A 72,089-nucleotide genomic window follows, 5' to 3' on the forward strand; every position below is an offset into this window, starting at 1 on the left:
TCTTTTCCCAGAGTGCACCCCATATGTTGTAGTACTAAAAAGCCATTCACCTTTGCAGACCACCCTATCCGAATCAGGAGAACAGCTGAGGAATAAAGTGATCTATTGGCTCGGTTCCACCACTCTTGAATGTATTAGCACCTGTGTTCTCTCATGCGATATAATCGGGGTGCGCAGGCTTCAGGGGGTCGGCAGAAGTAAGAAGAAGGATGCTGGCGACTGCATTGTCATGAACCTTTGCAACACTAAACCGGTGCGATTTATAGTGAATAGGCTCTCCAGTTCTCATGGGCTCTCACAAGGGACACTCCCGGTGCCTTCGGGCTTCTTCTATAGGCCCAGAACTGTTGATCCACTCCTAGTTCTGGTGGCTACTATGAAAATACTAGGCATTGTAACATTCCAACATTGAATGGATTTGACGCCCTAGAAGAGGTAGACTGGCTGCCCTGTGACATGGAAGCAGTTTCACCTGCTGGGGTCATTAGTGACAGTCCCATCTGAGATGACCCAACAGGCATTGCATCTGCACCGTGCCAGTCTACTGTTTGCTCTAAAGACAGCATGCCGATACCTGGCTGTTCCTATCGACTATCACCGTATGAGCAGGGAAACCGAGGGCGGGACACATTTACGCAGTCATCTCAGACTGCTATCACAACTGATAAAGCCCCTCTAAATTTTAGTGCTGTCTCCTGATCTATCCACTCTTTAACTGGTGCAGCTTAGCTGCCCGAAGATAACTTCAGTTCCCTGGCTGCTGCTTTTAGCTTTCTTTGTTGGAACATTGTTGGCTTAAGTGACAAATTAACTGGGTATCATTAATCAACACACAACACATTGTCTACAGGAGACTTGGTCACTGACAGATAGTGATATTAATGGTTTTTACTCAGTGTTCACCCCTCCTTCTGGGCATGATAGTGGCAGACTTTTAACTTAGATAAGTGCTACAACAGGAGCTAAACTTTTGAGATCTTTTGTGGGAACTGCCTACTCTCAGATCATCTGTCTGTTCCTGGTAGGGGTACCTCTAGTAGTACGCATTGATTTCATCACAATAACTTTTTGATCCATAATGTCCAGGTTATAGTCATTGGCTTGCGTTCTGGATTCCTTCTTACTAGATTTCACAGAAGATTTTGTTATATTGTGTGGCGGGGTGGTTTTAATTTAAGATTATGTCCCATTGATGATGATCTTGTCTGTGGCGAGGAGGATAATGATTTTTGTGGCCTTTCACACTTTGTTCATAATCCTTGCAGTGTTAAATTGAACAGCATGTTGAAGACCCATGACCAAGTGCTAAGCAATGACTTAGCACCGAAAGCTGTACTTAACCAGGTAACATTCACAGGCCGCGAGAATGGGTTCATGATTGATTTTTATTTCTCTTTCTAAGACTTGGGCAAGGAAGGTTTGTGAGTTCCAGATCTTGAAAATACCCTTGAGTGGCCACAATCCATTGGTTTTAAGTCTCAGTCTAGGACTGTCAGTAGCTCTATACAAGTTGGTGGGCCAAATTAAATACACAATTAATGGGGGAGTACGCCGGAAATGTCAAGATGTGGAACCAAATGCTTCCTTAGGTCAGTTTGTGGCAAAGCATGGGACCAGTTTGAGACTTACCATAATTTGAAATCCGATCTGGAGTAATATTTGGATGCATTTGCCATCATTTGTAATAAGGTATCTGAGCATCAAATGGCATCTAAGGGCCAACATCCGCCCAAGCCCAATACATAGTTAAAAAAATCCTGCTTGGGCACCCATAGCAATCTTATCAAGTTACTTAAAGCCACCAGGAGGGACTTGGTGGAAACTGGGATTACCATAAAGATTTACAAAGAGGCGATCACGAAGGAAGAGAAAAGAGGAGATTAGAAGAGAGGCTTGTGAACAGCTTCCTACTGCTTGCACTAGCAAAGATCCATCACAATTCTGGAGGGTAGTTAATGCTCCCTTTTTTTCTAACAGTTCTAATATTAGTACAGATGTGAAAATCCCTGTGCATATTTGGCTCCACCGTTTTACTAATCTTTATGATTTGTAGGAATCAGCCTTAAATGAGAGTAGCACTATAAAGGGATTGATCAGTCAGGAGGGTACTGAACAATGTTAATTACTGTTAAGGATCTTATTTTGGCGGTGAACAGAAGCCCGAGCAAGAAAGCACCAGGGCCGGACGGAGCCTCTGTGGACCTTTTTAAGAGCAATCTGGCATTTTGGGCTCCTGTCCTGATGACCGTGCTGTGTAGCGCGGGTCGTCTAGGTCCCCCTAAATCCTGGTCCATAGTAATTATTGTGCCAATTATTAAAAAGGGAGCTACAAGTGACCCTCATTGTTACCGGCCACTATTTTCAATTGATTCAATGGCGAGGGTGTTGGGCAGAGTGTTTTAGGACCACCTTGAAATCCAGGCAAATGAGAAGAGCATCCTAACATCAGCACAGTGTGGTTTCAGACAGGGCATAGGGACAGCTGACCAGTGCCTAAACCTCCGCTTGATGATGAGTGAAAATGTCACTGTAAAAAAGGATGTCTAAGGCCAAAGCTGTGGAACACGTTACTAAACAAGGGTGCTGATCCAAAAAGTGTCCACTTACTCGCCCAGCTACACGAGGACATTGAGGGTAGTATCAGATTTGGTCCAGGTGGAAAATACACCCCCTACATAAAGATCCTAAAAGGGGTAAGGCAGGGGTGCGTGCTGGCACCATTCCTTTTTAAGTCTGTGTATTATTGACTTTGATGAACACCTGATAAATGCCTCAGCTGACCCGCCCAAGTCCACTGATTGCACTTATGTATGCAGACGAATGTGTCTTGATGGCCAGAACAGGACAGGGCTCTGCAGAAACTCTTGGATACCTTTGAGACCTTTTCTAGGCCTGGCAACAAATTCAACAAAATCTTTTGCTATGGTTTGTGGTTTGTGGTTTGTGGTCACCCTCAGAGTGGGCTAACACCTTTTCATATTAACGACCACGCACCTACAAGTGTCCCTATGCTCACTTTTTCAGGGCTCCAGTTTGACAATAAAAACACCAGGAAACATCTGAGGAACATTAGAATTAACTGCTTTGAGCAAGCCATCTCTTCCATGTCCACGTTTGCTGCCAAACTATGGACTATGCCCTTGCATGCTGCGCTCACAATGCATAAAACCAGACTGGTTCTGGTTGCTTCTTTCGGAGCAGGGGTGTGGGGACACATAGATTACCCCGACCCCTTAACCAGTGAGAACAGATTGTTGCACAGGTTATCGTCACTCCTCAATAGTCTTCCATCCACAACTGTTCATGAAGAACTAGGCCTCCAACATCTGGGGGATATACTGAAATTGGCACCCACCTGCTCTGGTTGTCAGTCTGGTCCAGACCAGATGCAGTCTCGACCCAGACAGTGATCTCTGATTGCCTAAAATTAAGTGACTCATTCATGATAGAGAGGACCTCCGACCAATCAGCAAGATGGACCTATTTGATAACCCATTGTGCACTAATTGTTTGGACAAAACCAAGGTAAAAGGTAAAGTATTAACGCTTCAAGTAGAGAGACGATGGTTGGCGAGCTATATCTTCGACTGACTACTACCTCAGATATTGAACCCTATCTGCTTAAGATACCACACAAACAAAAGTGTTGCCTGGTTAGATTTAGGCTTGGATTGGTGCGTTTGTGGTGTCCTATCCCTTCAATGAGTTTGCAAATAATTATTTGCTGCTGTGTTCCTGTAATACTGCAGCGTCTTAAACACAGCTCCATTTGTTTTTCTTTTGTGAAGTTTATAAAGAACAGCGCACTCGTATATTGAGACCATTACTGAGGATTTTAAATATCCGGAAATGCAAAAATGCTCTGGAGTATTTGCACTTGCTCCAGACAGATGGAGGATCTCACATTATTTATAGATTTTTAGCTGCTGTGATTAAGCGCAGGAAAATTGTTGGGAAATAATCACATTTTTATTCCAAATACTCTTTTAACGAACCACACTTGATTGTTTATATTTATTAATACTCAATAACACTGCATTTTATTTTTGTCATGTATCTTAAACAAAACTGTTTTTTAATGTACGGTGTCACTTTAATCTTTGACTATACAAAAAGTTGGGATTTATTGTACAGTTGCTGCTATTTTTATTAATGTAAACGTTTGCTCTTTCTGCACTTTTATTGTCTGTATTTATATGTCTGCTTATATGGTGTGTTTCAAAACGAATAACGTTTTCTTGACTGACTGACTAGTGGTTACAAGGACTAATAGTTGTTATCGCTATGCTCCTGCTTGCAACACCTAGCTAGGAATGACGCCAGTAAAGCATATTTTTTTCCTTTTGTTCAGTGCAAATTGCAAATGTAGAAATGATAAAATGATACTGAGAAACGGGACGTGATTTGTGGACTTTCAATGCACTCAATGTAGAAACTCCTAAATTAACATCTTTACTGATTTAAATTTTTTGACTAATGTACAGTTTCATAGTTTATAAAGTTAACAAAGCTATTACAACATTTAGAAGACCACGCCTCGAATATGTCTTATTTAAGTGCCCACTATGCAGTTATTGACTTAATATCTCAAATCCCATCTAATCCCTTATTTATTATTACGCATATTAAAAGTGAGGTGCTTATGAGTTCACTTTTATAAATTGAGTCACAAATGCAGACAACCAAAATGATATCTGCAAAAAGAGTAAGCGTTGGCTTTAACTAACTTAACTTGCTTTCCAAATGTATGCTTGTAATACACACAATGTGCACAGGGTGGCGCAATTACGCCATGTATGTGAAATTGTTGAAGCTACTTTATTACAAAGACAGGGATAATGTAAAGTCAATGACAAAGCGTGTAACTATGTAACTATCCTTTTTCATTTTTGCATATTTATATAGCGCGAAGTCGACCCGAAGGTATTGGAGCGCTTTACATGAGCACCGTATTTACATTACACATTCAGGCGCGGGGAGATTAAGTGATTTTGCCACGAATCACAGGATGTGGACGCGACCCCGAGGCTCGAACCCTGGTTTCCAGCACCAAAGTAGGCAGTCTAGCCGATGGACCACATCCTCTCCCCATGATATATGCCATGTCTCTTTGAATGTATGATAGATGACATTAGTACTCGGTCTGCAGGCAGACGCTTAAAATGAATGCCTCCAAAGGATATACCTTTTTTTGAGAATCACTTCCTGTATAAACAAGAGGGTATGGCATGACGGCTAGAGCTGCTGACTTTGGAACCGGGGGAACCAAGGGGCATATTAGCAACGCTTTACGATTAATATAATTTTCTTAAAGCCGGCTATCGCTGGTTTTCATCGCGGAGATAGCGCGTTATCAGCAACGCGTATATCCAAGGCGATAAGAAATCCAGCGATAGCGGCAAAATGCCTGATTATCGCAGTAAATCCAGCGATGAAAGTCCTGCGATAGTGAAATCCTTGGTAATAAGTAGGCCTGGGCCAAAATTCCGTTCCGCTCGCAGAAATTGCAATAATTTGGCATTTTTGCGTTCCGCGGAAAGCGCTAAAATGTCAAAATTTCCGCAATCCGCATCTTACTTTTTTTTTCTTGCTCGGCTGTAAAAAAATACATTATCGCGTGCGCGCGATCGCCTTACCTGAATCCCCGCGTTCGCCGACAAGTTTTCCCAATCCGGTCGCGTTCTCCACGAGATGTTGGATTGTTGGTAGCCATTTTACGCTATCTCGCGACAGTTTGCGCCCGCACCAACGTCATTTGTCGCGCGATCACGACATTTGTCGCGCGATCACGTCTTTCTTCTCGCGATCATGCACTTCGAGAGTATGAAAAGATTGAGATCTCGAACACGTCATTCTCCACCGCGAGCAAGAGCGTGAGGACGCGAGCACGTCATATCGAACGCGAAAAGGAGAAAGAGACCCAGAACAAGTCATATCCAATGTGACAGGGAGCGAGAGAACGCGATCAAGTCATTTTGGACACGCCATCGACATCCGGCGGAAGTAATGTGAAGTTCAAGAACTCGAACATGTAAAATTTTCAATTTGGAGAAGAATATCAGCTCTAGCAGCATGAAACCTTCTGCAAATGATGATTTGGATGAAAACAACTCCTCAGATTGACATTTGGCTGTCCTTTTTTGTGCAAGGAGTCCTTTTTAGGTCTCGCTGAGACAGCGAAAGCTGTCTCTTTGAGACATTTTGTAAGTGGGCTTTCAAAAGTGCTACCCACATGGTTTTTGCTGGCCTAGGGCTTGAGTGCATGATGGCGTGCACGTGCACAGCTGCTCCTCTGCTCCTTGCATTCCCCCCTCCCTTCTCACCCAGCCCTTTGATGCTCTGCTCGATTACTTTCACTTTAGCCGCTTTGACCCTTGCATTCCCCCCTCCCTTCTCACCCAGCCCTTTGATGCTCTGCTCGATTACTTTCACGTTAGCCGCTTTGACCCTTGCATTCCCCCCTCCCTTCTCACCCAGCCCTTTGATGCTCTGCTCGATTACTTTCACTTTCGCCGCTTTGATGTTTGATCGCAAACGCGATCACTTCCGCTTGGCATAGCCTGTACTTGTTCTCTTTGTCCTCACATATGCTCTTCCCTCTATGTTTTTCTCTCTGGTCTCACATGTGCTATTCCCTCTGTATTTTCACTCTGCCCTCACATGTGCTTTTCCCTCTCCATTTTTCTCTCTTTCCTCACACATGCTATTCCCTCTGTATTTGTCTCTCTTCCCTCACATGTACTCTTCCCTCTGCATTTTTTCTCTATGCTCTCACATGTGCTCTTCGCTCTGTATTTTTTTCTCTTCCCTCGCATGTGTTCTTCTCTCTATATTTTTCTCTCTGCTCTCACATGCTCTCTTCCCTCTATGTTTTTATCTCCGGTCTAACATGCGCCCTACCCTCTGTATTTTTCGCTTTGCTCTCACATGAGCTCTTCCCCCTCTATTTTTCTCTCCTCCCTCACATGGACTCTTCCCTCTGTATTTTTCTCTCTGCCCTCACGTGCTTTTCCCTCTGTATTTTTCTCTCTGCCCTCACATACTCTTCCCTGTATGTTTTCCTCTTTGCCCTCAAGTGCACTCTTCCCTCTGATCACATGCATACACAACTATGCATACATACAAACACACACATGCCTTTACACACACATATGAACATATACAAACACACACAGACATGCATAAACATATGCATAAACATGCACACCAACACACCAACCCCACATACACATATAAACAAGCACGCATACCAACATACTCAAACACATATACATACACACAAACATGCATACACAGACATAGGTATACACACAAACATATGTGTACACATCCATGAAGACAAATGAACACAATGACACACCCATACTTGCACACCAACAGACACATGCATACACAAACATATACACATACAAACACATGCATACACACACAGATATATACATATAGACACACACACTATGCACACACACGCATCTCCCGTACTGTCTCAGGGGAAGAGTCGGTGTCAGCTGTCTCCTAGAGGGAGATCTCGCATGAGACAGTAAGACTCAGAGACATGTGGCGGTGGGGAGAGACAGACATGCCTCCCTTTAATTGTGTTGTTGCAAGATGGTGACTATCTTCTGCCACTGGTGCATTCAGATAAGCGGCAGGAAGTTCGTCGGACACATGCACTGGTTTCAATTTCGAGAAAGTGGGGTGAACGTTTCACAGATCGGGACTGTGTGTCAACACGGGTTTCTCCTTCACGGCAAGGCTAATCAGTACGTTTTGTTTAACCGTGTGGTCATGAATCCTTTAATTGCATAAGTGAGCGGGTATGGATGTAAACAAAAATGTAACACTAATACCACATTTTCTGTCACTCTTGTGAACAGGTTTACTGTGAATGTATGAATGAGAATGGCGTTTTAGAATACGTTGCATGGGAAAGGGTCAACATGGTGTATACGTGTTTTTGGGTGTTTTGTTATTTTTTTTAAATTTTTTTTTTATTGCATGGTTAACGTCATGATATACCGGATTCGGATGCTTCATTGCAGATCAGTTGTTTGGCCCGTGGTTATTTACGAGTTTGGAAAATACTTTTGTATTGTTTCGATTCTTTTTGTCTCTGCCCTATCTCTTGGCTGCGTCCTTACTCTCTCCCATCTTCTCTCTCCACCTCTTTGCTACATGTTCTCTCGTAATGTTTTCATTTTCCCCAACTCTCCTCTTTACTCTCTCTAATTCTTTTTTTGATCCTTTTGTGTCTCTGTCCCTTCTCTCCTCTTTCTCTCCCCACCTGTCCCTTCTCTAACCCCACTCCTCTTCCTCTGCCCGCCCCCCCATCCCTCTCTCTCGCAGTACTGCAGCATAGGCAGCACCAGGTCTCTGATGCCTTCTCAGTGTTGGCCCTGGGGGTGGAGGAGGTAAGTCAGCCCCCCAAGTGAATCCCATTATCAACAGATAGTGAACCTCTATTTACCAACAAGTACGGAGCGGTCTCGGGTGATGGCTGATGCGTACAGTGATCTGCTCTCGGCCCCGGCAGGGCCTGTGGGTTGGGGGTGTTACCTTACACTAGGAGAGGAAGTAAAAGTGATATCCTCCCTTCCCCCCCACTCCACCACCGTCTCACCTCACCCTCCACCTCTCTCTCTCCTCCACTTCTGATTCCCTTCCAACTCGGTCTCTCCTTACCCTCCACCTCGGTCTCTCCTTACCCTCCACCTCGGTCTCTCCTTACCCTCCACCTTGGTCTCTCCTCACCCTCCACCTCAGTCTCTCCTCACTCTCCACCTCCGTCTCTCCTCACCCTCCACCTCTGTCTCTCCTCACCCTCCACCTCCATCTCTCCTCACCCTCCACCTCGGTCTCTCCTCACCCTCCACCTCCGTCTCTCCTCACCCTCCACCTCTGTCTCTCCTCACCCTCCAACTCTGTTTCTCCTCACCCTCCACGTGTCTCTCCTCACCCTTCACCTCACCCTCCTCACCCTCCACGTGTCTCTCCTCACCCTCCACATCTCTCCTCACCCTCCACACGTGTCTCTCCTCACCCTCCACACGTGTCTCTCCTCACCCTCCACGCGTCTCTCCTCACCCTCCACACGTGTCTCTCCTCACCCTCCACACGTGTCTCTCCTCACCCTCCACACGTGTCTCTGCTCACCCTCCACACGTGTCTCTGCTCACCCTCCACACGTGTCTCTGCTCACCCTCCACGTGTCTCCCCTCACCCTCCACACGTCTCTCCTCACCCTCCACACGTCTCTCCTCACCCTCCACACGTCTCTCCTCACCCTCCACACGTCTCTCTCCTCACCCTCCACCTCACACGTGTCTCTCCTCACCCTCCGTGTCTCTCCTCACCCTCCACGTGTCTCTCCTCACCCTCCACGTGTCTCTCCTCACCCTCCACGTGTCTCTCCTCACCCTCCACGTGTCTCTCCTCACCCTCAATGTCTCTCCTCACCCTCCACGTGTCTCTCCTCACCCTCCACGTGTCTCTCCTCACCCTCCACGTGTCTCTCCTCACCCTCCACACGTGTCTCGCCTCACCCTCCACACATGTCTCTCCTCACCCTACACACGTGTCTCTCCTCACCCTCCACGTCTCTCCTCACCCTCCACATGTGTCTCTCCTCACCCTTCACACGTGTCTCTCCTCACCCTCCACACGTGTCTCCTCACCCTCCGCCTCACCCTCCACATGTGTCTCCTCCTCACCCTCCACATGTGTCTCCTCCTCACCCTCCACAGGTGTCTCCTCCTCATGCTCCACATGTGTCTCTCCTCACCCTCCACACATGTCTCTCCTCACCCTTCACACGTGTCTCTCCTCACCCTACACGTGTCACTCCTCACCCTCCACGTCTCTCCTCACCCTCCACGTTTCTCTGCTGCACGCCTCACACTGCTGCACGCCTCACACTGCTGCATGCCTCACACTGCTGCACATCACACACTGCTGCATGCCTCAAACTGCTGCACGCCGCACACTGCTGCACGCCGCACACTGCTGCACGCCGCACACTGCTGCATGCCGCACACTGCTGCACGCCACACACTGCTGCACGCCACACACTGCTACACGAAACATTGCTGTACGCCACACACTGCTGCACGCCACACACTGCTGCACACTGCTGCATTACTCACTGCTGCATGCTGCACGACACTGCTGCACGCAGCACACTGCTGCACGCCGCTGCACGTCACAGTGCTGCATGCCTCACACTGCTACATGAAACACTGCTGCACGCCGCACACTGCTGCACGCCGCACACTGCTGCACGCCGCACACTGCTGCACGTCGCACACTGCTGCACGTCTCACACTGCTGCACGCCGCACACTGCTGCACGCCGCACACCGCTGCACGCCGCACACTGCTGCACTCCACACACTGCTTTTATGCGAGTTTATGCTACTGACATAGTAAATGACAATGCCTTTTATTTGTTTTAAAACCAAAACATAAATAAAAGGCATTGTAATTTTACAATGCCAATAGCTCAAACTCTTAATAATGCGAGACCTATTGCATTGCAAATGCTTGTTTAAAAAGGTGGGGAGAGGGAGGAAGTGCCACAGAATCTCCAACTTCTTGTTCCTGTCCAGCAGGCTCCTCCCAGTGCTTTGTCCATCTCCTGCTCATTCTGCCTTTGGATTTGGAGCTGGAAAGATCACTCTTTTTGTCTGCTGCATCATTGCAATTGGATTTGAGGATTTTTTAATTGGATATTTTACAAGTAAGTGGTTGTTGTGTCTGTTTGATTGGGGGCATTGCAGTTGTTGTAACTACAATTTATTTTTGGTAACTATCATCATTCTTTTTTTTTTAAATGTTGTGGGTGGTAGTAGTCAGTAGTAGGCCCGAGCTAGTCATGGCCTCATGGGTGTGTTCATGATGAAGCAACAGTTCCTTTGGTGTTTTTTGAATGTATTTCATTTTCAAGCATCATTTAGGGCCTGGATGGCATTGGATTTAGTTGGGAAATGTGTATTTTTGGAGTGGGCATTCTGTTGTTGGGCCTGGCCTTGTGGCTGGTGGCCATTTTGAAGCCTAGGCCTGCAAGCTTGCCTGGCCTTGTCTGCCAACAACAGGCCTGCTTTCATCCAGTAGGCTCAGAGGCTGAGCAGGTAGCCACAGCTGTATTAATCAAGTGTTTCTGTGTGGTCTGTTGAATTTAGACATCATTTAGGGCATGGATGGCATTGGCTTGAGTTGGGAAGTGTGTTCTTTTGTGGTGGGTTTTCTGATGTTGTTGGGCCTGGCCATGTGGCTGGTGGCCATTTTGAAGCCTGGGCCTGCAAGCTTGCCTGGCCTTGTCTGCCAACAACAGGACTGCTATCATCCAGTAGGCTCAGAGGCTGACCAGGTAGCCACAGCTGTATTAATCAAGTGTTTCTGTGTGGTCTGTTGAATGTATCATTTAGGGCATGGATGGCATTGGATTGAGTTGGCAAGTGTGTTTTTTTGGGGTGGGCTTTCTGATGTTGGTTGTCTTAAAGACATGCTTTTGTTGTGTGTGTCTGGTGTGTGTTGGTGTGCAATGCATGCACCCTGCAGACCTTTTTGGGGCCTGTGAATGTTCGTATTTGCATTTTGTTGCATTAAAAAGGCAGAGCAGTGTGCTTTAGTATGCATCCTTTACCTGGCTTTTATAGGCCTTTTGTCAGCTCCTGGTGTTTCCCAGGCCCCCTGCTTGTTTGTGATTTGTGAGGGTCCATGTGGCTGGTGGCCTTTTTTGTGTTGGGAGTTATTAGTGTCCTGCTTTTGCCATATAGGCCTGCATGGTTTTCCTATTGACTTACTGCTTCCATCCATCCACCCCCTTTGCCAGCAGCAGCTCCATGGATGATGAGATGCTCAAATAATTTATTGGAAAATAGGGTCCACCCCACTTCCATTACATTTTTATTTTGGTGGTGGCGTTTATTATCTAACTTTCCTATCCTTCCTGAGAGTGTAGTGTGTGACTGTACACAATAGTATAACATAGCCCTTGTTGAAAAAAAGTCATAAATGGCTAGACTATATCTTTTGTTTGCACTAGTACAGTAGTAAGTAACTGAACCACAACAACAAATGCAACATTTCACTGATGTTCTTCTCCTGGCTTATTTGCTTTTAGGTGCACAAAAAGCCAGAGGAGGAGGTGTCATCATCATCACCCGGCTACCCGTTGTACTGCCAGCCAGACAGAAGTCCTGCTGCGCTTCACGTCCACGTGTGACCAGAACTTGTTGTGCATCTGCATCCTGCCTGACATCTGAAGAAGATAGCCCCAAAGAAAGGTACCAGGTCCAGTACCAAGAAAGTTGCCGGTGAGAAGAAGGAACAGAAAAAGGAAGTGCCATTATCGCAAAGTAGTACAAAATCAACGCAGGCGGAAACTCAGCAGATAAGTGTGCAGCTGCAACAAGAACAGCAGCAGCCGCAACAAGAACAGCAGCAGCCGCAATGAGAACAGCAGCAGCCGCAACAACAGCCCACCATAGTAGTTGTTGCTCCTGACGTAGGGGCATTTCAGGAAATCGAGCTTCCTGCAGACAAAGTGGAGCAAACCACTGTTTCGGAAGATCTATTGTCTTCCAGACCACCAGCAAGGAAAAGGAGGCTTAGTCCATCATCTTCTTCTTCAAGCCCTGCTTCTGATGATCGTGATGCCACTTGGCATCCACCAGCTCAGTCTGAGAGTGATGCACGCCACAAGACAATGCTTCTGAAACGGAAAGTCCCAGAAAAACTTAGAGTTATGGAGGCAGATGTAGAAGAGGGGGGTGATGTTGATGAAGACGAGCCAGTCATCACGCACATCACTCCCGCCCCAAAGGGATTGGAGACCAACATTCTCACCCTATCCAGAAAGGCTTCTACTGAGCGGGATGTAGCATGGATATCACCAACACAGGTTACACCACCACTACCTCCAGCTGCCATATTTTCCCGGCAGGGACCTACATCCAGCTCAACCATCTCAGTAGGTAGTGGTAGTAAAAGTCACAGTGTAGCTGCACAGGGTCACATTCCAAGCACACCCTCCAGTTCATCCAGTATTGAAACTGGCACATCCAGCAGTGCCAGAAAGTTCTCCTCCCCAGTTTGGGACTTCTTTTCTGTTAGCACCAAGGAGGAGAACGTTGCTCTATGCTCAATTTGTCGAGAAGGTGTTCGGCGGGGTAAGCTTGGTACAAACTATGGTACCGGAGGCCAAGCAAGTCATCTTAGAATTCACCTCACTATCATGTGGGAGAATCACCTACTTCAGTTAAAAGAAAGTAGAAAAACTCAACCCATTGAAGTTGGTCAGGGAGCGATATTATTTCGGTGGAAGGTGAAGAAGAGGGAGGCATTTCTAGCCCTGTCCCCAGTAGTGTAGTGGTACCGCCCACATCCTCCTCAGTAACATCTGAGTGGCACCGCAGTAAGAGCCATACTCAGAGTCAGGCTGAGACACCAAGGCGACTGAGTACCGCAATGAGACAAACTGTGTCGTTGAGCCTAAGTGGGTTAATGAAAACAACAGCACCACAAAGGAAAGTAATCCAGCCTACCATTGAGAGCATGCTTAGGTTGGAGGGGCAGTTCCAAAGCAAACACCCAACGGCACGGTTGTACAATGCGAAGCTGGCTAAAATGTTAGCACTGGACCTTCTCCATTTTTCATTTGTGGAAGGGGTGGGTTTCCTTGAATTTGTGTCAGCCATCTTCCCTAAATGGAAGGTTCCCAGCCGGTCCTATTTCGCAAGAATTGCTGTTCCGGCACTACATCATGATGTGCTGGAATTGGTTGGACAAGCTTTGCAGCAGAGTGCTGTTCACAATATCCACCTGAAAACAGACATGTGGACCAGTTGCCAAGCCACAGATTACATGTGCATCACTGCACACTGGGTCTCTTTTGTGGGGGTTAGAGATAAGCTATCTGCACGAGGTGCTGTTGACACAGCTGCGATTTTTAAGAGTACTCGGAAACATGCAACTGTAGCCATGTTCGCCATGGAGAAATCTCATACGGCTGAGTTTCGCAGCAAGGTTTTTGAATGGCTGCGCCAAAGAGGGCTTAGTATTGGTTTTGTTGCCACAGACAATGGCAGAAATGTACTTAAGGCCATGGATCTTGGTTCCTATTTCAGGGCTCCGTGTTTGGCGCACTGCATAAACATTATAGTTCAAGACTTTCTGAAAAAAGAACCCATAGTCAGCAACTTACTGGCCATCTGCCGAAGAATATGCACTCATTTCAGCCATTCGTATAAAGCTCGGAAGCAGCTGAGGATCATTCAACGTGAATATAGGATGCCAGTCAAAGCACTCATCCAGGAGGTGGCAACACGTTGGAACTCAACGTATTACATGCTTGATCGTCTGTTTGAGCAGTACAGGCCACTCAATGAATATGTCTGAAAAAGAGGGGATGCTACTGTTAAAGGCATGAACCTTCAGATGGAGCAATGGAGCCTAATTAAATGCCTGACTGAGATGCATTGTCCTTTCGAGGTCTTCACACGTGAAGTCAGCAAGGAGGACTGAACAATGGGCCAAGCTATCCCATTATTGCAAATGCTAGAGAATCAGCTGAAGGAGGTGTCTGAATCATACAAAGGTGTAGAGGACAAAAGGGAAGCCTATGACTTGGTGGAGAGCTTAGCCCGTCACTTAGCTGAAAATAAAAGGATAGAAAATAACATTTTGTCACAAGAACATTACATTTGTGCCACAATTCTGGATCCACGTGCAAAATTTGGACTGAAGACATTCTTTGCTTTTTCAGAGATTGATGTTGCCCGCTACAAAACTTGTATAGCTGAGGCAGCCAGTAAGTTGGAAAACGAACGGCTGCTAATTAAAAGCCCGCAAGATCAACCCACAAGAAGTACTGCAGCAGGGCATGCAGGATCAAGTGCAACTTCGTCGGCTGAGGGCAGTGCGTTTGGATCACAACACTCACCATCACTATCGACAACAGCAACAATAACTGGATCATTAGGCCCAGTAGAATAGTTAGACGATTGGTATGTACAGTTAGGCAACAGAGGTGTACATTGATCAAAACCCATTGCAGTATTGGTATAGGAAAAAGGTCTGAATGGCCACTGCTCAGCAGGCTGGCGATAAGCTATCTGGCTTGCCCTGTCGCAAGTGTCTTTTCCGAACGTGTTTTCAGTGCTGCTGGTTCCATTGTAACATTGAGAAGGACCAGTCTCTCGCCCAAAAACGTGGAGAGGTTAACAATGATCAAAATGAATCAGCACTTCATACCACCGATTTACACAATACATGAAGCAATGGAGGAAGATGAGGACAGCGGCTCAGGTGACGGAAGTAGTGTGTCACATGATTACCTACTACTGGCTGAACCCCCAGAGTTTGAGGACGAGCTATACTTCCCTGACAATTAGGCTTGCACTTACTGTCTTCCTCCCTTTTTTCCCCCTTTATTTGTGTGTCTGTCATTCCGGTTACAAACTTGTGAATCACAACAAATCCATTACCTCCGTCTTCTACTCTTCTTATTTAATATACAAGTTTCAGGTGTCTGCAATTTGACAGTACAGTCCTCTGAATCCAGCTCCTCCGCTCCATCATACTGAATCTCCCGCCTAAATCCATTGCCCTCATGAATGATGATTGGATGATGGAAAATAGAAGAAAAAATAAAAACTTTCCTAGTCCCGCCAAAAGAAGTGGAGCATGAATCAGATGACTACTATAGCTATCCTCCTTTCAGATCCGAGAGAGACTGCCCATTAACTGAAAATGAGATGGAACAGGTAATGATTGATGCCATGCATTGGACGCAGAGTCGCAGACTGAGTGATTTTGTTGTGTTTGTTGTGCATGAAGTTATGTCATTGTGCACTAATCATCTTTCTACAGTGCACACTAAACGTAACTCAAGGTGAATTTTCCCCTTCTTGCAAATAAGAAATTTGTACTTCTCCTGCAGCTTGATACATTGCTTTTAATTCAATACAGGAAGGGGACTCAATCTGAGCACTGAGTTTGATTGACAACAGCACCGTCCATGATGATGATGGCGAAAAAGACGGCCCGTTAACTTAAGATGAGAAGGAATAGGTAATGACAATTAATGGCATGCATTGGACATCTGACTCTGAGCGATTGGTGTTTGTGTTTTCGTTGTTTGTTTGTTGTGCACGAAGTGAAGGCAAAGTGTACTAGTAGTCTTACTGTACACACTAAAGAGTGACTCAAGTCAATAATATTTCTACTCTTGTTGTGTAATAACAAAATTTTACTTCTACTGCAGGCCGATCTTCGCAGTCAGTCAGTGCAAGTATCGGAGATGATTGATGGAATAATAACAAGTCAGGAGGACGTTTCATGAGTGGCATAATAAAAGCCTAAAGGTAAACACGTCAACAACAACCACAGCAGACCCAAATGTCTGTGTAGAAGTGGAGTCGAGTGTAGCGGTGGGATGACTGCGGTGCATTGATTTACTAACTTAAATTGTAAAATGCTATGTTTGGAATGGATATCTGCTTTGCCTTCGTCCAACTCTTTAAAAAAAAAAAAGTACTCTAAACGTAGGATGTGCTAAGCAACGTACCGTCAGGCCTATCACTGTGGGCCTGCTCTCTCCTGTTGTTGATGAAGGTCAATGCTGGAAACAGACTAGAGTAGAGATGATGCATACATGCCGTCTCGGAAAGTGTTCTTGTTGCACTACACCATAACTTTTGCATTTGTTTCAACTTTGTTTCTCAATATCCCCTTTGTTTTTCCATCTACAATTACAGGCCGGGATTTGCCCTATACTTGGGAAAACATTACAATGCACACTTACCTTACCAATAAATCAACATTTTTTCCCAGCCGGGCAGTGGCGAGTGGCGACACCCAAGATTGATGGACGAGAGGACCAAGAGGAATGCCGAGATGCAAATCCAGTCCACATTTTTGACCAGGATAACACAGTAACAGTATCAACTTTCATCTTCTTTTAAATAATTTGATTCATTTTTTTGTCTACAATCTTTACAACAGTGTGTTCTTGTTGTTATTATTATCATCATTAGGTTTGCTCTCTGTTTACGATTCTTCCCTACCAATATTTAAAATTTCTATTTGCTATCTGTAAAAGTATTAAGGCTGGAACAACAGAACAAGAAGTGTATGTAATCCGGGTCTCCTTATCAATCATCATCATGCATGCATTTCCTTTTTCTTCCTTAACATATGGATATGGTAGTCTTCAAAGATTGTCATTTGTTTGTCCATGCATACTGTTTTTCACTGTCAAACGTTTCCCCAAACCCCCTTCCCAACCATTCAACAAACCCTAACCCTCTTCCCCCGGGCTGTGTGACTTATTGTCGAGGTGTGACTAAATTAAATGTACACCAATACTTAATCACACGCTTGCTGGGGCGGATGTGGCGAAAGCAACAGTACTTCAATTTCAAGGCAGAGCGATGATCTTCTTCTGCTTGCCCACCCATGAGTAGTATATTTTAGAGGTGATTTTATTTAACAAAGGAACATATACCTCAGCATTAATTGCCGGCATTGATTGGATTTGTTGTCATTCCTCATACACAGCACTAACGGTTACGCTGTAGGCCTAATCAAGTGACTCGACACAACTATAGTTTGTAACTCTGTCTAGTAGGCTATCCCAACCACCATTATGTTTTGTTGTAAAATATTTTAGCATATTATTGTTGCTCGGTAAGTTCTGTACTGTACTTCATTCTACTACTCCTCGAACAGTCTCTCAAAGACGACTGACTGCCTCATTTTCTTTTTTTGCAAATGCTGCTGCCCTGCCAGTGTCTACTACTACTACTATACTACCACCACCACCCCAATCATGGCATGTTAGAAAAAGGAAACCATCTTCACCATGCAGTCATTGCTGTGCCTAAGTTAAACATCAAGCAAAGGTGACAGAAGTTTGGGGGAGGCAGAATTAATAATGGACATGTTTTCAATGAATTCAATTTCACACACCCTTTGAGTCCAGATAAAGAATGCATAGACTAGAGGAGAGACTGAAAGTACTAGTAGGACAAGTCAATCAGTGAGGGGTGATGCATCTATCTGTTTGTGTCTTACACAGTCAGCCAATTATTTAAATCAAACACTGGCTATGGGCGGGCCTGCACCAGCAAGGAAACAGTGTGATGTAAAACAGTAACCCCACCTACAAAACATTAACAACATTGCATGTAACGTAGAAAAATAGATTTCATTGACCCTAACAAAAATAAACTAAAAACCCACAAAAGCTGACCCACCCCCCTCCCTAACCCCAACCAATGTCCGTAAGAAAGTCCAGAAAATAGTCCAAAAACCCAACGCCCAATTCCCACCCACCCAAACAAGAATTAAAAAAGGGGCAGAAGACAGGGAATAAGGTGTGGGGCGGGATTGCAGGAGGGCACGCATCTGCTCCTCTAGACGGGCGACGCGGCGTCTGAGGGCGCGGCAGTTGCAGCCACAGTGGGGGGGGCACCAGAGATGGTATTGCGGTGGCGGCGGGCAGCCGCCAGATGGTGGCACCGTACCGCTGGAGGGCGGTGTCTGGGGCCCGGGGCACTGGAGTAGGCTTGAAGTGCTGCTGCAGTCTCCTCCTCCTCCTCTGCCAAGACCACCAGCCGCCGATATTCCTGCTGGATTGCCTCCAGCTTCCGGCGCCGTGCCTTGCGGGCCAACTCCTTCCGATTGACTTTGGAAGGAGTAGCTGTGTATCAAAAAGAAAAAAACAAGACAATTGTAAAATATACTCTTAGAAGACAAGTTAATTATACACATAGTGGCATGGTAGAGTAGCACTATAAAGCACAGTACATAACATTTTAAATCTCGCCCGTCCTTCTTCCTTCCACCTGTCTTTCACTTTTTAGTTGAACAGTGCACCAGGTGATCTGATCTGACTTTTAGTCTTCTCCATAAAACTTTCAAAGCGGAGTTGAAATCAGACAGATTAGGCCATTGGTTACTCAATACTCCCGCCCCTATGCCAATTAAAGGGTGTCTAGTCTAGTTCACTCTTCAAACGTTCACAACAACTCTTACTTACTTAGGACATCGGATGGGGGGCAGACTTTGTCCGCCCGCCATCCTCACGCTAAAAAGGGTGGGGGTCCCGTGGGGACAATTAGGATGCGCCCGCCACAGTGGCGGGCGCAACCTGGTTTTTTTACATTCTGGTGGGCGGTGCCGAAAGCAATGCTAAAAATACATGTTGTGCTTTTCCAAGCACAACATGACAGGCCCCGCGCGGAGCCTGTCAGGTTTTGCTTTGAAAGGCAGGGGGGTACCATAGCATAGGTACCCTCCATGGGGGCCCCCAAGCATACTCCGCATGCCTTTCCGTGGCGGCCGACAATGCCGCCACATAAAGGCATTCCAAGATGCAGATTATATGGCTGGCAGTGTGTTCAGACACCGCCACCATATTGAACACTTTTCCGCCCGGTCGATATGTGGGGGGTCTGACTCTTTTCTACAGGGATGGCCGGAGGTTTGCCCCTGCGGGGTCGGCGGTGACTCCGCCTGCCATCCTAATGAGGCCCTAATTCTTAACAGTACAGTACACCCTTGCTGTGAGTGTAGTGTCAACAATAGTTAAGGATTATGAATCTAACTTACCACCGCCCGCCACTGGTGCTGGCACTCCCCCTACCGCTCCATCGTCGGTATCAGCAACTGCCACATCCTCTCCCTCCGCGTCGCCTTCGCTGACCCCGGCAATGGTGGTCGGTAGTGCGCCTAGAAAACATTACACATTTATTAGGCGTCATATACACCTCCCCCTATTGGTCAGTAGCAAGTTTGAAAAATGAGTTAATAGTATATAACATACATCACTATTACAAATCAGGTAGTAGTAGAGTAGACACTGATAGTTATATATGGTCCCCCCTAGGGTAATTCTAGCCTTTGCTTAGTTAGCCCGAGCCATGCAACCATTTTACCTTCGTGTCTTTTATTTTTGCACATGTGACGTTACCTTGCAGCTTGTTGTATAAGACACCTTTGAGCCCACATGACCTGTCTCACACTGCTACTGTCTACGCGCTGCATACAAGCGGTCAACAAAAACATTAACAAGCCACTTTTTTATTAAGTACTGGTGTACTGTTAGTCCATCTTGCTCATCCATAAATGCTACACTTTTTGGCACGGCTGAGAAATGCTTGCAAGTTGCAATATACTAACGCGCACCATTTCATTTTTCGCATTACAGACGGAAGATTCCCTTCTACGAACCAGAGCTTTGCAGAGCTTATGATGCAACAACTACCAGTACTAGGTTCTTCTAAGGTGAGGGGTCCCTTCACTCAGAGATCTTCAAATTTATATAAACTAAATTCCTAGGGGATGGTGGTGCTGCCTTCCACCACTGTTCAGTTATCATGATTTAATTCCCAACTGTAAGTAAGTGTAACAATGTTTATTGTTTTAATGTTATTGATTTTCCTGTTGGTGCTGCATTATATAATAGAACAATGTACAGAGCTTCTCAATTCAAAATAAACATTTTGAACTTACATAGACTTGGTGGTATTTGGTGTGGACTTACACGAGTGAGCAAATTAAAGTAAGGGTGTGCATGTGCATTGCTTCCACGACTGAGAGGTTGGGTGTGTTATGTTCTGGGTTGTCTACTTGTTGGGTATCTTGGGGGGAGGGTTCGGAGACCTAATAGTTATGACAAGACACTACTATAGTCGGACAGGGGATTGTGGTGGGTTCTGAATTTCTGATTGAGGTGTGTGAGAAAGGTCCAATCTATCATCACCAACATCCTATTTTCTTGTGCAAAGGTCTGTATGTGCAAAATCCCTACAACAGTAGTAGTATGTCCTATAGGCTATCATATCAAAATAGTAATAAATCTGGTTGGGCATTTGTTGGTGTGAATTGTCAAAGCCTCAAGATTAACAAAGACTCAAGATCAATAAGACTAGAAGTAGTACAAGAGGATGACCCAAAGGACTGAACTCAATGGCTAGAGCTACTGGTGAATCTGAGTTTTATTTACAACCTTTCAAATAAAGAGTGGCCAACTGGGCAAGCTTAGCTACTACAGTACAGACAGCCTGATAGTAGTAGTAGTACAGAGAGTCATCATAGCAGAGGCAGGGATAACAAGATTTTTTAAACCGTACAGATCGAAGGATAATTGTTGGTAAAAAATAGCATTGGGAAACTGAAACAATAGTTCGTGAAAAATATGGTGCAGTAAAAGTTATGGAATAAGAAATCTTGTTAAAAACAAGAAGACTTACTAGGGCCAGCAGAGGAGCCCTCGTTGGTGTCCTCCTGGTGGTGGTGTTCTCCCGCCGACTGCCCACTCCCTGTCTGCCTGCCCCTGGGTGCTGATGAACAGGAAAGATATAAGAAAGAGACAAACATTGATGGATGGTGTGAAACAAATACAATATTTTTAAAGAACGGTCAAAAAACACTTATGTAAACAACAATTGCAATAACTAAATTGGCCGATCTCATCTGGTCAACAAGTAGTATCGGTGGATTCGCGGATCGACTACTTAAGTTACTATTTATCAACAGTAATCCAGTCTTCCATTCTGATTCCAGAATACTAAGTTACAACTAAGCCAAAGTACGACGTACCACCCGACCTAGCCCACCTATTCCAGGCGTGCCAATTGTACATTAAGTATGCATTACCACTTCTTTTAGTCCTCAACAATGCATATGGTCAAATGGAGGACACATGACTAAATTTTTTGTATACACCAAATTTTGGGTTGATTGATTGATGCTGATGTTCTGCTAGTGCTAAGCCAATTACCACCACTCATTGAACAAACTAGAAAAGGTTCTAATAAAGACTGGCGTACTAGCAGCACGTGACGTAACTGAGGGGGCATCATGCATACCACTAAAAAATTACAAACTCATACAAAGTACCTAAACCTAAGTATCAATCCGCCCCTATCTCTTAGTGACAGGACAAAGTAAGGACTAGAGTCACTGTAGCATTACGTAACTTAATTTCTCTAAAATAAACTCTTACAGAATCACGCTAAGCGTGCGCAAACGCAAAGTTGCAAACAAGTAAGATTAGTAGTAGCTCAGAGGAGCACCTGTGTCATAACAATCACTTAAGACTTTTAAACGTAATTAACCTGGAATGTAAGCAGCAACATTCTAGCTGGTTGGAAGAAAAAAAAGATATTCGCAATATATAACACAGAGCAGAAGAACAGACACAAAGTAGTAATAATTAAATAGTTACTCACCAAGACCCGGGACCTACACTCCTAGCAGGTCCAGCAGGTCCTGCTCACCGTCCAGGATGTCGGACCACCGCTGCGTCAACTGCGCCTGGGTGCGCCGGATCCCAGAGCAGCGCAACCCTGCCCGGTGCACCTTCCCCCACCTCTGTTGACGCTTCCGGAGGCCGTACCCAGACCCAGGCCTGCCATCTGCTGCCAGGGTTGAGGGGAGGTGGCGCTGCACAAAGAAAATGAGTGCAGCCAACTCCACCTCCCCAAATAAGGCCCGTGCCTGCACCCCTTGTGGGCGCCGCCTTCCACAAGGACGGCGGTTGCGGCTCTGGCTGCGACGAGCCCTACCCTTTGACATGGTTCTGGGGATGAGAGACGGGGCGGGAAAGAAAAGGTAATAAAATTAAAAAAGTAAGTAAAGGAAATAAATAGCAGGCAATAGAAAGAGTGAAAAAGTAGCTAAAAAACAAAAAAAAGTAGACAAAAACGAAAAATATAGAAGCAGGAAAATAGTTAGAGAAATAATAAATTAAAAAAGATTTTAAAAAAGTGGCTTCAAACAAAGGATTGAAAAGATGCAGGGAGGATTGAAAATCAGGCCCCAGAACCAGGCAATAGAGTGAAAAAGAAGATAGCCGCACCCATTGCGACCACGTGCGCAAGTTGCGCAAGATTTTCTCCCCGAGCAACGCGAACAAGTAAAAGCGTTCGCGAACAGGAAATACGTACTGCGAACGGGCACGAGCATGCACTGCGCGACCCGGAACAGAAAGTAAGCATCGCGGGAGGGCGGGACAAGTGAAAACAAGATGGCCACGCCAGTGAGCAACCGCATGGGTAAGTTGGCGAGCCGCGATCATGCAAAAAATACTGCGAACAGGCGGGAAAAAAACTTCAGTGTCTTTGCGATATTTCCGGCGTGTTTGCGGAGATTTTCAACATTTTCACGATAGTTTGCGAGAGTGAATTTTGCTAATTCCGCCCACCCCTAGTAATAAGCCAAGGAGGTCTCAGCCTGACAATCCATCTCCCATTGGAAATATGGCTAAGTCAGGTTTCTATAAGGCGTTAGGAAGCAGCAATAATCGCGGTTGGCGCGAGTTATTGCATCGCTTTGCGGCCATTGGCAATAGGGGGAAGATGTGGTTGCGACTGCTTTCAGTTGCCTTGAAGTTGGGAACGCCTACTTTGCATGTCGTTAGCGATAAATATTGCTGACATGCAAAGCGGCACCCAAACGGGTCGCTTTCGCCAGGAAGCTGTCGCTAACAGCGGTTAGCGACAGCTTGCTGATAGGGCGATGAAAATATCGCCGCTTTAGCAGCGAAAAGTGCTGCTAAAGCGGCGATGATGCCCTTGCTAATATGCCCCCAAATTCGAGCCTCGACGTCGGTTGAACATCGTGTGTTTCTGGGCAAATGACTTAATCAACAACTGTAATGTAACTGGTGCTCCCGTACAGCACTCCATTACGTTCGAGTCGAGTTCGCGCTAAATAAAACCACAAAATAAAAATAATAATTTAGGCAACAAATAGTCGTACGAAAGACGGGAAAAGTATTCTAGTGGAAAACTGGAAATGTCCTATTGTCTTCCTGTTATACTACCAGGGTCAGACACCTGACACCTGAGCCATTACCTGAGCACAGCAGCAGCAGCAACCACATCCCCTCTCCGTGGGGGCAGCGAACCAGGGGCAGTCCCGGACGGAGCACACTTGCCGCCAGCACCACCGAGCAGCGTGGGGAACTACAACTCCCATGAGCTCCTGCTCTTCGGGACGCCGCTACAGGCGACAGCGCGCCCGGAGGCGCTACAAATTCGACAGCTCCCTCGGTGGAGCGGGGGAGACACCTGACACCTGAGCCATTACCTGAGCACAGCAGCAGCAGCAACCACATCCCCTCTCCGTGGGGGCAGCGAACCAGGGGCAGTCCCGGACGGAGCACACTTGCCGCCAGCACCACCGAGCAGCGTGGGGAACTACAACTCCCATGAGCTCCTGCTCTTCGTGACGCCGCTACCGGCGACAGCGCGCCCGGAGGCGCTACAAATTCGACAGCTCCCTCGGTGGAGCGGGGGAGACACCTGACACCTGAGCCATTACCTGAGCACAGCAGCAGCAGCAACCACATCCCCTCTCCGTGGGGGCAGCGAACCAGGGGCAGTCCCGGACGGAGCACACTTGCCGCCAGCACCACCGAGCAGCGTGGGGAACTACAACTCCCATGAGCTCCTGCTCTTCGTGATGCCGCTACCGGCGACAGCGCGCCCGGAGGCGCTACAAATTCGACAACTCCCTCCGCGTCGCGGGACGCGCGCGGGCTGAGCCCGGGCAGAGGGCGGGCCGTCTGTGGCCGTCCGGGGCAGGAGGGGGCTGGGCTGGGCCACGTCTCTGAGGCCAACTTCCCCTTGGTAAGATCTCCTTGACTGTTGTAATTTTGCTATCGTATATAACCATGTCATGTGCTACGGATAGAGAGGGGCAACTCTGCCTAACACCAGCCACAGTAGGCGGAAGAACAACAGGTACACTTGATGACTTCTTTGTGAGAGCAGCTGACGTTGTAAGTAGGGAGATTGCCCGGACTGAAAAACGCTTGTCCATGGAACTTCTGAGCAATAGACGCTCCTCTCTAGGAGATTTAAATTGCGTGGTGTCACCAGTAAGGGCAGATTTGACTTCCATATGCCCACGTATGTCAACGTACTCTGTCCACTCTGTTGTTGAGGATTCTGTGTCCAAGAGTAATAATTCCTTCAGCAGCCTTGATTCATCCGAGGGTTTCTATCCAATTGAGCCTAGAAAAACCTTACAGCCAGAAGATCATGTAGCCCCCGAAGCCAAAACAGCAGCGGCTCTCCCTAGTTCGGGTAAGGAAGGGAAAAAGAAAAGGAAAAGGGGTGGTAACAGCCAAACAGGCAGGAAATCCAAAATCATAAAACTGACTGGTACACATAGTGTCACTTGACCTAAGAATGTTACTAAAAAATCCAAGAAGAACTCCCAAATATCGATAGACCCTCTTTTGTTGTCCCCTGTCTTACAAAATAGAGATTTATTTAGTGGAAGGGTCGAGGACACAACTGTATCTCTTCCTAACATAATCCACCTTTTGCTTTCCTTTACCCTTCCATTAATAGAGAGATTGAAAAACATTAACAATAAGTTAGACGCTTTGGGGGAGCTTGTTAACATCAATACGTGTAGACTTGTGACTTTAACACCGCCCAAGCCGTGCACCTGTACTGGAACAATACCTAGTAATAACTCAGCCCCTCAAGGTCTAAACACCCAGAAAGATACAACAATTCCTGGCGATAATTGCGTCACTATTTTACCCGTGATGCCCCCGATAACCACTAGTGTCAATACTGTTGAACCCACCCCACCTACTACTACTTACTTACAAACTAGTGATAAATGCGTGAGGGAGAAAGAGCGGGATGAACAGGATGAACGGGTTCCATTACCGGTTATTAACCTCCCACCAGCGTGCTCACCTTTAGTAGTAGTGCTCGCTAATATTCCTACTCTGAATAAAGGCGTTAGCGAGGACTTTGGCCAATTAAAAAACAAGGTGCTTCACTGGTTTACAAAGAATACCATGGCGGGTCACAACTTTTGGAATGAGCTAATAATGGTACGAAGAGTGGCCTGGATTGGTAGATCTAAGAAGACCATAGATGGAGATTGCATTATACTCAATTTTAACAATCCTTTTTTGGTTAGACGAATTATCGATGAATCGTTCTTTAATGTGAAACCACAATCGAGGGGTATCCAGATCCTCCCACTCGATTATTTTTACAGAGAGCTGAATAGACCAAACTCCAGTATGATCTCTGAGCTAGGGGGGAGGAAGAGCTATCGCACCCCACTTAATTTAGGTTGGGAATACCCTAGGAAAACGTTTCCTATTAGGACTTGGTGTGGGAGTGACGGCGGTCACCGTAGTTTTACTGGGGTCAACCGCTTCTCAGTTTTGAGCGGACTCGAAGGAGTGGATTGACACCCAACTGCGGAGGCCGCTGTTACTCCCGCCATGACTGAATTGTGTGTACCAACTGCGATACCTTGTTTTAATGATGTGCAGACGGCACCCCCACCATTGCATCTACCTGAGTCAGTAAAAAACAAAGGAACCAGGATTGTTTTCTGGAATGTAGCTGGTCTTCGTTCCAAGATTGATAATCCCATATGGATCGATTATATTAAGGATATAGACATCTTATGTTTGCAAGAGACCTGGTCCCTGGAAGCCATCCATATTACCGGATACATAACCTTTCATCAACCTGCTAGTCCGTCTACCTCTGGGAGAAATAAAGGGGGTCTGACTATCTACTTATCTAACCTGATGGAGACCCTGTCAGTAAAAGTGGTGGGCCAATGTGATTACTATCAGATTATTTCAATCCGGGTGACCCCAAATGTGGAAATGCTCATTGTTAATTTGTACAATAGCATTGAGAAAGGTCTAGTAAATGGTTTGATAAATACTCTCACCAAGGATTTGGGAGCTCTGCTAGCCTTATCTCACCGGGATTCTATTATTATTTGGGGAGGTGACTTTAATCACCACCTCTGTAAATATTTTCTGAGCGGTTGCGGTGATCAGGAAAAATATAAATCTGAATATCAACCACATTTCGATCAGAATAGCGGGGGTGACTCATTTAATGAAATGATGGCAACCTTTGATCTTGGTTTTATTAACTTGCTCTGTAGACCTCCGGTGGAGTTTAGCCCGACGTATGTGGGGAGAGGGTATAGCACGTTGATTGACTTCGTTACAATTACCAACTCCCATTCCAGCTGGCTAACTGATTTTGCAACACATACTATTGGGGTGAGTGATCATCTTCCATTGAGCTTTAGCATTCAGCTCCCCTGCAAATCAGTCCGTCCTCTTGTGGAGAAACTGGCCTGGACCATCGACAGCACTTTAAATAGAACGAATGGGTTTGCCCTTAAATGGTCACAGTGCAATCAAGTGGAGATGAATAGGAATATTATTAAACAAGCTTTAATCTCCATCAACGTGTGCCTTCAGGATGAAGTATCCCACTCAGATATTCTGGAATCTTTTGCTTTAATCACAAAGATCATCAAAGATGTCCTACACCGTCCCCCTAAAATGGGGAAAGTAGCTAGAAAAGGGTGGTTTGATTCGGCGTGTACCAAGGCCCACACTGCTTTAAAGACAGTCTTGGGGAAAAATCCAAGGAATCAAACTGAAATTACTCATTCTAGACGTGTGTACAACCAGGCCCGGAAGGCGCGGAAACGCGCGCTTAAGAACGAAGCGTGGGAATGTCTATATAACGCGTCCCTGGAAAAGGATTGCTCTGCCTTCTGGCTGGCGGTCAGGGCTCCTTTCCTTACTACAGGGGAAACGGATAGAATGGATGTGGCCATTACTGAAGATTCCTGGGTCGACTTTTTCGCTGAGGTATATAATCCGGGAGGGAAAGATAAACTGGTAGTTAAGAAGCCTATTACCCAGGGCCAATTGGCGGACGATTTTGTCCCGTTTAATTTAGATGCTACTGTTGATGAATTGTCCGTCGGAATCACCCAGAGCAAAGGCAATAAAGCGCCAGGCGCTGATGGCGTCCCAATTGATTTATTCAAACTTCAGCTGGGGCGCTGGTCGCCTCTACTTATGCGTGCTCTAGAGGCCAGTTGTGCGCGGGGTTTCATCGATACTTGGGCAGACTCGATAATCATACCAATATTCAAAAAAGGGGACCGGGATAAACCTTCTTGCTACCGTCCCATATCCCTTCTGGACTCTTTTTTGAAAGTCACCGGGCGAGTTATCCTGAACCGTTTGCAACTTTGGGCCGACGAGTCTAACATCTTATCGCCGGTTCAATACGGCTTTCGCAAGGGCTGCGGTACTGTAGAACAGGTTCTCAACTTCATGTCACTAGTTGGCAAATATACTCAGGCCAAAGAGGGCAAACTCTTTGTTGTGTTCGTTGACCTAAGTGCGGCTTTCGATTGTGTCATTCATAATCGATTATGGCAGATCTTGAGCGACATGAAGGTTGATGAAGTACTTATTTCCTTTCTAAGGCAGTTGTACGCTGGCGCTAGGGCAAAGGTTAGATATGGTTTAAATGGTGAATGCACTAAGCCCTTTTATGTAAAGAGGGGCGTGAGACAAGGGTGCGTACTCGCCCCACTGCTGTTTAACTTGTATACTAACGACCTAGAAAAAGTTCTGATTGCTGCAGTACGCGATTCCCCCCAGGCCAATCAGCATCAAATCGTGTCCCTCTTATACGCTGATGACGCAGTGATCATGTCCCGGACGCAAAGAGGTCTCCAAACTGCTCTGGACACTTACATAAAGTTTATGGATAACAGGGGGTTAAAATTGAATGTTTCCAAATCGTTTGTAATGTCCTGTGGCAGTGGTAAGAAAAGAGCATGCCTCTTGTTTGTGGGGAAAGAGGAACTTGCCCCAGCTAAAATATTTTCGTACCTGGGAATAGTCCTCGAGGAAAAGGGGTCCTGGGGGCCAGCTATTAGAAATAGGACTTTGTCATTTAAGAAAGCTACTGCTGCACTTATGATCTTCTCGAAAAAGCTGGGGAGGAGACCGCCTGCAATACTGTTAAAAATCTACCAAGCCAAGTGCATCAGTATAGCCATTTATGGGGCAGGTATTTGGGGGATCAATAATAATTTCTCCTCAATACAAAGGGTTGAGAATGCATTCTTAAGATTTATCTTGGCAACCCCTGCTAGTTCCCCTGTTTTTAACTGTCACGCAGAGCTAGGTATGCGCTATGTGAGTGATCTGATTAGTATACAACCAATTCTGCTTTGGTACAGGGTATGGACTTCTCCAGCACTAACGTTAAATTGAGATATCCTTAAAGATTGTATGGGATTGGATAAGGCACTTAGGATACCCTGGTTGAAGTATATTTGTCATTTCACAAGGGACCTTGGCAGACCCGAGTTTTACTTTCAACCAGAGACCATGTGCAGTCTAACATGAAAGGATTTGAAGGAGCTATGTTGGTCCCACGTTGAATCACTTAGATTAGGCGTTGAACTCAATAAGAACCTTGTATTTCAACATCAACTTACATTGGTTTCTAATGATATCCAGCCATATTTAACATGGTGTCAGGTGGGCTTTGACCGTTTTTTGCTCACCAGGCTAAGGTTCGATGTCTTTTTCCGCTTAGTTTCCTTCCCCGCAGTTAATGACTGGGCAAGAAAATTATGTAATTGCCCATGTGACAATCTGTCTACCCAGTCAACCCTGCATGTAATCTGTTTTTGTAAATTTTATTCGATGGAAAGATCTAGATGGATTAAGCCATTTTTAAAAAAACATGGTTCATGGAGACACTGTCGGCCCGCCTTATTGTTTTTAGTATCCTTACAAGATGAATACTGTGTGTCAATAATGTTGGGCTTTTTAAAAAGTATTTTAAGAAAAAGGAAATGTTGAATCAATTTTTAGGTAATTTATTTATGTTCTGTGTAACAATATTTTTATTGTGGTTTACTTTTGTCTATATGAACATGTTACTTTTATGATTTCATGAATCTTGAACTCGAATAAAGTATTATCTATCTATCTACCAGGGTCAAGGATCATGCAGCAATCATTCAAGCAATGTTCACCCAGAAGTGTGTATGTAGCATAACGTACAGTCATGTCACCGCAGGGCAATCAAAAGGCATTCACATTAATTTCACTACCACTGGCACTGTGCAGCATTGAAGTCACAGAGCTGTAAAGAAGATGTTTACAGCTGCCTAGAAGGAAGATTGTTCCAACTATGGGGATACATAAAAGAGATATTCTTTTGGGTATTAGAAACTAGGGGGAAGATCTACAAGGGCATTGCGCAACCGGAGCGTCTCTTTTTGGGACATTCCAGCGGCGCTGTGCCCTGCTCCATATTTACAAAGCGGCGCTAAGCGAAATAGTAAATGATTTAAGCCCTGAAACTTTAAATATCTGCAAGCAACACACATAAGATACTAAGGGGCATATTTACAAGGCCCCTGCCCCACCAAAGCGTCACTTTTTTATGACGCTCCGGTGGCGCACAATGCTGAGCCATATTTACAAGACCATGCAAAGCCACCCTGCGTGGCATTTCACTGCCATGAGAATATGGCCCCCTTTCACGCATTACTCTACGTGAAAGGGGTGTTCCATGGGTGTTGCTGTGGGTGTTCCCACACAACACCCATGGAACCAGACACATTCCCAGATTTACAAGGTTTCGTGAACCTGAGAATGCGTCAGATTCTAGCACCTCCTGAGAAAAGGCATTAAAGTGGCGCTGCAAGAAATACTTTTATTTCGCCTCGTTTTTTGCTCTTTCTATTTTTTGTGCAGGAAGGTACACCTTCCTGCACAAAAACAATCATCGTTGGGTGCCTGCGTTGGTGCTAGGTAGCGAAATGTGCGCCAGCGCAGCGGAAAGCACAGGGATGTGTCATCTTGTAGTGACGCAGCTCGGCGCAGCAAGATGGCTTGCAGCGCCACGCTGCATAATTGTCTAGTAGATATGCCCCTTATTTTCACAAAAGTAAGGAACAGCTTTTTGGAAGTACTTAAAAAAGATATAGGCCACTATGGCCCTGAGTATGAGTGGGGAGGGTGAAATAAGTATTGTACCTGGTGTAATCGATACCCTGGGACTTCATTTGATGCAATAATTACTTCATTTGGATAAATACCTCAAATTACAAGTTTGAACCTCAGAATGGGATATAACTTGCAGATTTTGATGCTTCCTTCACCAAAATCTCAATGTCATGGTAGTTATCAAGCATTTTCCTTGTCATATATATCGTCAGGTTTAATGATCTGCTGAGAGTACCAGCGGGAACAAAGTGGAGACTTTACTGCACCTGATGGTTACTTTTACAAATATTATATAATTACTTCTTACTTATTTGTGTGAGGGTTGAAATAATCCAGCCTACTTATAACGATGGACCAATGAAGCAAATTATTTACCATACAAATGATTCAAGGAAGACGTTTTAGAACGTCATATAGGACTTAAACCTGTATTTTTAACCTTACCCTGATCAAAGATAACAAGCATTGGAAATGCAATAGGTCTCGCATTTGTTTGATTTTGAGCTTTTTGCGGTGTAAATGGCAATGTTTTGTACCCATTTGTTATGGATTGTATATATGTGGTGTGTAGTGGAATATTTTGAGCTGGATTATAGTTATTTGTGGAGCACTATGAAGTATCAGGAAGGATATTGAGGAGGTGAAGAGCAGCATGAGGCAGAAGGACAGCAAGTGAGGGGAAGAGAAGCGTGAAGCACAAGGAAGGAGAGTGAGGAGGAGAGCAGCGTGAGGCACAAGGACGGAGAGTGAGAAGAGCAGCATGAGGCACAAGGACGGAGAGTGAGAAGAGCAGCATGAGGCATAAGGACGGAGAGTGAGCAGAGCAGCGTGAGGCAAAAGAAAAGGAGAGTGAGGAGAAGAGAAGAGAAGCTTGAGGCTGAAGGAAGGAGAGTGAGGAGAAGAACAGCGTGAGCCACAAGGACGGAAAGTGAGGAGAAGAGCAGTGTGAGGCACAAGGATGGAGAGTAAGGAGGAGAACAGCGTGAGGCAGAAGGATGGAGAGTGAGGAGAAGAGCAGCGTGAGGCACAAGGAAGGAGAGTGAGGAGAAGAGCAGCGTGAGGCACAAGGATGGAGAGTAAGGAGGAGAACAGCATGAGGCAGAAGGATGGAGAGTGAGGAGAAGAGCAGCATGAGGCACAAGGAAGAAGAGTGAGGAGAAGAGCAGCTTGAGGCACAAGGATAGAGAGTGAGGAGGAGAGCAGCGTGAGGCACTAGGATAGAAAGTGAGGAGGAGAGCAGCGTGAGACACAAGGATGGAGTGTAAGGAGGAGAACAGCGTGAGGCAGAATGATGGAGAGTGAGGAGAAGAGCAGCATGAGGCACAAGGACGGAGAGTGAGGAGAAAAGCAATGTGAGGCAGAAGAAAGTTGAATGAGGAGGAGAAGAGCAGCGCGAGTCACAATGAAGGAAAGTGATGAGAAGAGCAGCATCAGGCAAAAGGAAAGGAGTGAGAAGAGCAGCATGAGGCATAAGGATGGAGAGTGAGTAGAAGATCAACATGAGGCAGAAGGAAGGAGGGTGAGGAGAAGAGGTGTGTCGTGAGCTCAGCCGGCATACTCCAGCATGCAATAGGGATGAACATGTAATTGTGACAGTAGATGGCACACATTTGTTTTTGAAAGTACATATACTTACAATTACAGCCAAAACAAGATCATGACTTAATTTGTGGTCATTTTTCAACTTCGGGGTCCCGAGGTCCAAATTCAGCAGATTAGTACCTAGACCGGATGTATAACATATTTTATATGTTACCCAACAAATCAACCAAAAAGAAGACTCGTTATAGGGAAAGCAAGCCGGTAGTCTGTCATGGGTAGCGTAACATATAGTAGTACATACATGAAAGCTGGCACTTTGCATTCGGAGGGGACCATGGGAATGAGTTAAAGTGTGACGTTTTTGCAGGCACCAGTGCTGTTTTCAACACATCGTATGCCAGGGCATCGCGTTATGCAGTCCTGTCAATATTTATGTTTCAAGAAACCTCCTTGTGATACCTATTTTATGTAGTGCCAACAAGCCACCCGAAGACCTTCGCAGCGCACAAGGCAACACAGTGCTGTAAAACCCGTCAGAAAGATCAGCGTATGTAAACAGCGGCAGTAAACTCACTGTGTGCTGAAAAGTAAACTGTCACCTTCAGTACTGCGCTACCATGATGCAAAGCAACAACACAACTGGAAACAATGTCACATATAAAGCCTTAGAATCGAAAATACGTCTTGAGTGACATGGAGTAACTGAAGTTACCCAAATGTTTTTAGCAACCCGGAAGGATGATTTTAATCAACCTAGTAAGGTTGAAAGCTCGAGGTATGTTAGGAATTAAAACCTCAAGTGCATTTTCACTGTGGGACTCTACGAGCACTTACGGGCATTTTATGACGCCGCTAAATTCGAACCATAGATTAAGAGACAGGAAATAAGAATCGCTCGTTACCCTTTAATCCTTGGATGCCCGGGGGGCTTCCGGTTGCATGGGTCACCCGATGTTAGACGCCGCCCTGTTAACCCTCACATTCTGCCGATTGGTATGTGGAGCAATCCCTGCAGACACCGCACAGCCATAACTGGGACCAGAGGCGCAACTAGAGCCAAATTTCGGGGGGGGCTGAGAAAAAATTTCGGGGGGGGGGGACTGAATCTTTTAAGCCAGAGGCAGAGTGGAGCTGCAGGGGCTCTTAGAAGGGGTGAAACAACAGCGAGGCCTCATTAACATGCAAATGGTCTTTTAAAGACCTGTGAAGTGCTCGGGTGCGGCTGTGTGTGTGCCGCGAGGCTGTCTCATCCCGGGCTGTCAGACGCGACGGGGGGGGGACTTGGGAGGGGGGGCTGAAGCCCTGTGAGTCCAATGGGTGTTGCGCGCCTGACTGGGACTCACTGTGGAATACTGGCGGGTCGGACTCCACGGGCGCTGCGTTCAGTCACCAAGGCAAATATGCTGGTATAATAAACAAGGAGCAAGGGGCGCGAACCAGGCGCCATGGCAAACAAGTTGGCTAGCTTCTGTACTTCGCTGCCACGGTGAAATACAACTCCCAGAATCCTTGCTCATCATGTAACAAGCAAGTCATTAGAGGGAGGACAGTTTGCAGTCACTCTCCATAATGCCTTTTCTTGTTTACAGCATGCATCGCCTGACACAAGGGGAGACGGAGGAGATGAAATCCAGTTTAGTTAAACTGCAGATAAACTGCTCGTTGTGAGAGAGTGATACTCGCATCTGACCATCAGACTTGGACTCAGTACAAGAGAAAACAAGCATTTGCAATGCAATAGGTCTCGCAGTTACACAAGTTAAAGCTATTGGCATTGTAAATGACAATGCCAATAGGCATTGTTATTTACAATGTCAATAGCTCAAACTCGCGTAAATGCGAGACCTAATGCATTGCAAATGTTTGTTTGTTTAATGCAGTTTACCAAGAGCTCAGGTGTGTTCACAAAAAAGCTTTTAAGAAGCTCTGACTCGAGATCAGAGAGAAACCAGAGCGCGCTGGATCGGGTGTCACGCGGGGATGAACGGAGAAACTGACAAATGTTATGGCCTCCAAACATTGCCTCTGAATTAATATGAGCGAATGTGAAAATAGTAATTGTCTAATGTTAGAAAAATGACCCACAAACAATTAAGATGAGTAAGCGTCACATGTGTAATCATAAGCATTAATTACGTATAGTGATTTCACCAATTATCAGAAATGTGTGAAACCGATGAGAACCACTGTATTCTTTTGTACAAAGAGAAACGCTTGTAAACATGATCCAATTTGGTATCAAAAGTTAAAACTACTTTCTGTGGAAGGAAATGGCATGTTATTTCAATAGCTGAACTGGTTTATCGTTCACTATTGGCCCTTTTCGATCCTCTGCCTCATCTCTCTGTCAGCATCGCCACATAACTGTAGGACTCCTTCCTTCTCCAAACAGCTACTAACTTAAAGGAGTTTAGCTGCCTCAAAACTGCTGCCTGACTTCTCACCAGTTCCTGTACAAATTACTCCATACAATAAAGAAGGCAGTGTGATCTGCTGATGTTCTGACAAAGGCAGGCCCTTCGCAAATGCTGATATTGTACCACCTTTGATGGAATACACAGTATATGTAGGTTTGGCTAAAACAAAGGGTTTGGCATCTCTACACTGAGCAGGCATTCAAGACAAGAACTGTTGGTACGGCGCGACCTTCTCTCTTCTTGGGTGCATTATTATTCTCCCCATAGAATTGTCCCTTTCATATCGTAAATATGTTTAACTGGTCACTTCTTCTTAAAGTCACAAATTCTTATTGAAATAGTCTGGCTATTCGCCACTGTACAGCTTCTAGCCACGTTATGTACAATGTATCTGTAGTATAGTATACACTAATTCCTTAGCCTTTTGGCTTTTTGTGCAGATATCATCCTACAGTTTTAACCTAATATTGTCCACAATGTAATTCCTTCACAGAGGTCTTTTGTAAAGGGAGAGGGTAGAACCTTCCAACCTAACCCCTGTCATTGTCAGGTGTGTAAACTGTGTCTCCCAAGCGTGTTTTCTGTGTGAAGTATTGTTTTTGTATAGGCAATGACCCTAACATCTCACTGCAACCGATTTTGCCGTTTTAGAGCTGTTAAGCTGCATTTCCCCATCTCGATTGCACTTGTATCATCTTCAGAAGCATTAACGACAGAGGCAAACCTGGTGAGATTTAACATTTACCACAGACTAAACCAAGATTTGCCTCATCAGCCAAAGTATCCCTCTTACAGAAATAAAACCACAATCGATGCGTTTAACTTTACTAAAACGTTAAAAAACAAAGGCACCACAGATTCTATATGTTCCTTCAAATTATGAAGTGCACATTTCCAAAAGAGACCTTTCACCCAGCTGCCTTCTTGTTGCATACCATAACATTAGTCTTGAGGTATTTAAACAGCCTGTGTACCTCAATGCACATACTTTTATTGATTTTACAACGCCAGTAGCTCTAACTTTTACAAATGAGAGACCAATTTGCATTGCAAATGCTTGTTTTCCTTTGTCGTACCCCCTTTATATGCACCGCACCTCCAGTCTCTGTGCTTCACCCTTTCCTTCACCCTAGGTGAATAGGGTTGCCACTTGGCCAGCTCTCTACCAGCACCACCAGTATTTTAACATACTGGACAGCAATACGCACAATTTTTAACCCTTACACGTATATACTTTAAACCGCAGGCATAAACAGAAATAACTTTTAAATGTGTTCTAGATATGCATTACGATACCAGACTAATGTTAAAGTAAAGAAAGGCAGAAAAGTCATGGTACAAATGAATACATACTATTTTTTTAAAGTCCTATTTAGAATAACATCTGGGCCTTTGCAAACTCTTAAAAAACAACAAATGGCTGATATTTCTCTTGTGGAAAGCTGCCAATCGTAAGATAAAATATGTTCATTGTGATGCAACGTGTTCTGTCTTTTATTGTGAGCCCTGCAGGATACCCTGCTTTTCATTCATGAATGGGCAGGGCTCACTTCACACCTAAGAGCACTTGAAATACCCATCTAATCGCTGTTTTCGTGCAAATGCACAGGGGCGTAGCTTGGTCAGTAAGATTAGAGGATGTGTCTCACAAAATTCCCAACAATCACTCTGGGCATATCACGGTAAAATACATTGTTTAGGAAGCAGAGCACGGGCATGGTTTTTTTCTTTTCCTTTGTATATGTAAAGCGCTCGGATACCAACGGGTCTAACTAGCGCTATAAAAAACTTTATAAATAAATAAATAAATAAAAAATAAATGAGGGGACTAAGGGGCAGTGGAAAGGGATAGCAGTGTGGATTGTTAGGATTATTTCAAAGACAATATGTTGTAAATAAACAGTCTTTACAACTTAAAAACAGAGGAGCGATTGAGAGAGTGTGTGTTTTTGTATTGTATCTGTGTGTGCATGTAAAAATCCTACGTGAAATCTGACGGACCCCTCAACATATCCGACAGAAAGCAACTGTACCCAACTATTTGCTAGAAAATACATTTATTAGGGACGTGTAACACCCCCTGAAGCAATGCCCCTGCAAATGCAGCGACTGGGCCTCACAGCACCGCACCAGCATCGTAACCGAGTCCTTTAAAAGGCACTGCTTAAAAGACATTGCTACGAGACCCCTTTTGCATGTTAAAAGGCACGGGCCGTGGACAGCTGCCCTCACAGCCCGGCGCCCGCCCAGAGAAACATCGCCGATAAACGCTATCGAGGTCTAGCTGGCCGCGATTAGTTGTTGTTTCGTTCCGTCTTTGATAACAGCCAAAAAAACATTGAATGTACAAATATAATAAGCGCAATTAATAAATCATGACAGTGGGCACTGTGGCAAAATTTACAGCCCTGTTTCCACTCACACTCAACATGGAGCCCGGCGCCCGCCCAGAGAAACATCGCCGATAAACGCTATCGAGGTCTAGCTGGCCGCGATTAGTTGTTGTTTCGTTCCGTCTTTGATAACAGCCCAAAAAACATTGAATGTACAAAAATAATAAGCGCAATTAATAAATCATGACAGTGGGCACTGTGGCAAAATTTACAGCCCTGTTTCCACTCACACTCAACATGGAAAAGCAGGGAGAGCAGCTGTGCTGTAAGGAGAGCCTTCCCATGCGTCCGTGAAAATGAGAAGAAGAAACAAGAAGGGCTGGGCGAGAAGGGAGTGGGGAATGCCAGCAACAGAGGAGCCCGCGAAAGTGAAAGTGATCGTGATTACGATCCCTACGGAGGAAAGACACATGGCGCTGTGCGCGTGCACGTTCACGTGCACTGTAGCTTTAGGCCACGGCAGCACTTTGAAAAGCCCAGATATAAAATGTCTCTTAGAGCCTTTGGCTCACGAGACCTAAAAAACAAGAAGGGCTGGGCGAGAAGGGAGGGGGGAATGCCAGCAACAGAGGAGCCCGCGAAAGTGAAAGTGATCGTGATTACGATCGCTACGGAGGAAAGACACATGGCGCTGCGCGCGTGCACGTTCACGTGCACTGTAGCTTTAGGCCACGGCAGCACTTTGAAAAGCCCAGATATAAAATGTCTCTTCGAGCCTTTGGCTCGCGAGACCTAAAAAGTGGATGATTATCTGTAGAAATGGCCTCCAACAGCAGGCAGGGAAGAACAGACAAATAAAGGTTTTGGTTACATTAAGCTGTAGTCAGTTTCCCTTGATGGGACATCCTACCCAAAAAGAAGCACAGCACCTCAGTGCGAAAGATTATAACTGCCTGTGTGCTGTAAGGTCCTTGCGTTGTGTGCTGTGGTCAATACCAAAAGTATCACAGAGATCTACAAGGATCAATAATGCTCTACTGCCTTTGCTAGTTATAACTACAGCTGGCAGCTCTCTACCCCTCTGATGTGTTGCTGAACCCCTCTCCAAAAAACAAAAAAATGTGATGGTTGGAATGCTCGAACTAATCCCAGTCATTGGTAATAACAACAAAAACGAGATCTTTGAAACGTTTGATTAATTGCAGCCATTGCTAATTACTCAGGGCTGCATTCTCACCCATTATAGTCTTAGCCAACTACACAGCCCCAGGAAGCAACCAACAATAGAGCAGAAGGAGGAAGATGGACACAAGTGTCGACAACAGGTCCAAACTCACTTTCAGAACTATAAGGGACTTGTCAGAGGAGGGTTAAATTGACTCTCTGTACAAGATTTAATGTCTACTCTGTGAGACTGTTCCCCCTTTGCGCCAACATCCACTTTAAGCCAGTAACTACTGACAGGATAGCTCAAGAAAGCTCAAAGATAAACTCCAGCATTGATTGAGGGCTGTCCAAGGTGCTCCTCTTCTTATGTTGAATATACATTGTTCACAGTTCTACTGTGAGGGTCTACTCCTCTTCTCTTTCCAGAAGAGGCAAATAGTATTACGTGCAGTATTGACCTCAGCACTCAGTGCAAAATTAAGACGATCAAATGAGTTGCACCACATTGCTGCAACAGTGGAGATATAAACTGATTTTTTTTAGTTACATTTTGTCATTTCAACCTGCCAATAATTTACCATCTCCACTCGGGAGAACTTCTAGGCATCTATGGAGATGTTGTAGCTGGAATACCAAAAAGTGAATCACTAACAGAATATTGGAACTGAAAATATTGTGTCAAACATATCAAGGACCAAATTATAGAGAAGGTAAGTGCAAATAGGTAAGTATAGATTTACTATTTTTGATTCCATATCTATGTACCTTAAAGATATATTTATTGCCAACATACATTTATGTGGAGTTATATGTAAAGTAAAACTTCGCTTACCTATAGAAACTTACCATCATAATATTTTTGTCCTCGATATTCTTGACACAATATTTTGTCCCACGATATTTTTGTTTCCTATATTCTGTCTAAATACCCAAAGTAGTACCCCATGTTGGAAATCTCTGCTCACCACACTTGTCAACTTCAGTCTCTTCAGTTTGACCCAGGGACCAGCACCAGTCCAGATCAAGGAAGAAAATATACTTTCCAGTTCAACAAAATATGCACTATTGGTACAGGAAGAAGCTCATTAGGAAAGATGTAAATACATATGGAGGACCGCCATCTTAATTAGAGTAACTCTGTCCCTGATAGACAGCGGGAGTTCATCTAGAAATACAGGGACTTCTGGATGTCCTCATGTATGTCGGAGATTGTTTTTAAGATGAATACTAACTAATCAGTGATGTAGAATCCTATTCCTGTATGAGACAACTTTGATTAAAAGGGATGGGGTGAAACTGTGTGTATCCAGTGACAGAGTGTGGAGGGGACTTCAATCCCAGCAGGGTCTGTACAAGGGGTGGAGGAGCACGTGCTGGTGCTTTGAAGTGCATTGAAGGAGCCCCTTGTGCGGGCCAAGGGTGAGCCCGTCCATGCCTGTCAGAGCCTGAAGGAAGCTGGGCCAGGCCACCCCTTTTGGCTGTATATTCGAAGGGCATTTGAAGGTACTCTTTGTTAATCTTTTCCCCCACTATATTGAAAAGGAAAACCATCAGAGTTGCCCACTACTGCAGCGAAAACATTATCTATGAGTTTGGGTTCAGTGGCTGCCCCCACTACTAGAGAAATTTCCTCAGCCCCATCCACAGTCTCAATTTCATCTCCTGCTCCAACAACTGCTGATGCACCACAGTCGCTAGTGGAGGGTACCACTGATTGCCCCCATCCTTTGACGATCCAAATAGCAAAATTTGGTTTTCGAGGAGTATGAAGAGAGAAACCCATCCCTCTCCAACACCAGACCGCACTGCCAATACTATTGTAACCCCGACAGAACACCCCTCAACAACTATTTCATTGCCAACCTGCTAGGGGTGCCTCTTGGAGGACTGTTGTTTTAAATTCAAAGCATTGCTGCATGCAGAAATCGTGATAACAACCACCCTCCTGCTACTTGTCCTTATGTGGTGATTTTTACAGGAGTGCCTCTGCCTCGCCTGGGCTACAGTGGGACAGGCAATGAGTTATTTAACAAGGTATTGAACTGGCTTATATGTAATGGAGGTTTTTCCTTTTCCTCCACTGGAGATATTTTATTGACATGTAGGATCAGATGGACAGGGGTCGCCTCAAAGACGAATACGGCGACTGCATGATTGTAAATTTCAGACTCCCTCACCTGGCACAAAGAATGCTGCTCAAGTGTCCTCCAAGAGGGCTCCAAATATTCTATCACCCTTAGGTTCTTTTTACTAACCCAATCGGATATTCCAGATGGCTAACCATAACATAAATCTGACCTTTGTACTGATGCAATTGGTTCACAAGGCACTCCTGATCCTTCTGCATTGCTCACTGTTAGGCCGATGTCTGAGATGGCCCCGCAAATGATTCTGGTATGCTGTGGGGGGTGAGAGTCTTGTACCCGCTGATAACCACTATGAAGACCTGACCAATTGTTCCTATACTCTCTGACCCCCTGCTATACATAAGGAACTTCCCTCCACTGATAGCTGCATTTCTAATGCTTTGAAGTACAATGGCAGCAGACCTTGGATCTTAACAAATTCCTGTCTATTCTCCCTACTGAGCAGGACTTAAGTCAAAGCTCAATAATTCCGCTTGGATGCCAATAATATAGAAATACGATCTGATCGTCCTGCTAGAAACCTGGGGTACAGCTTTTCTTTCTCATGACGGTTATGCGTGTTAATCAAGTCCCACTGTCCCTTTCTCAATGAGGTGGAGCAAATTGTGGCCTCTCAATTTGGATCCTCCTGGATCTGATCATTGATATACTGACATTGGGTACTAAGGGCCAGATTCACAAAGGGCCTCCACACTCATGGCGGTGCCCCACATTCGTGGCGGGGGGCACATTTGTGGTAGCGGCCCTGCACCTGTGGCAGGACCTCCGCAGTGATAAACAGAGGTCCGGCCATGAGTGCGGGCACCCCACCATAACTCCAGTGACTACGCCAGGAACGTATAGGGTCTTTTTGGAATCGGGTCCAAACTGTTCTGCTTTCCAGGCCTTGCTTATCAAGGTCAACCAGAGCTCCTTCTACTTCTATTTGATACATTTTTATAATAATTATTTTTTAAATACTGTATGTATTCATTTTACCAAGCTGTTTACTTTTCTAAGCCATCTCAAACCCATGGGTGCTGTAATACTGACTCAACAGATCTGCATTGTGTGTGGCGATTTTCATGCTGAACACTGAGGAGGTGGCAGAGAGTTTAGAAGGCTACGTAGGGAATCCAGACCATAGAGGAAAGGAGCTTAGCACACACATAGCTACAGCTGACCACGTCAACATCATCCAGTTGCTCAAAGTTGGAGAACCTGTTGTGCCTTCTTTTAGAGGGTTTCACTGTGCCTTGACCATTGATTATATATTCTCTACATGCAACTTTTCTTTTTGTTTCTCACAGGGTACCATTTTAGAAACTGACTGAAGGGACTCCAATGTTCTGATTGCTGTAGGGTATTTCCAATTTAATAAAGTAAAAGGCCAGACGGCACATCGCTGCCCATATAACCCTCCAGTAATGGCTTCAGGCTCAATTGGCACCTGAAGGGCACAGGAGCAGGTCTTGGCTCCCTTTCAGTAGGCCATCTAATGATATTTTTGAATTGCTTAGCTGAAGGTAGCGGAGATATCATGTTAGCCGATTTTGAAGAATTATGTGTATGTATCAAGAGTTGCTTGATTAAATCGGTTAGGGATGTCCAAGAGTGAGCAAGATGGTGTGACTGTCACTGCTCCATAGTATATCACAAGCCCAGGGAGGCTTGGACCGCAAAACCTAGAGATCCATTGGTGGGAAGCATAGCAAGTAGGAGGTATAAATGTACCTTAACTTATAGGAGGGAGGAATTGTACAAAAGGGATTGGGAAATGCTAGAGCATGTTGAGAGAATAAACAACAGTAAAATGTTCTGGGGTACAGTAGAAAGATTCAGGTTAAGGAAAGCTCCAACATACTCCCTGTGCTGTAACATACCCCGATCTGAGGGGTGAGACACTATCAGATTATTTATCACCAAATGGTAGAGGAGAATCAAGAAAAGCTTCTCGAGAGCATATTGAAACCTGCCTTGAATCTATCTGTTACCTTAATAGAAGTAGAGAAGGCTTTCAAGTCCTATGGCCCTCATTAAATGTAACATCAATTTTTGGGGCCCTTGGTTACGAACCCTAAGTGGGATTGGTAAACCCAGACGTGGGTCCCTTGCTCACCGTGCCACTGGATTCAAGCTAGCCTGGCAGATGCGGGGTAATACCCCAAAACCGGTCACAGGATGCTTGTTTCTGGTCCAGGGAGGACTTGGCTTGGCAGTTGCTTTACTGTTCCCATAAGGAACAGGGTCAAGGCTGGTTTACATATGGCTGAGTCTAAACTTGGGTGGCATGGTGAGCAACAGAAAGATGGATTTAACCCACAGCTCTTTACTGAGGGTGAATGCACGATTTATTCAGCATTCTGTCCATCATTTGTTTGCGTAGCACTTTTTGCCCTAAGTGGGATGTGTATGCCCAAACATGGGTCCCTTGCTCACTGTGCCACTGAATTCAAGCTAGCCTTGCTGATGAGGGGTAATACCCTGAAACAGATCCCAGGATGCTTGTTTCCAGTCCAGGGAGAACCTGGTGTGGCAGTTTGGGCTGGACTGTTCCCATGAGGAACAGGGTCAAAACTATTTTGCATGTGGCTGGGTCTAAACTGAGGTGGCATGGTGAGCAAAAGAATGATGGATTTAACCCAGATCTCTTGACTGGGGGTTAATGTACGTTTTAATAAGCATTCTGTCAATCATTTGTTTGTGTAGCGTTTTTGCCCTAAGTGGGATTGGTAAGGCCAGACGTGGGTCCCTTGCTCACTGTGCCACTGGATTCAAGCTAGCCTGGCTAATGCGGGGTAATACCCCAAAGCCAGTCACAGGATGCTCGTTTCGGGTCCAGGGAGGACGTGGCTTGGCAGATGCTGGACTGTTCCCATGAGGAACAGGGTCAAAGCTGATTTGCATATGGCTGGGTGTAAACTGGGGTGACATGGTGAGCAACAGAACAATTGATTTAACCCAGATCTCTTGACTGAGGGTGAATGTACCATTTATTCAGCATTCCGTCCATCATTTGTTTGCATCGAACATATGTAATAACAGTCACCATATGTCCCCAAATGCTATCAGTCCATATCTTTAATCATAGTTCAGTCCAGATCCTGGGCAGGGTCCTTTTACCGCCTAAGGTTTAGGAGAATCAACACAACATTTTGAGCTCTTGTCCATATGGAATCTGCCCAGTGTTGTGTATAGTTGAACAGAGCCTGAATCTGCACCTGATCATTGGCAAGTATACCATCACCAGGCTCTGTCTACTGTACCTAGGCTTTATGGATCTTTCACCAGCTTTGGAATGTGCTAATCGCGCAAAGCTTGGGTTGCTGTCGCTTGATTTGGGTGTAGAGGAAGAGTTGGAGAATTTCCTTTAATGTTTGCATGCAAATTTAGTTGCTAATGCCTGCTTTGGCCCATTGGGGGAACTGGCATAGCCCATTTCATTGCCTACAGATGTGAGCCAAGCATGTTTTATTGCCCCACTTTTATTTATTATCTGTTTTAACAGTTTGAGTTTCCTCCTTGGTGAGTACAGCAAGTGACGACCCGAAGATAGGGTGTTCTCAATTTCTCACAATGCTTTATGCTGATGAAGTAGTACTCATGCCACCACTAAGAGCACTATGCAGACTCGTGGAGACCTTTGTGACTTTCATAAGTAAACTCGATTTAGCAACGAACTTTGGAAAGTCCCTCAATATGGTGTGTGTGCCAGGAAACAATAATGGCCCTAAACTATCGATTGGCAATCACTCCCACAGCCTGCAATAGGGTCAACTCTCTCCCTTTTCCTGATCATCTATAAATCTCAGTGTGTCTCAGCAGCTCGGTATGGAGCAGGTGCATGGGGATATTCAAATGTCCTTCCTCTACACGCGGAGGAAGATTTTATCTGTAGATGGCCCCTGTGTCTTCCACCTACCACTATGTCTTCCACTCAGGGTTACATTTAGATTATTTCTCAGAACAAGTGAAGCGGGCCTCTTTATTGTTGTGGGTAATGATATGGACTGATAAGGAGCAAAGTTTGAACAGGGACATAATACTGGATTGTCTCACTCTCGAGATGGTCTTAAAGAATCCCTGGCTAAGCTACATCAAAACACGTTTAAGGAATTAGGCTTGTCTCACATGTTTGGCTCACCCACTTAATTACCCAAGACAGGTGGATACGTTCTGTTTTTCTATAATTTAGTCACACCCAGAGAGTATACACAGAATAAATCAAATGTTCCACCAGGGAATGTACGTCATCTGATTATATTTTATCTGAACTCAGGAGTGTTTTATCTAACCCTAGATCTGATAGGCTGGGAAAGGTCACTCCTGTTTCGTTTTAGAGCAGGTACGGTGTGGTATCATCTGTGTTTTTGGGAGGGTCAGAGGGCCTTAGGCAGTATTACCATGACTTGTCCATGTCATGGGTATTCCGAACAAACGTTGTAGCACTTTATGCTTTTTGCTGTTATCTTGTTCTTAAAACCTATTTTAAAGCATTATGGGGCATATTTACAAGGCGGCGATAACAAATTATCGCCGCTTTTGCTGCCGTTTTCGGCTGTAAAGCGGCGATAATTTTATCGCCTAATTAGCAAGGTCACGCTAATGCGTGAAACCTTGCTTTAGCGCCGGGATTCTTAACGCCCAGCTTTGCATCTCTAATGAGATGCAAAGTGGGCGTTCCTGACCTGACATGACAGGAGAAATGTCGCTAATGTATGAACCTAGTTTGTATTCACAAACAGGCCGATTCGCAGAATCAGTCCGTTTGCGAACTCAAAAAAGACTTTTCCTATATATCAAACCCTATTTTGCAATTTTGTAACCTGTTACATGGGTTTGTGATTTGATGTTTGGAAGGGCGTGTTTAGGGCATCCCTTCAAAATACCGAATCACAGCGGTATGTATGAATTTTTTGTGACCCTGAATGCACTTTACCACCAACTTCAAGTTGGTGGAAACCCATTCACAAGTGAACCCCTTCCCCTTCCCCTTTGGGAATGGTGGACAAAACATTTTTTAAGACCAGACAGTGGTCCCAGGCACCGCTGCCTGCTCTTAAAGAATGAAAAGAAAACTTTTCATTTTTTTCTTTTAAACACAACCCATTTTCCTCTAAGGAAAATGGGCTGCATTTAAAAAAAAAAAAAGATCACTTTATTGAAAAGCAATCACAAACATGGTTGTATGGTTGTCTGCTGACCCTAGCAGGCCACCATCCCTGTGAATTTAGTGATTACTAGGGGGTCGCAAATTGCGACCTACCTCATCATTAATAATGAGGTAGGTCGATTTGCAACCCCCTAGGAATCGCTATATGAAACTCTTGGAGTTTCACATATCAGGAATGGCAATTAACTAATTGCGATTTTCACAAAATCTCAATTAGGTAATTGCTAAACTGCAATGACCAATTACCCCCAGACCATTGAATAATACAAGACTCTCTCATTAACTATCATTTATGTGTAGCAGTAGCCAAGTGCCAGATGTACATAGGTTTGGCTTTGCGTTTAGCAAATAACAAATTTTTGCGATTTGCTATTTTGGAATCTCAAACACCCATGTACTAATGTGTTTTTGACACAATTTGCGATTTACCAGTGGGTCGCAAATAGACCTACCTAATTAATATTCATGAGGTAGGTCTCGGTTTGCGGCCCATTGGAAATCACTAAATTCACAGGCTTGGTGGCCTGCTGGGGTCAGCAGACCACCATGTCTGTGATTGCTTTTCAATAAAGCAATTCATTTTTTTTTAATGCAACCCATTTTCCTTAAAGGAAAAATATGATTGGAAGAGTAATTAGCATAAACAATGAGCAATTAGATAATTTAGGAAATGAAAGCGATGTAATAACCCTAAAATTACGGTCAATTTAATAGGAATGGGTTTTATTTTCAGGTCAAAGCAGAAGTACGCCCTTTGCTCAATTCTTTATATGGGCATGTGTTTGTGTGTATATAAAGCATTTGCCCGTAATACATATAACAAATAGTAAATTGTTATAGTTACGTGTTGGTATGAGACATGAGCTAACATTAAAAAAGCCTAAAAAAATTAAATACACCAGTTATAGTTTAGTCAAAAAACTATAACTTGTGCCCCACTCATGCACAAGCTGAAGGTATCTATCCCTACGCAAATGCTCAACACACATTCTTGTCATTTTTTAGAAAACAATTTTAACATGCCATAAGCGGTGTAATATGTGAGGTCATAAGCAGTGCATGATATGAGCACAAGTTAGAGTATGACTGGTAAATGTTAGTGTTTTGTGTTTTTTTAACATTAGCTGTGGTCTCATTCTAACACCTAACTATAACAGTTACTGTAATCTATAGTTTTTTTCTGTGAATTTCTGGGGTTTTTGATAATATTCAAAATTAGACCAACAGCCAACCTCTGCCAGCCATCTGTGCCCAAACTGCACTGTCTTCTCCCTTTTAAAAAATGTTCAAGATACCACAGCACTCCCACAATACCTGTTTTAGAAGCTTCCATTCCATGGTACTGCTGTACCGTGCAAGCTTCCTTGGTGAAACTTGCAAGGGACGATGGTGTGAAAGCTCAAACGTCCGGTCCAGAGAGAGTACCATGGTGCTGCTGGCCAATCGGATAGCGTTGTGTGGTTGGCCAATCAGATAGCGAGGTTCAGCTGTACTGTCTTGGGTTCTAGTACACCATATTGGGCACTGGAGAGGAGGGTTCCTCAGCAAATGGGATTCAAGTATTTTTAAAATTCTTGGTGCAGTAGGAGTCCTACTGAAGTCCGGCTGCACATCGCAGCCTAGATAGCTCTACTTTTTCTGAGAGATTAATGCACCCATGACCACCGTAAGCACCATTTTTAACACAACTTTCTCCAAAACAACTAACCTGATTTATACCAAATAACAAAAAGCATGCTTTCTGAGTAAAGTTCTATTTTTCTGCCAAATTTGGTGTGATTCCATTCCAATCAAATGGAATCAATGTTTAGGGAACCCCTTTTTCTCAACGCCAGCATTACCAAAGTTATTAAAGAAACAAAAAATTCCTTTCCCCTGGAAGGTCAGATCTAGTTATACCTACATTGGTGCAAGCACTGCCAGCATATAGCTAACCTCTTTATATACTTCACCCAGTGGTAATAGCAGTTATTAGTTATAGTTACGACCAACTTTTACCACAGACAAAGCGTTTTTTGTTTTGCTAATAACTTCTGTGCCATTTGACGAATCTTCACAAAATGGTCCCCAAAAAAGCACTATACTTTGACTAGTTCTGCATGGAAAGATGATCCGTGGAGCAGGAGCCGAGAGAAAGGAGTGTCCACATGCAATGTCAATGGTTATTTGTTACACTTTTGGACACAGATACTGCCCGAACACCTGAACAAAATTACACCAAATTTGTCAGAAAGCTAGATCTTGGTCCAGAAAGAGCTAATTTTGTGATTTGGTGTAAATCTGTTCAGTCATTTGGGAGTTATTAAAGACGGAAATGGATAGCTCTTTAGGGGACGTAAAACCTTTGCGGTGGATTCGCGGATGAAGAAAAAAGCAAGGCCCTCATTGTCTGGCCACAACCTGAATCTTTGTTGCTCACCCTGGGGGGGGGGGAATAAAGTGTCAACACAGATAAGAGGTTAGGATAAAGGTATACTGACCCTATAACACACATGGAGAGGTCCTTGAGGAAATTACTCCAAACCTTTTGATATATAATGTACCGGTGGTCACCAGCAGGTCGTTATAGTTGGGACCTACTTTCCATAGGAATAGAAATAGCATTTTGTTTTGCTAGTAACTTTTGCGCCATTTGAAGAAGCTTCATGAAATATTCAAAACTAGTTTGCCACTCACTTCAGCTGCTGTCTAGAAAGTTTCAGGGTAATCTGTAACCCTGGGCGGCCAACTACGCTACGCTTGCGTAGTTTGTGCTACTTCGCGCTACGCGGATTGCACGTAGCACAGTGCAAAAACGCGTAGCGTAGTTGGCATTTTTTGCTGGCTCGCAGTCCTCAGCGTCAAGTTGGCCACCGCGAGCGAGCAAAAAGACATCCCGGCGAGACTTTTTCCTCGTTCGCGATCAGCAACATCAAGTTGGCGATCGTGAGCGTGGTAAATAAACATCCCGGCGAGATTCAAAACACGGGGAGGTCAGGTTTCTCATTGCGAGTGGTCTTGTATGCTCGCAACCACTCGCGATGAGAAACTACCAGTCCACGTTCAGAAGGTTGCCACTCGAGTAAAAATCTACTAGAGCAGCAGAAAACAACAGCTCGCACCGTGCGAGATGCCGTTTTCAATGATTGCACAGTGCGGACAAGCATCCGGCACTGTGCAATCATCCCGAACAGCGCACTACGCAGTTCGCGTAGTGCTACGTGTATCTCACGTAGTGCGAAGTGCACTTCGCGTAGCTACACGTAGCGCTCCTTCGCAAACTACGCCCAGGGTTAGAGATCTGTCAAGTGGGGGGTGATAAAAAGGTAGGTCCCAAAATGCTTTTACCCAATACAATTTCCAATAGAGATTTTAGACACAACTACAGCACGAACCGATGAACAGAATTACACCAAATTTGGCAGAAAGCTAGATCTTGGTCCAGAAAGAGTGCTTTTTAGGTCTCGCAAAGGCAGCGCTTGCATTGTCTCTTCTAGACATGCTGTATTTGGGTTGGACTTGAAGCTCCGCCCATCTTTTCAATTGGCTCTCATTACTGACCTTAGTAAATGGTGGCTTTTGTTTTTTTAAATACTTTATTTAAGCATATTCAACTACAAAACAAAGTAGGAAGGAAACGAAGGGGATTAGGAGGACAGTTCCAAGAACTTTACAAGTGTTACATATAAATACGACTTGACATAGTTGCAGTAAGTGACATTCTTATACATCTGCATGGGTGGGGAAGACATTCAGTGCCTGCCCTGGGGGTAACAAATATGCGCTCTTGGAGTAAAAAGAGAACAGGGAGTCTGCGTAGTGTTATAGTTCAGAGACTTGACTGGTATGGCATGGGGAGGACGCTGTACTGGGCGGGTGAGGAGATGGTGAGGAGGATTTTGGGTCTAAAGAGAGCAAATACTCCCAAAGGGGTTGTGAAATGTTCTTTAGGTAATGCAGAGGGAGGTTGCAGTGGGGAGTAAACCTCACTCGTTAAGTCGCAATAGGTCATCCTATGGGGCCAACCCTGTGTGGTGGGGTGTATTCTATTACCCCAGTGGAGAATGATCTTTCTCTTCGCCAGAAGCAGGGTGTTGGCAGTGAATCTACGATGGCTCACCGTGATGGATGAAACATGGCTAATAAAGGGGAGGGAGGTAAGGGTAGGGTAGGCTGTACGTAAATCGGTTAACACCGATTGTGCCCAACAGTACCCTACCGACTGAAAATCAGCTGACCCGGTTTAAACCGAGCGCTACTGGTTGTTCAGAATTTGTTGCACTGCTTAGCCACTTGAGGGAGCCAAAGCAGTTCAAACATACTGAAACTGCACTGAAAACTGCAATTTAGAAACTAGACGCATTGTGAGTCACCCCCATTAAAATTAGGGGAGACACATTGGTTTGGCAAGGTTGGTGGGCGGGTTAGATCCTCTTTAAATTGCTGTATGGACTATGGCCCCACACCCCTTGCCACACTGCAGAAGACGACGACCTCCAGTGCACCAAGACACAACAGGCAAGTTCTGCAAGGGAGCTGAATTCTTACACTTTTCACCACTCTCCCTCTGTGCGCAGATCTGTGGAGCACCGCACAGACACCCAGATAGTGAGCCAGTTCATTCAACTCGACTTTAAGGCGGGCCTAGCATGGTCAAACGCTGATTAGTTTGTGTAGTTTTATATAGCGTGATCTCGGCCCAAAGGCATTGGAGTGATTGACATGTGTGCCAATTACATAACATAAAATCAAATGTACTTTTTATATAAGGCCTTGGGAGGCAAGCAGTGAAATGCGTACTCCAGGAGTGAGCAGAAAGTACGGAACCGGAATACAGAAGAGATAGTAATCAGACGCACAAAAGGTACATCTAGCGAGGACCACACCTTTTAAAAAAGAAGGAATATGGAATACATTTATCTACGTTAGGGGATGCTCGGGGATTGAAGTAAGATGCAAAGAAAAAATGAAAGCCTTAGCACCTCTGGCGGAGCCGTGACCCTAGATCTTAAACGTGTTTATAGCCATTATGAAGAAAGGACTTATAATAGAATGAACAATGGGGCTCACAGGCAAGGTTTTCCATTGGGGGTGTTGGTTATTAGTCTTATTCAATGAAACCTGGATGCCAGATGTATCTCGCTTATAACCTGTCTGCCTTTGTCCTAATCTGCTCTAGGTAGGGGGCTCTGTCAAAACTAACAGGGTGGGTTCAATGATGCTGCAGCCCCTGCACACAACTTAACCACACCACGGAGACGTTTACCTGCGATCCCATATTAAAGACTGATTGTTACTTGTTACTGAACGCAAGAGGAAACAGATTTCTCTATTTTCCTTCCTAGGAAAGGTGACATCACAGCGAGGCCTTAGGAAAGGCACACCCCCTCCTCCAAAAAAGACACTGGGGCCAAGGTGACAATGCCTGCCCCCCAGCGAGGCTCATACATATATCTTCCTCCTCACCCACTATGGCCTGAATGTGGTGGCCTGCCAGGGAGGCGTCAGGGAGAAAACACTGCTGATGGGCCAGTCCGACACTTGGGGGCCGAGGTGTGAATGGCCCAAGGGCTAGAGCAACACCTGACCCCCACAACCTGGTTCAGGTGAGGGGAGGGTGTGACTGAGGTGAATATGGTTCAAAGCACACCTCATCGGCCCCCTACCCCCAGCCCCCAGGGACGCAGCTGTACTCTGCCTGCGCCGCCCCCCCCACCTCCTTAGTTTGACAGCACTGTGCACAGTAAAAAAAGGTGATTCCTTTAGATAGCAGGTAGATTAGCAATGGATTTAAGTGTTTTAAGAGATCCTTTCTTCATTCTGCAAGTTTGTTTTCCATCCTTTGTGCAGTTGGAGTCTCATTTTTGTCTTCAACTTCACTTACAAATCCATACCACTTCACTAATTTCTATTTAAGTCCCTGGGTAAATTGATCAAACAGTTCAGTCTGGGCTGGGGTGCATGGATTGCCTGTGTGCGGGAGCTCAGGCTGGTGCTTTGAGAGCAGTTTGCATGCCACGTTCTGGAGGGACCCCTCTGTATCTTGGAAGAAGAGCTACTGTCTGAATCTTCACCCGGAGCAATCCCCACTCTCTTGGTGAGAATTCCTCCCCACTTGTTATCCACGCAGCTGCCCATGTGTGCATTTTTCATTCATATTGCTAATGACAATGTATCCAGTTTTGTGATTTTTATGATAAATTAGAACCAGCCCTCGTTCTAATGAAAAATGTGCACATTTATAACTTTAAACTGTGCAGTGCTTGCTGCACCGGAGTCACGTCGGCCTGGGGGCTGACACTGCAAAAGACCTCGTTGGTAATTGAATGTGACCATTGAGGCCAGGGATCATTTCCTGGAAGCCTATGGGGGGATACGTTACTGCGGATGGAGGGGAATATTAAAATGTGCTTCAAAACCGGTGGGAAAGACCAGGGCCGGACTGGCCGTAGAGGGCACCGGGCAATCCGCACGGGTGGGGGCTGTTTTTGTTACAGGGCCACTTTTGCAGCATAGCTCACATGCAACCGAGTACTTTAAGATGAATAACAGACTGTTGTTTGTTATCTGATCTGGGGAGTCAGATGGGATTGAATTTTTTTTATTACAGCAGATCAAACCTCTTAAAATTTCACCGGTATTGTCATTTCACATCTAACTAACCCTGCATGCTTGTAGACCCCTGCAAAACTGAAGAATGCAATTTATTTCGAAGTACTAATATGAAGCAAGCACGCCACCTAGTGTCGACCAACTTCAAGTTTATTATGATCGTAAGAACTCCATCTGTCTTTTTACTGCCTATACTGTTCTGCGTTATTTATTAGGCATGGCCTCGAGACCGTTTTAGCTGTGTCGTCATTCTACTGTAATAAAAAAAATCATGCATACAAAAATAAATCTTTACTCTGGGCCAGTCCTCTTTACCATTTGGTGTGTTCGACTGTCATTCACATTTTGCTTTTGACCATAGAGGCGCGGGCAATTAATGTATAAACCCATTCCAGCCTCTCCTGTAACATGAGCGATGGCAATTTCGTAATCACCTTTACATCTGGCTCAAAACAAGAACACGTTATTCCTAGGGTTGGTGAGACAGCAGTGTACTTTGCCATTGTTTTTTGTGCTGCATTCTTTCATAGGGTTGTACGACGGTACAACGCAGGGAAATACATCACATGCCTTTATAATGTCAACTCCTATGGACACGCTTCCGTGTAGAATAAAAGTTCATCAAATGTAGGTAAGTAGAGGGAGGCAAGTAATGTCTCTTAACGTCTTTTCTTTGTCTTTATTCAAGAAAACAACACAAAGTCCAGCCAACACCTGTTTTGTCGTTAGGGAATTATCCCTCGACTTCTTCAGGGCTGTAACATTTCATATAAGGAATTCAACACCTAACTGCCTGTTATAATTCCAACCCGGCTGGTCATTAATCATTCCAGTATCACAAATCCAAATAATTCTGTGCCGTAAATCTAGAGGAGTAACAACTTTAAAGTAATAACATCCGACGTGTATTCTTTAACAACCACACACACAACCACACACACAACCATGCACACACACAACCACACACACAACCACACAACCACACACACATACACAACCACACACACATACACAACCACACACACACTCAACCACACACACACAACCACACACACAACATACACACACACTCACAACAACACATACACACCAACACACACACACACAACATATACACACACTCACACACAACACATACACACACAACCACACACTCACAACCACACACACACAAACCACCCACACACAACCAACCACAACCACACACACACACAGCCACACACACACACAACCACACACACAACTACACACACACAGCCACACACACATAAACACACACAACCACACCCACACAACCACACACACACTCAACCACACACACACACTCAACTCTCACATACACACAACACATACAAACACAACCACACACAAAACCACACACAATCCCACACACAACCCCACACACAACCCCACACACAACCCCACACACAACCACACACAACCACACACAAGCACACACACAACCACACACACAACCACACACACACAACCACAACCACACACACAAACACACCCACAACCACACCCACAACCACACACACAACCACACACACAACCACACACACAACCACACACAACCACACACACACATCCACACACACAACCACACACACAACCACAACCACACACACAAAGGGAGGAGACAACTGCAGCAGGACCTTCGGCTCGATCAGGACAGCAGAACCACCGGAAAAGGAACCCCTTACAACCTGGGAAGCAAAAAGTTGTCACTGGAGACATCGTGATCCTATGAACAATAGTGTCATCAATGATCTAATCCAAACTGTAAACTGTGACAAATAACATCCCTATATATTGCAGTCACTGTTCCCAACAAGCTGCGCGCGTGAGCACGCGCACACAGAAGTCACCCTAAGCGCGCAGTGTGCTGTATTTAGCACGCACTCCTGCGACAACGTTCGCGCCGCCGCATTTAAAATGCGAGCGGCATGAAAAACTGCCATTTCCTCGTTGCGGGAGACGACGATTCTTGCAGTGCACAGCTGCGAGGCTGATTGTGGTCCTTTGAAATAGTATTCGTGTTAATTGCAGCACACACGGGCGCCGCGATTAACATGAATAGTAACTCAAAGGGGCCCGATCAGCCCCGCAGCTGTGCACTGTATGAAAAGGAATGCAGAGTGTCAAGCACTGCGTGTGCTAAAGCACATGTCATTTGAGACTGCTTGTGACCCTTTGAGTTGCCTTCCTCCAGCTCTCTGTAGGGGAGAGATGAACGGTCTTCAATGTCAATAACAAACAGCACCTGTAAACGCAACACTGTCCGTATAGTCTTATTACACACGAATGCAGCTCACACTGTCAGAAAAAGTAAAAAACGTTCTTACGTACAGTAAGAAAAGGTTCGGCATCATCAACTCCAACAAAAACATATGGCTGTATAACACCACAAAATAACAATCTAAAGATGCACAGGCAGATGCATTCTTCGCAATAACGCATTCTCAGTAGATCCTGGGTGACTCACTGCTTTAAAAATCTGCATAATCGAAATCAGCAACAAATCGCATTCAGCCTGCCTTTTCCTGACACACACGGATTCCCTGCTCTCTGCTCCGGAAACAGACAGAGGACTACAGTGTGAAAGTTAAAGTTAAATCAGGTAAAGAGAGCGTAGCCATTGTTTTGTTTCGTGCTTTGGCTCCCTGCAACAAACACATTTTTACTTATTGAAAAATTAAGAGAACCAGTTGGCAAACTCACAGCAAAGACAATCTAGCGTTAATTCCACAGTTTTCTGCACTGCACTAAATGAGCACTATTACCGTTTCAAGATGGCTACGCATAGTCAGAATGTGCGAAGAGTGTGTTTTACTACAGATCAGACTGAATCACCAGAGCACTTACTCTGTCGAAGCAAAGCCGCACCCGCGCTCTGATTTCACATCATACTGTGCCAAAACTGTGTATTCGTTGATTTTGGTGCTCGAGCCAAGACGGATTTTTCTGGAAGTTTCATCCTAAAATATCTTTGCGAGATGTTCCACTTCCTATCTGAAAGCAATTTACATGTTCAGAGGCAAAGTGCTATTTGCACTCATTTTGATTGCTGCAGTGCTTTACAAGAGGGAAAATTGGGAAAACTCGTCACAAATCTGCAGGTTCCACAAGACTGTGCAGGAAGACCGTTTTCAATCAGAATATTTGGTCCTGATTATGAACTGTCAATCTGGTGCATGAGAAGCGACCAAACAAGGTTGCAAGCGTGTAAACAAAAGGAGTTGCAACCAGCTACCTTTACATTTTTAAATGTTGGACGACAGATCATATGTATGACAATGTCTTTAGTCTCCCTGAACAAAGGAACTCTTCCCCAGTTCACATCTACGAGCCTAACAAGACGATGGCAATCAACCAAGGGTCACGCGTCGTGGAAGACCTCCCACAAAAACTATCAATAAGTATTTGTAGAGCGCGCTAATCACCCCACTGTGTATCCATTTGCTACGGAATGTAACGGAAAGTTTCACTTTGAGCTGAACTCTGAATGCCTGGCGATCCAAGAAAGCGTTGACATGAACAACACCTCATCTTACCACCCGGTTTCAACGTATGCAGCTTTTCCAGGCCCTACAAACCTTTGGGCATCTCTGCACTATCGAAGTATCCAAAATACGGTTTATGTTTCCTGTACAGAGGATTTCGTTCACTGGGGAATCAATACTTGTCGGGACAGTTTTGATCCTAATATTCATCAGAATAGGAACGGAAACTTTCAGTGTTTGTTTCCGTCTTCCAGCCCTTCCTCAAATGAGCATCCATTTATAGCAGTTAGCTGTTCCACAAACGCAACTCTGTCTGTTCCCTTCCTGTTCAGATCAGGAATTTTCTGCAACAACTTTGTGACACCTACAAACACTATTTTCAACTTCTTCTTTCATTACATATCAAGACGAAACTTTTTATAATGGTATGCCAATCTGTCCCAATGGCACAGGAGGACATCACAGCAGCATTCTTTACCGTCACCTGGCTAAGCTCACAGCAGATAAGATATAGTCTTAAAACCTGCCGCTATGGTCTAAGCCGCTAACTAAGGCCTTGCTTCGCCATGCTAGGTTTAATTTGAAGGGAAGAGCAAAAATTAAGGAAGGGGACCAGAAACGGTCCACATGGCCTCTTGCGGCAGGTTAGAAGGCTACCACAATTTAGGGTCACTTTCTTTTTTTTTTTAATAATGCGATCCATGGCTGGGAAGGATGTCGGGCTATGCCCAACCTTTTCCAAGGCAAGATGTGGTGAAGATTCGAGGCACTCACCCGGCCTGCCGTCAGACCGCCAACTTCACCAATTCATGTTCTACCGCCAACCCAGCCACATTGTTTCCCTGGCTTTAGGGCACGTTAGCAATTCAAAAGGGTGTCTTCTGTGGCTTCTACGCATTACAGCATTAGAACTTTCAAGGCGCAGGTTTCTTTTTAATACAGTTTACCACTAGCTGACATTCCCATTTTCTCCATAAAGCTCTCAAGTTCCCAGCGTTCTAATATTGCATATGACAACACTATAGGGGGCTACAATTATCATTAAGTGATCTCTGGTAGAGTTATTGACAGAAGCGAGAGGACAGAGAATGTAGCAAATGTGACAGACGAGGCAGAACGGCTATAAAGATATCTCAACGTTCCGGTCAATGATGTAGCAATGCTCTAAATTAAACAGGGGAACGCCACAATGATGACACTCGCTAGAATGTTGGAGCAGGTGGCTTATTCCAACCATTATTTGATCGTTGCAACTTCACTCTTCCAAATAAATCTTGCAAAATTCCAATACTCTAAGACATCAAGCCCTTAATACACTAACGGGTGTGCTGGTGCTCATGGGGAGCTGCACGGTTTTGCGATGCCATGAAGGGCTTTTGTGATGAAAAGTAAATAGACGCAATCCTTTGCGCTTACGCAAATTTGTGCCACGGGAGTGCCTACACAAAAACTTAGAAAATGCCCAAGAAGGCGTCCTTCATCCGCACCAGTCTAAGATCCGCTGGCCCTGTATACGTTTTTGGACCCGCAACTTATAATACAAATATATATTTATACATGGGAAAAGATAAATGCGAAAAAGGTTTTGTGTTGCATGTTTCTTAATATGTAAAGAGTATATCTATCTGAAATACTGCCCTACTTATGCAGGTGGGATAGCTCTCCTTCCAGACCTTCTAAGGGACAACTCTGGGGCACCAGAGTCCACTGAACCTTTGCGGATTCCATCATTACCGCACCCTGAGGACCATTACATATTTTTCCTCGACAAACTTTCATCCAGGGCCACAGACAGAAAACAATGCACATCTTCTGAGTTATGCTTTAATCCCCGGCATTTATTGTTTTACAAATTAAGCAATGTATCCCGCAGTATTTGGCAATAGTTGAAATTGATAAATGAAGATGAACGCTGCAGGCTACAGCAAAAAGATTCCATTCCACAACTTATTGTGTATATGTAATCTTGTATAGACTCTCAAAATGTACCCACCCAATGAACAGTGCTCCAGTTAAGAATCTTTAGTAAAACCTTATGATGGCACCACCGTTGGAGTCTTGTGCTTTTGTAAACCTGAAGTGTACTTGCCTGTGTAACCAATTCATGTCGTGGCGGGTGTATCCAAATTGCAAATTTGCCTTAAGACCCTTAACGTGGCACTGTATGTGTGGAAATGCACCATCTTCTCAGATTTTTAAGCAAAAGTTTGTAGTGATATTTGGCACTGCACACACGCACGGTCTGGTTCCTGGCGCACATAGCCATGGCTGCAGCGCACAGAGACCCTACACTGCCGCACACAGAGGAAAATAATTAGAGGGAACATTGATTGCAGTACCACAAAAACAGCAACAAGCATTGGCATAGCCAATAGGTCTTGCCTTTGGGACCTTATAAGTTTTTTTTCCATGGAACAGTTGTTGTTGCACCAAGGATATTGTGCTGCACAACTAAATACTTATAAGGTCCCAAAAGCGAGACCTATTGGCTATGCCAATGCTTGTTTTTACGATAGTTATATGGCTTGCCATGGAAAGGGGCAATTGTAGCCAACGGTCTACTAGTGATGAGAGTCTATCCATGGCAGGGCTGTATTTCAAATAAACAACCTGCTCCCTGTCCCTATGTTATATAATCTGTAAGTATTTAGTAGAGTCAGCAGACCACTTAAAAGGGTGTTCGCACGCAGGAGGGGAGGTGGCCTCTGCAAGAGGGAACAGTTCGGATTTTGCCCAGTTGAGGCACAGGCCCAACAGGCCACCAAATTGGATGATCTCCAGCATGATAGGGTCCATGTTATCCGAGGGGTGCCTGACAAATAGTAATATGTTGTCTGTATACATTGACAAAAGGAGAGGGCCAGATTTGAATTGTAGGCCGCAGTGCATGTGGTTCTCCTGCAGGAGCCCTGCTTGGTTCTTCAAGATATGGGAAAGGGTTTGAAAATGGAGCCATCTGATATGTGCTGTAGGGTTCGAGTACAGCAGGGAAACGAAGGCAGTAAATCTTTTGGGTATACCAAGTTAACGTAACGTTGTGAGTAGAAAGGGCCATTCGAGCGAATCAAACGCCTTTTCCGCATCCAGAAAGGCACGACCACAGGAATATCAGGGGAACCCTATTCAAGACAGAGAAGACAGCCTGGAGATTGAGTGAGGTCTATCTATGCGGTTTGAACCCGGTCTGAATAGGAGAGAGCATTTTGTCAAGCAAAAGTGATAGTGTGCTGGCCATCGCTTTGGCAAAGATTTTATTATCAAAGTTGAGTAAAGAAAGGGGTCTATAAGACAAGCAGTGCACAGGCCTTTACCTGGTTTAAGCAGTAAGGAGATTGCAGCTTCACACATTGTGGGAGGAAGAATTCCTTTATCCAGGGCTTCGGAATAGATGTCCAGCAAGTGTGGTATCAGTATGAGCCTATATGCCTTGTAAAAGCCCTGGGGAGGCCATCTAGGCCATTTGCCTTCATGCTGTCTAGGGAGTTAATTGCCTGGGCAATTTTCTTGGAGGTGAAGGGCTCGCTTAAGAACTGGGACTGACCCATAGTTAGCCACACCATGGCCACCTCTTCAAGGAAAGCCTGGCAAGCTGGTGAATATGAAGATAATCGAGTAGTATACAAAGATTTATAATATTAAACGATTTCACGGATATCTTCATTTGCTGTTACATGAGAGCCATTGTCAAGGCTAAGGTTTGTAATATGTCAGTTCCCAGTGGGGGGCACAAAAGACACGATAATGTCTGGCAGGGGCATTCGCCCTGACCGTACCGCTGAAACCCTGACATGCATCCTCCTCAACGTGCGCTCCCTGCACTGACACGCCGTAGAAATCTGGGACCTGATCGACATCCTCTTGCCCAACGTCGCCTTCTTCACAGAAACATGGACCAATGCCACCTACGGCCTCGACATCGCCACTTCCATCCCCGACGGCTACAAGGTCCAGAGAAAAGACCGCCCGCACCGCTCAGGAGGAGGACTCGCCATCGCACACAAGACCCCCCTCCGACTCTCCACATCCAGCACGAGTGACCCCCACTCCAACACAGAACACCTCCACTTCCAGATCCAGACCAGCCCCAGGACAATGCTAGGCAGCATGCTCATCTACAGACCACGAGGACCTCGCACCCAGTCGGCAAGCACCATCGCCTAGCTCGCCGCACCCCACGCCATCACCTCCATGGACTACATTCTTCTCGGGGACCTGAACTTCTACCTCGACAACTGCAATGACACTGAGACTCCATCACTCTCCTCAACAACCTCGCCAACCTAGGACTGAAGCAGCTGGTCAACACGTCCACCCACAGAGCAGGCCACACCCTATTCCCCATCTTCGCGGGAGGAACAAACATCCGCTTCAGCCACACCACCCAACCCATCTGGACAGACCAACACTGCGTCCACTTCACCTTCAACACCACCACCACACCCAAGCCTGCCCCACGCCCACCACAACGGTACTGAATCAAGGTCACAGAGGAACACCTCAACACTGCCCTCCTTCAAACCCCCCCCAGCACCTCGACCGACACCATCGCCACAGTCATGGAATTCCATCACTAGATCTCCTGCTGCACCGACAAGCTCGCACCCCTCCGCCACCCTGCCAAACAACGCCCTCTGAAGGCTGCCTGGTTCACCAAAGAACTTCAAGAAGCCAGAGGCTCCTGCAGACGCCTAGAGAAGACCTGGCGAAAAAAAGAAAACCTCGTAAACACGGAAGAACCACAGGAGCACCCTGAAGGAATACCACCAGCGCATAAGAGACACCAAACAGACCTTCATAAGCAACAAAGTCCAGACCAACGCGACTAATGCCAAGGAGCTGTTCAACTTCATACAGCAGTTCACATAACCCACCAGCGAAGCCAAGGAAGTCACACCTCCCCAGAAACTCTGCGACAAGCTCAGCTCCTACTTCCATCTGAAGATCAAGGTCCTCTACGACAACTTCAGCGAACCAGCACCGGACACCACCCCTCTATCCACCACCGCAGACAAGCCGACCATCATGACCTGGGACCCCGCTACCCTCGAATTCATCACCGCGACCATGAAGAATACCGACTCTGGAGCCCCAAGGGACCCCTGCCCAGCGCACATATTACACAGGGCCGCCGCCACCATCACACCTGAGCTAGGTCGGCCCATCAATGCCTCTCTCATATCCGTCATCTGCTCAGACGACTGGAAACGGGCATAGGTGGAACCCCTCCTCAAGAAACCAACGGCCGACCCTACTGACCTGAAAAACTACCGGCCCATCTATCTCCTCTCCTTTGCGGCCAAAGTCACAGAGAGACTCGTAAACACCCAGCTGACTGCCTTCATTGAAGAGAACTCCATCCTAGATGCCTCCCAGCCTGGATTCCGCAGCAACCACTGCACCGAGACCGCCCTCCTCACCACCACTGATGACATCTGCATACTACTCGACCAGGGACACACTACGGCCCTCATTCTTCTAGACCTCTCAGCAGCGTTCGACACCGTCTCACATTGCACGCTCGCAGCCTGACTTCATGACACAAGGATACAAGGAGCCGCCCTCGACTGGATCCAATCCTTCCTCTCTGGCAGAACCCAGAGGATTCGACTCCCTCCTTTCCTTTCTGAACCCACAGAAATCAATTGCGGAGTACCCCAGAGATCTTCACTCAGCCCACGCTCTTCAACTTCTACATGGCCCCCCTCGCCGCCATCGTCAGACAGCGTGGGCTCAGCATCGTATCCTACGCTGACGACACTCAGCTCATCCTCTCACTCACAAAGAATCCCGAGTACACCAGACTCCGATTCCAAGAAGGAATGCAGAACGTGGCAGCATGGATGAAAGACAGCTGTTTGAAACTCAACTCAGAGAAGACCAAGGTCCTCATCCTCAGATCCCACACCTCCGCCTAGGACAACACCTGATGGCCCTCTGCCCTCAGGAACCCTCTCACCTCCACAGACCACGCTCTGAACCTCGACATCATCCTTGACTCCTTGCTCTCCATGAACCGCCAGGTCAACACTGTCGCTTCGACAAGTTTCAACTGCCTTCCCATCCTCCGGAAGACCTTCAAATGGATCCCCCCGACTGCAGAAGGGCCGTCACCCACGCACTCATAACCAGCAGACTGGACTACGGAATCGCCCTCTACGTCGGAATCAACCAAACTGTTCTACACAAACTCCAAACCATCCAAAACGCCGCAGTCAGACTCGTCCTCGGGAAAACGTGTCACAAACATATGACCCAACAACTTTGAGCCCTCCACTGGCTCCCCATCGACAACAGGGTCACCTTCAAACTCCTCACCCATGCTTGCAAATCCCTCAACAACATTGGACCCAAATACCTCAACGAGAGAGTATCCTTCCACTTACCCAAGAGTAACCTCCGTTCCACCGACCTCGCCCTCGCAAAAGTCCCTCACATCCGCAGAAGCAGAACTGGCAGGTGAGATTTTTCCTAAATCGCGGCCAAGACCTGGAACAAGCTCCCCGTGAACATCAGATGCTCCCCTGATCCTACACGTGTTCAGGAAGGACCTCAAGACCTGACTCTTCAAGTGTTCAGGGCGCCCCATGTTTGTTGATTCCTCCCCATCAAACAAATATATTTTCAGTGAGTACACGCCTTTAAGTCCTCAGTTTTGATGGCCAGCACTTTCAAGAGGAGCTCCATTTTCTATAGCCGGTGGGTCAGTGTGGCGCTGTTGTCCTCCTGGATGGAAACCCATTCCTCCACAGTGTCCAAGCGCACACCGTGTCTTTCAAGGGTCTACCACATATGGTCCAGCCAGGCAGCAAGGGTGTCAAAACAAGCATCAATGGTGAGAAACCGGCTCTCATCTACATCTGAGAGAGGGCCTGGTCGTTCTGTCATTTTGGGCCGGTCGAAAGTGAGCCTGCGCTTTGGGGTCACCACGAGCCATGGCGGGGGAGTGCCAGCACTTGGGCCAGGGACCTCCGGGGAGTGAGGCCCGGGAGCCACCGATGAGGGAGCACCAGTCAATTGAGTTGGGGAGGCTCAGCATGCGTAGGAGGGTCCTGGCCCTGCTAGTCTATGTGGGAAGATCCAAGGGTTTGACAACAGTGTTTGACGTTGATACTGGATCCAATGTAGGAGATGCTGGGGCCAAGCAGTGATGGGGGATGCCCCGTTCTTCATTGTTGGGGGGGCCGAAAAAGGTGCATGAGGGGGAGCTGCTGAATTGTACTCACTGTCTGAAAGTTGTATTCTCCTTTATTTCTTTTTTTCCCCACTTCATGTGGAGCCAACAGGATAATCCCCCGGTGGGAGGCAACCCGGAATGTAGGCTGCTGGATCCAGTTCCAGTAGGCACCAACACGCAGGTCCACATCCAGCAACTGCCACTGGGAGCCTGGCAGGTGGGGCCGCAGTAGTTTTGATCCAGCTGGACATTCCCTGCAATACAGATGATTGGCAGCAGACGATCTGGGCCGCAAGTATTACCAGACTAAAAGAAATCTTCAAGCTGGGGACCCAGCAGAGCACTGCACCCACGGCCCCAGGCTTGACCACGGCCCCCGCTAACTCAGGCCTCCAAAGCAGGAATGAGCAGCTCTTCTCAGCCGGGCCGCGCAAATTGCAGATGCAGCCACAGCAGTATTGTGTAAGGCGGTAGGAGCCCAAAGACGTTCCACAGCCTTGGCCTCAGGCTCGTCTGCGGGCCCTGTTGCCGCGTGGCCTCCGAGGCAGGCATGGGCAGTGCCTCCCCTTGGCAAGTCTCAGTGGTGGCTGGGGGTGATCTATAAGGGGCCACTGCACCCCAGGGTATTAAGGGTACAAAACCTCCTCTATGACAGATGGTAGAAGCAAGGATGGAATCCTTCACCCTCCAATTATGGGCATTCAGTTCTGGAGCTTCATTGCCATTCGGCCATGACAGTCGACGGCACGGCCACATCCCCATAAATGGTGACTTTATATTCGTGAATAGGCTTCGTTGTTCCTCCTTAGTACCTCCTTTTGTCACCTACCCTGAGGACCGCCACTTTAACATGTGTTGTTATTCTATTTGTTTTATTTACAATCTGTGAGAACTATTTTCTTAAATGACTTTCTCATATTGCACGCACGACATGCTCACTTGCACCAGCTTGTTTTTTAAGCAGTCGGGTACACTGCGCTTTATCGTATCTTATGTATTTGGTTCAACTACGGCGGACGCACCATTACCACTGCTGACACCATAATATCTATTTTTTAAAGCAGCGCAGCACATCGTGCTTTATTTAATGGGTTTTTTTTATTTATTTTTTTTTAAATATTTTTATTGATTTTATTGCAACAATCAGTCAGACTTAATCAACATAAAAAAGCGAAGAGAAGCAAAAAAAACAAATTCAGGACCCTTTACATAATGGGTATACTACAGACATAAAGTATCAAATCCAGTTCGTGATTGGGTCCCAGATTTTCAAGCCTAACATTTTTTTCCTTATCCCTTTAAGTTTATACATAGCTATTTCAATATGATAGACATACAGTAATTTACATTGCCACTGATGAAAAGTTGGGGGTTCGTTATCAATCCAGCGAGAGGTGATACAGAACCGAAAGACAGACATACAAATAAAAAGAAATGCTTCTTCAGCCCTGGGTCTTAACCCTGATTGATCAGTTTGGATACCAAAAATTACCAATTCGGGCGTCAATTTAACGACAATACCTAAGGTATAATTGATAAAATATTCAATATTAATAATAAAGCGAGAGAGTCTGTTACATCTAAAAAACATATGAATAGAGTCCGCATCCTCCTCCGCGCAGCGATTACATCTGGAGTCTCCCCCAGCCTTCCATTTAGCTATCTTAACAGGGGAGTAATAGAGATCAAAAATAGACATGAAGTGTTGGCTTTGAAGGGAGCCATTGAAGAGTATTTTCATAGACATTGCAATAGAACTAGCGATATCAATATTAGATAGATCTAGCTTCCTTTGCCACCTATTCTCGATTAGAGCAAGATCATCTTCAATTGTATTAGTTGTCATTTGATAAACTGAGCCAACTTTCTTTGTTTTCCTTATGGCCTCCAGTATCTTATTAGCATTCATACAGGGATGCATAAGTAAGCCTTTTGATGCTAGGAAACTCCGAATCTGGAGATATTTAAAGAAATGATGTTGTGATAGGCCAAATTGGTTCTGGAGGACAGTGAATTAGGAAAATTGAGAGTCTTGATATAGATCACCAATAGTCTGTATACCTAATGAGGACCAAACTCTTATAATTTGATCGTGAAACACAGACGGTAACGCAGGATTATTTAGCATAGGAGAGTAATAACTAATTGAGGCCAAGCCAAGAATTTTTCCCTTAAATTGTCGCCAGATTGCAGCACATGCTATAATAATCTTAAATTTGTTTTTTTTTATAATAGCTGGGTTCAATAATTTTAACTAAACATTGAGGGGCCATTTCACCTAATAATAATTCATAAACAGATGGGTAAAGGAAATTTTCAGTGATAATATCTGGAAAAATAAGTACACCCATTGATCTTATAGAGATGAGCCAATAATACAGCCGGAAATTCGGGACTCCCCAGCCTCCTTTCAGCCTAGGTAAATGACACCACTTAGGCGCTCGACGAGAGCGACGATACCCCCATAGGAATCTAGAAATCATCCTATCAATTTTCGTAAAATAGAAAGCAGGAAACAAAAGAGGTATTGTTCGAAATAACTATAAAAACTTAGGAAAAATTAACATTTTGATTATATTAACTCGGCCATACAGGGAAAAATGTAAATTATTTAATCTCTCTAGAGTTTTATTAGAAGAATTCAAGACAGGCTCGATATTCAATCGTACGATCTCATCAACCCTAGGAGATATAGTAATCCCTAAATATTGAGCCTGAGCATCAAATACCAATTCATTAGGACGAGCAAAATCAGAATGAATTAATTGGGTTTTTGCCACATTTAGCTTGTAACCGGATAAATGGCCAAATTCTTCTGCCAGAGAAATAATTTTCGGTAAGGCTCGTCTTATATCTGTAGTGGTAACGGCTACATCATCTGCATATGCAAAAACTTTAAAAAAAGTAGCATTAATTTGTACAGGCATAATATCCAGGGCGGAAGAGAGATTACGAAGATATGGTTCGAGGTATAAAGCAAACAGGAGAGGCGAACATGGACAACCTTGTCTGGTCCCCCTTGTTATTAAAAAACCCCTAGATAGAGAGTTAGTAATTCTAATAACAGCTTTAGGATGAGTATAGAAAGATTTTACAGCATTAATGAATACATTAGGAAAACCCATCCAAAGCATAACAGACCATAAAAACTCCCAGGGGACCCTGTCGAACGCTTTTTCAGCGTCCAGCAGGGCCACCGCAGCAGGTGATTCAGAAATCTGAGCCCAGTCTAATATGGCTATTATCTTTTTAACATGGTCGGTGGTAACTCTTTTCGATATAAAACCATGTTGTCTGGGGGAGACAAGAGTCGACATTAAGGGATTAAGTCTGTTGGCGAGAATTTTAGAATAAATTTTACTATCGGTAGAAATAAGAGAAATAGGTCGATACGAACCTAGTTCTTCGCTGTTTTTGCCTTTTTTTTTAAAGATTACAATAGTAGCATGAGACCAAGAATCCGGTGAGTTACCTCTAAAAGCCGAACAAAAAATCTTAATCAGCTCCAGCTTTAGGATTCCTTTAAATTTAAGATAGAATTCTAAAGGAATAGAATCCGGGCCCATGGCTTTTCCAACCGCAAGACCATTAATAGCTAATTCAATCTCTTCCCATGTAATTGGGATACTAAGACATTTGAAAAAATCTGATGGCATTCTAGGAACATTAATCTGGTCAAGAAAGTTTTTAATCTCAGAGCCAGACGCTATGTTGGATTGATGGTATAGTTGTTGGTAAAATTCATTGAATGCTACTAATATGTCGGCTTTAGCAGTTTTAAACTCACCATGAAGATCTTGGATTTTAAAGATTTCATTAGCCGAGGATCTTTGACGTAGTCTTTGGGCTAGGACCTTCCCAGTTTGCTCACTGAGTTCATAGCTTTCGGTCCGATATTGATTGTGTTGTAGAGCAACATGATCAGCTATATGAGCATACACCAAGCTGCGCTTAATCGAGAGATCTTGTTGGGCTTCCTCTATGTCTTGATGCAATTTAATATTCTCCGCGAGACGTTTCTCTGCATTCAAAACCAAATTACAATCGCTTTTAAATTTATTGCGTTTATTCTTTAATTGAAAATTAGCAAATTTTAAAGTCTCACCCCGTACAACTGATTTAAACGTATCCCATACTATTGGAATTGAAGCCGTGCCGTTATTTAAATTAAAAAACTCCTGGATGATATTGGACATAAATTTAACATAATCAGGTTGAGTTAGTAAATTCCGTTGAAACGTCTAGGTTGATTTCGGAGTTTGAGCAACTAGCGGCAAACTAAGCTTTAGACAGAGAGGATTATGATCAGAAAGCAATCTGGGTGAGACTTCAATCTCGATTTTATCCAAAAAAAATTGGGATAAAAAAAAGTAATCAATACGAACACATTTCGTATGTGGGGCAGAAAAAAAAGTAAAACCAGGGTCATTGGGGTGAGTCATATACCAGGCATCAAATAAAGCATTATCTAACAATAAAGACCTTAGCGTCCGGAAGGATCGTGGTTTCAAACCACTATATCTTGAATTTTGTCGAAAAGTACAATCAGTGTCAAGGTGGATATTAAAATCCCCACATAGAATAATAGGAATATTGTTAAGAGCTAACTCTTGGCTTAGATAATTAAATAATTCGGAATCATCTAAGTTGGGGCCGTAAATTGAATAAAGTAAAAATCTACATTGAGAGACAAGGAGTTCTGCCCTTGCCCATCTGCCCCAGTTATCAGCAGAGGTTTTAAGAACTGTACCCAGATTCCGACGCATAAGTATGGCTACCCCCCGTTTGATGCCTGTCTGCCTGGAAGCAATAAGCAATTCAAATCCAGGAAACTTGAGCAAGTCTTTTTTCTCCCAGGATAAGTGTGTCTCTTGGAGACAGAGTATGTCAATCTGTGATAAATACATCATTCTCATCAACATAGCCCTTTTTTTTAAGTCATTAAGCCCATTGATGTTAAGTGTACAAATTTTAATTATCTTCTGCATTGAAAAGAGAAAAAAAAAGACAATATAGAAGCTAAAGAATTATGAAAGTTATATTCTGACACAGAGAGTCTCCTATAATATTGAAAATCAGATAAGACATAGTGTCATTCCAGAATTTTTCCTGATGCTACATTAATAAACAACCAATCTAAATTAGGCTCCATAAACAAAAAAAGTCCTATTAAGCAATCTTGCTCAGCTCTGACTGATGTTGAATTACACCCCCACCACCACCACCACCCCCACCACCCCAACAAACCCTCCCCTAGGACAAACCCCCCACCCCAACCCACCTTATGAGGCACAGGGACAGCCAGTCCCTGGGATCAGCGAGTGCCATCCCACCCCCCTCCCAAATGACCCAAAGAGAAAAAAACAGTGCAAAAATCTAAGTAGTCCAGCAAAAAAAACGTCTTCAAACAATCCCAAATTGACTAATTGGCCAAAGAAGAACCTAATACATGATAAACATGAAAAATACAGAAAAAAGAAATACACGAAAACAGTACTCAGATAAAGTTAAGATATGGTTATATAGAGTCCAAGTATTCCTTGGCCAAAATTTCAGAAACAAAAAATCTGGTTTGATTCTTGAAAATGACTTTAAGTTTAGCTGGATTTTGCAGGTAAACAGTAGCGCCTTTTTCTTGGAAGCCAGCAATTAATTGTCGTAGCTGCCATCGCTTGGTAACCGTTGATTGACAAAAATCCGGCCTAGCAAAGAAGCAACAGCCATTAGCAGAGCGTTTTTTATTGGGTCTGGCCAAATCAAAAATAGCTTCTCGGGCCAGAAAGTTGTTAAATCTGACCAGAATAGCTCTTGGAAATTCTCCATCTTTGGGTTTGGGTTTGCTTTGAAATGGAAACCGATGGGCACGTTCAATCACGAGAGGCCAGTCCCAAGAGGTAAGTTCCGGGAATGCAGAAGCAAAAAGATCACAGATGTATTTTCGAGTATCTGTTCCCCCAAGATTCTCGGGGATACCTAAAATACGAAAATTATTCCTCCTCGAGTGGTTTTCCAATTCGGCGAGCTTGGAGCTGACATCATCCCGTTGAGCCTTAGCCAGGACAAGTTCTTTTTTATAAGTAGCAACTTCATCTTCAAGAGAAGAAATCCTGGTTTCAGCCTCAGACACTCTGACAGTTATTTCAGTGCAGAATTTAGTAAAGCGACGAACAGCGTTTTTAACTTTTTGACAGGTCCCCTGTGTGCGGGCTATCTCCATTTTAGTGTCAGATCTATGAGCCAGCATTGTTTGGTAAATCATAGAAAGAGTTACCGCCGAAGAGGAATCAGGAGGAGGTTCTTCACAAATGGCTTGTTCACTTGATGGATCAGGCTGTACAGAGAGGAAACCCTCAGGACCATTAGATCTGTTCCTATATGTGGATGATCGCCTGATCCTGTGTTTCTTGACAGTTACACCGGAACCTGGAGAGGTTTCGCTTGCCCCCGTCTCATCACCTAAGCTGCCTTCCTCAGGATACTCGGCCCAGTCTTTATCAAAGCTTTCGTCAGATGTTAAATCAGACATTGAGAAAAATGTCTCCGCAGGCTCTAGGGTGATGTCTTGAGAAGATTTATCAGTGGCGATTGACGCTGATGACTCTGTGGGATTCAAAGGATTAGTAAAGGAATATACATTATCACTTAGAGGTTCCGGGGGGATTTCAGAGCCGGAAGTATTCCCAATGTTAGAAACTACGAGTCCCAGAATGCTGTGTGCTGGTGAGCCAGATATCGTTACAGAGTCGTGAACAGAAGCCGTAGCTAATTCAGAGTCAGTGCAATCATTAACATGTACAGCAATATTGCCAACTTCCCTTTCTTTCTCAAATAGTGTGGAAGAGAGAGTTGAAGTCAAAAAAGATTGTTTACTTGTATTCTTGGTAGTATGCTTCTCAAAGAGTTCAGGTACAGTTTGAATAACTCCCTTGCTAGAAGACGCTCCCTGTTTTTTTAACTCACCCGCTTTGGCATTCCCAAGTAGAGAATTAGCAGATTCAGACTCCTCCATCCCATTAGTTGGAGCATGTTTGCTTTTGCCGCTCCGAGTGTTCGGGGGTTTTGCCGCCTGATTAGCATTTTTTGGCGGCATGATGTAGAACTGCAGGCCAGAATGGAGCGCCGAATGTCTAACCCACCGAAGCCAGGGCGGAAAACACCGAGCGAAACAGCGGAGCCGAGGGAGCTGTAGAAGAGTAAGCCACATAGGAGTTGAGCAAGATGTTGCACAGGCGATCTTGAAACGATCCAGAGATCCGCGATACAAAGTATCAGGCAGCGGGGGTGCATCAACTCGGCGTCGGCGTCAGGAAAAGAGATCCAGCCAGCCGAGCACCACAACCCGGAAGGAAGGAGCCCGGGCAGCGAAGTGAACACAGCCAAGGTAAAACGGCGTTTCTTTTGCATTAAAAGGCAAGAAGCTTAGCCCGAAACTTTTTACTCTTGCAAAAGCCACAATCGATCAATCAATCCTTCAAGGCGCCGTTTCTCATCGGGTCAGGGAGTGGGGGGGGTGCGGAGACAACTCACGCCGCTATGCTAGCGGCCGCCATCTTGCCTCCTAATGTTTTTTTTTTTAAATTACGCTTTATGTTCTTTCTTTAACACCGCGGCAAACTTCCGGTTCAAGAATGGCAGCCGCGCATTTCTTTTGTTATGCACGGTTCGCCCAAATCAATCAACACACTGCACACAGCCTGGCACACCGCCCTTCACCAATGGGGGCCGCACGGCTCAATCTTATTCCTGCTTTCCCAGATTACAACCCCTCATCCCTGTCCTGCCCCCGGGCCCGCGCTTTACGTTTCAGAATGGCACCCGCTTTCATGTTAACAACATGGGCGCTGCACTTTATGTTGAAGCACGGCACCCGCTTTCAATAGTTAAGTCTCGGAAATGCAAGACCTATTGCATTGCAAATGCTTGTGACAATTGCAAATGCTAACTCCCCCTCCTTGGCTACAGCTGTTGCCTCTTCCTCCCTCCTGAGTGGAAGAATGCAGGCTTTTGCACTCCACTTGATACTGAGGACACACAGAAACCTCAGTGATGTCAGTGTGCTCGTCCTTGCTCTAAACAGCGCCATCTTTTTGGAAGGTTCCCTTCTATAAACAGGTCTGTAATTCTTCATGTTATCTTATCTGGATGCTTTTCTCAGAATTTTTAAAAGACAATAAAGATGGGGTATTATCAAATCACCACCAAAGATTCTTAAAAACCTCTGCAAAATATCTTTATATATACATTTATCGCAAAGGAATCGCACCGTGTCATCTTTCTGTTTGATATGTACATTTTATCACAAAGAAATCATGCTGTGTACTGTTATGAGTGTTATTTGGTGTTTTTTGGTTTGATCAATTCTATACATTTTACCATGTTGCAGATGTGCTCTATTAACTCCCCTCCCTCTTTTTCGATTTTGCTCAACCTTTTTCTAAATTTTGTAGGCATGGCGCTGCTTTCTAAAGTCACCTGTTACATCCTCCGTCTCTCAACCCCCTCCCGCTTTGCAGCTTTACCCCTCCCCCCACCCCATCCATAATCACTGCTTGACCTTTCCTTGTTTCAAGCTGTTGCTCTGACTCACTACAGAAGTCTCGCAGCTCAGTTGCCTTGCTGCATGATTGCAAACAGGCTGTACACATTACCAAAAAAAGCGGGTTTTACTCATCTCACTTAAAGCACTACTCTCTCGTCCTAGGATCCCTTCTAGCCATCTCCCTCCTTCACTCTTCCTGACAACGCCTCCATAGCCATCAGTCTATCAGCAAGCAACACAACAAAGCATGGAAATAAAAAAAATAAAGTAAAAAAATTGTCATTTATAATGTCAACAACTCTAACTTTTCACAAATGCAAGACCTATTCCATTGCAAATGCTTGTTGTAATTTGGTGTAAATCTGTTTAGTAGTATTGGATTAATTAAAGAAAAAGGATTTCTAGAGTGGCAGATCCACCACTGTGAACCCGCAGATCCTTCTGCCAACAGCAATGCTGTGATTGGCTGGCTGCCACCAGAGAGTAAAGTTGCGGCTACCATTTTTTCAGTTTGGGTCACAGTTCCTGGGGAGGAATAAAGTAAAAATAGGATAGAGGGATCTGTGAGGGAACCCTCAAGGGCAAGAAATTGCCCCAAATTGTTTTTTGGGAGGTACATGAGAATCTGCAGCTCTACCGTGACGCTAAGCATGGCCCTGT

General features: G+C 45.1%; 1 long non-coding RNA gene across 1 annotated transcript; it reads right to left on the bottom strand.

Moving 5' to 3' along the window:
• Positions 1 to 18,360: 18,360 nt before the first annotated feature.
• LOC146833860 (uncharacterized) lies at positions 18,361 to 54,790 on the bottom strand. The gene is made up of 4 exons (XR_014960278.1): positions 54,699 to 54,790; positions 21,257 to 21,346; positions 19,614 to 19,733; positions 18,361 to 18,702 (listed from the first exon to the last, which is right to left on the bottom strand). It is a non-coding gene; the product is annotated as an uncharacterized LOC146833860 (long non-coding RNA).
• Between the last annotated feature and the right edge of the window lie 17,299 nt (positions 54,791 to 72,089).

The sequence above is a fragment of the Triturus cristatus genome, chromosome 4_2, assembly GCF_964204655.1.
Source record: "Triturus cristatus chromosome 4_2, aTriCri1.1, whole genome shotgun sequence".
Lineage (NCBI taxonomy): Eukaryota > Metazoa > Chordata > Amphibia > Caudata > Salamandridae > Triturus > Triturus cristatus.